Source organism: Bombina bombina, chromosome 5 (assembly GCF_027579735.1).
Source record: "Bombina bombina isolate aBomBom1 chromosome 5, aBomBom1.pri, whole genome shotgun sequence".
In the NCBI taxonomy this organism is placed as follows: Eukaryota; Metazoa; Chordata; class Amphibia; order Anura; family Bombinatoridae; genus Bombina; species Bombina bombina.
This window is the reverse complement of record NC_069503.1, coordinates 718,713,577-718,785,665: the sequence shown is the minus strand read 5'-3', so window position 1 is coordinate 718,785,665 and position 72,089 is coordinate 718,713,577.

Sequence of the window (72,089 nt, the reverse complement as noted above, 5' to 3'; positions counted from 1 at the left end):
TGAACATATAGGTTAAGAATTATTTCTTACCTTTTATGTGCATATCTGTTACTCCTCATCTCACAGGTTTCTTTCTGATTTTTTATTTGCTAGGGATTTATTTATCCCATGATTCACATATAATAATTATAAAATTGCATCTTATTAGAAACCTTTGGGTTGATCAGTGTTTTGAATTTATTTGCTTGAGGGTAATTATATTTATATGAGTATATCTAATCAAACCTTTTCTAATTACAATTTGCTCACTTTTCTGTTATTGTTACCACTACAAATTTTTAAATTGCTGTACGCCTTCAATCCAGGCTGTTTTATCAGCCGTTGCTTGGCGTGCAGCTTAACAATTTATTTTACAATGTTGCAAAGTTAATATATTGTCTCCAGAAAGTATTCTATGAGCCTATTAGTGTTACAGTGTACAGTAGAATATAGTCTAGAACTGTCTTTTTTCTTTATGTTAAAAAATTATTTGATAATCCTTTCATCTGTTTGTTTTTAAATACACAGGTGTTGTTTGTATGCCCTGTCACTCCCATGAATGAGCTCTGTGCTGTGATTGGAGGCGTTAGGGTATATGACTACTGAGTCTATATTTACCTGTTATCCTATGACTAAGTGCCGCACGGCATGAAATGCTTAAGGACACGCCCCCCTTTTCCCCTCATGTACTTGTGTTTATGTATACCTTTGAGAACATTAGATTAAAGTTCCTTTTTTTTGGATTCCGTGAGTGCTGCCTTTTCTTTCCTCATACAGTGTTGGGATATGCTCAATCCTTTTCTCTAGGCCTGCAACTCAAGCTTTTATATGTGGGTGTTTTGGATACGTTCAAATATGTTTGTGACCAGAGGCTTGCTTTGATTAACATCGTTTCTCCTGAAGTCACATGCCCCCGCTTCATTTGAAAAAAATTTTTTTTTGTGTAGGAACACTTCAAATAATACATACCTAACCAAACTGTAACTAAAGCTACACCACCTGACCCACACTGCAAAATCTTGCCACAGAAAAGGTGGCGAGACAAATATGGCTGAAAGCCAACCTGCAGGGCTGCCCTTTGAATATATTGCACTAATGGCAATGTATCCCAAGTAAAATGCATCTTACTACCCTAGATGAAACACCCATCTAACTCCTACAGAACACCTACATCTACATCATGTTTTGGCTATACCTAACTGATAAAGAGAAAAAATATCTTTCCAATTATAAGTATAGTAGCAATAACGATACATATATATATATATATATATATATATATATAATGTTTAATTTATATGTATCCTATTGTACAATACAATACTATGGGCTAGATTAAAAGTGGAGCACTAATTTATTGCGTGCCCGTAAACAGGTAAATTCGCCCACATTTACGGGCACACGATAACCAGTCATTACAACTCAAGTTGCTGGTTATTGCTACTGCAAGCTTGCAGTAGAAATTAGTACTCCGACAATTAACCAGATGTCAAACCTCTGGTTAATTTTAAAAATGTCCCCCAAGTATGAGGTTCCTTAATACAAAAAAAAAAAAATATGAGCATCTTTAAAAAAAAAATGAAATGAACTGCACAAAACAGTTTTTAGGGGTTAAAGTGTGGATGTGGGGTGTTAGAAAAAATGCGGCACTGAAAAGTGCCTTTACATTGTGGTCTATGGGGACTACGTTATCACTCAAAATATATATGTATATGCATATATTCAATGTATATGTTAATATGTGTGTATATATATATATATATATATATATATATATATAGAGAGAGAGAGAGAGAGAGAGAAAAACAAGCACGGGGAAGGCACTCACCGTTTAAAATATAACCTTTTATTTCACAGATTAACGTTTTCGGTGGTCTGAGGACGGGGGCAACCCCGAAAACGTTAATCTGTGAAATAAAAGGTTATATTTGAAACGGTGAGTGCCTTCCCCGTGCTTGTTTTTCTATATTGATTTTTTGAAGTGCACCCCGGCTGCTGACACAGTACAAAGAAGAGTGCTGGAACCCTCCCTGCAGTGTGTGTGTATATATATATATATATATATATATATATATTTATTTATATATAAAACAAAAAAGTGCACTGCAATGGGAATCTTTTTCCAAATTCAGTCACTTTTTTGTGAATGTTTTCGGACCTAAAGGTCCGTCCTCAGACAAAAACAGTGTGCAAACATTAACTTACCCTCCACCATACTAATGTTCTACTGGAAACGCCAGTCACCTCGCTCTCCTGGGTAGACACGCCCATGGCAATGACCTCGTCATCCCAGGCAACGTGGGGCCGTCTCCTCTAAAGAATTGCAGAGTAACTACACATTACAAAAATGACTGGATAGAAAAATAAGCAATATACAATCAATGTAAAGCAAAAACGAATGCTTACTGTAATATTGGATCAAGTTACTAATCTAAGCTAGCGTATATAGACCCGAAGGTTGTGGTGCAAATAAATTCTTTCCAAATCAGACAGTGTGATTGTCTGGATTTGTTTCCACATTTTGTCTCTCATAGTTGAGGTATACCTATGATGAAAATTACAGGCCTCTCTCATCTTCTTAAGTGGGAGAACTTGCACAATTGGTGGCTGACTAAATACTTTTTTGCCCCACTGTATCATATATGAAAGAACTTCACTTGTGTATAATGGCCTTATGATTATCGAAATGTGTTCTCACTTTGTTCTTGAACTGGGAAATGAGAAGGTATCTTGTATGGGGATTATTTGATCACTTTTTATATGCAAAAAAGATGTTGACACTTGACAGTCACCAACTTTACAGTACAGTGTCCACGTAAGTGTATAATTTCCTAATATGCTGGTGGTGGGATAGCCTTGGGATACCCATATATCTATAGGCTGAGAGGACCTGAAAGGGTTAATCTATTATACTGGTTGAGATATGTTATGTTTTTATTTAAAAAAAATAATACCGGGTGACACCAACCCTAGTGACATCACTGATAGACACTCCCTTGATTAGTTTTTCAGCTATCGATTCTGTGTCTTAAACTTAAGCAATCCCCCCTTTCCTCTTTCTGACCATCATCTCCTCGCTTGCAACTTCACAGAACTTCCTACAACTCCCTCCATCTAACCTCACACAATCCATAGAAGCATTAAGTCACTAGATCAGGAATATCTCTCAAACACTCTCAAACCTCTGCTCTCTTCCGTCTCCTATTTTCCTGCACTGACCAATCTATCCATCACTACAACTTCACTCTTACATTGATCCTTGAAAATTTGGCACATTCTACCATAACTAGGAAATCACGCATTCAACCTAAGCCCTGACATACTCCTTTGACATGCCACCTATGCAGATGTTCTGAGCGACATTGGAGAAAATCTCTGTGTTGGGGGAGTTAGGGTTGAACTCAGAATACAGGAACAGATACACTGAACAACCAAATTCTTTTAAAAGCTTTTCTGAATGATAAGCAACAGAACAGTTGGTAGTTCAAATTCAAGATCAGAGAAACTGCAAGTTGGAACATAAGCCCAAGGCAGAACACTAAAGCCCAATACGAAGTTCAGAAAACTTTAGTAGGTAGTAGTAACAAAATCCAGTGGGCACTGATGCTTGAATTGTATAATACACCCAATGGTGTAGAGCAGGGTTCTTCAAACCATGGGTCAGGATCCATTACTGGGTCACAACACCATGTGTACTGGGTCACGACTTGTGTGTGTGTTGAAGGAGTGTGTGTGGTGTATTGTATGAGATTGTGTGTGTGTGTTGTGCGTGTGTTGTGTATGAGAGTATCAGGTGCTTCAGGTTCCAGATAAACCTTTGGAAAGTTTGTTAGATAAAGTGTAAGGATCATAAATGCAGATATCTATTCCTAACCTATCTACAATGGGTGTATGTAAGTAACCCTGCAGGTGGTAAGAAGATGCATCTGTTTGAATTGTACAACAGAATAAGAGCAGGGAAATAAACAGTTAATATAAGGCTATGTTGTAGACAACTATATATGTACTAAAACATAGTTGCTTTCCACTGCCTCATACGACAAATGAGTGACAGAAATATGTTACAAATAATTTGCTTAGCAGTATATTCCTAATAATAAAACTTTCTTTAAGTTTGGTTAACAGCCCTAAAGGGTTAAATGGAGCGGTGCGTGATAAACATATAATCATAGGCAAGGATATAAATTCAGTGCGTATCAACCCAAATGCTTATGAAGATACCCAAACCGATCAGTGAATTGCAGGACACAAATAAATAGGATCTTTAAGCAATCCGGCAAAGATTGAGAACTTGTGGCTGACCTGAACTCCAGTGAGGCAGTGGGGAGAGCAGAAAGATTCGAGCTGCAGCAGCGGTAGCATGGATGGAGGCGTGTGACGTCACCGCTCCGATGCGATCAGCTGGAAGGAGGAGGAGCATCCAGAGCTGTAGACAGCTTGAGAGAGCTTGCGTCCTGGAACTGAGTCAGTCAGCTGTAGATGTGCTATGACTAAATGTCACAGAAGGAGGGGCTTGACACGGAGCCTTTAAAGGAAGAATACCAAGCAAAGTACTGAGGATTGAGGAGGGTTTTATAGGCAGGCAAGTGCAGTGTAAGCCTTAAAGGTACAGCATAATAGGTAAAATATATGCTTCAGCACTGTGATATGACAGAGAGTGTGTGGGCTGTGTGTTGTATGAGAGTGTGTGTGTGTTGTATGAGTGTGTGTGTGTCGTGTGTATGTTATGTGTGTTGTATGAGTGTGTGTGTGTGTGTGTGTGTGTGGTATGCGTGTATTATGATGTGTTATATGAAATTGTGTGTGTGTTGTATGAGAGAGTGTGTGTTATATGAAAGTGTGTTTGTATGTGTGTGTTATAAGAAAGAGAGTGTATGGGGTAAGTGTGTGTTATATGAAAGTGTGTATGTGTGTGTTGTAAGAGAGTGTATGGGGTGAGTGTGTGTATATGAAAGTGTGTGTGTTGTATGAGAGTGTGTGTGGTATGTGTGTTACATGAAAATGTGTGTTGTATGAGAGTGTGTTTGTGTGTGTTGTATGATTGTGTGTGTGTTGTATGAGTGTGTGGTGTGTGTGTGTTGTATGAGAGTGCGTTTGTTATTACGTTTTACAATGCTTTCAAATTTGACTACAATCAGGAATAAAGCATGCACATATTTTAGTCATATTTTAGTCAGCTATCATGTTGTTTATTTCTTAAGAAATTTTCAGACCAAGTATAAAAATTGGGTCCCAAAAGTATGTGGTATCATGGCACTAGGTCTTGGGGGGAAAAGTTTGAAGAACCCTGGTGTAGAGGGTGAGACTGTCACGGGATACCAGGCAGGTACTCCAGGCACAGCTGGTTTGAGCAAAGCAGTCAATAGCATGGCAGACACTGGATACTCAGCAGGCACAGAATACTGAGCTGGTACTTTTGGTGAGATTGTCACGGAATACCAGGTAGGTACAGCAGACACCGCTGGTTTGAGGAAAGCGTGCACTGGTATAGTATACACAAGATACTAAGCAGGCAGAGGATACCCAGTGGGTACTTTTGGTGAGACTGTCACGGAATACCAGGTAGGTACAGCTTCAGGAACCAAGGTAAGCATACACAGGTATCGGGTAAGTATGCTTGGCTTTCAGGAAACAGGTGAGCATAAGCAGATGTAAGGCAAGTATGCTTGGTCTTTGGAACAAAGTGAGCATATGCAGGTATCAGGTAAGTATTGTTGGCTTTCAGGAACTAGGTGAGCATACACAGGTACAAGTTAAGTATACTTGGTCTCTGGAACAAGGTGAGCATACACAGGTATCAGGTAAGTATGCTTTGCCTTCAGTAACCAGGAGAGCATATGCAGGTGCAAGGTATGTATGCTAAACTTCAGGAACAAGGTAGGTTATGGGCTGAGTGAGCTTTTATAGGAACTCCCAAACCTGAGGCCTTGAGGTGGCAGTTCTGTTAATTAGGACATGTGTCCTATAAATCTAAGCAGTGTGTGGTTGTGTGCCCCTAGTGAGACTCAGCAGCTGCATCAGGACAGGACTTTTCCACGTGAGACGCAGAAGCCGGGAAGGCAGATTCTGTCATTCCTCCAGAACCGGGAGCGGTGTTATCGCCGCAGGTAAGTATCTGACAATCTCTGTGTTCAGCTGACTTTCTTCACTACAGTTTCATCATGAACTCCTATTATTCTGCCCTTCAACGGACACTCAGGTGAAATTAAAGTTTAATGATTCAGACAAAGCATGCATATTTAAACAACTTTCTAATTTATTTCCATTAACAAAATGTACTCAGTCTTTTTATAGTTACACATTTTGAGTCAACTGCTCCTACTGAGCATGTGCAATAATTCACAGAATATACATATATGCATTTGTGATTGGCTGATGGCTGTCATTTGATACAGGGGGAGTGGAATTATACATAATTTTGAAATTTGTCAGAAAAAAATCTACCACTCATTTGAAGTTCAGACTAATTGCTATTGCATTGTGTTTTTATCATGCACTTGTTGATTATGCAAATATACTGTATTTACTGGTCCTTTAAGATTTCTAAGCAAGACTTCTTCTCTACACCTATCTCTAGTCTTTCTTCAAACCCAAAATATCTGTTCTCCATTTACATTACCCTTCTCCATCCACCCGCACCTCCAACTACAACCTCTATCTCTGCTCAATATTTTGCCAGCCCCTTCAACAACAAAATTGATTCTATCAGAAACAAAATAATTTCTCAGTATGCTACCAGTCTCCAATCCTCTCAGCAGCTCAAAATCTTTTAAAACACCCAAACCCGCAAATTCTGCTGTTTTGCCCCTGTTAATGCATTGGTATATTTACCTCATCTCTTAAACATGCACCAGTCGCAACTATCCTCAAAAAACCTTCTCTCAATTCAACCTCCCCATCCATATACCACCCTATATCCCTACTCCCCCGTGCCTCAAAACTTATTGAAAAGCTAGTATATACACGTTTTTCACATTTCCTCACATTAAACTCCCTCCTTGACCCACTGCAATCTGGATTTCAACCCCAACACTCCACAGATAAAGCAATCATTAAGGTTACTACTTACAGAAAATTGAAAGGCCACTTCTCTATGTTAATCCTTCTCAATCTGCCTTCAGTCTTCGTTACTGTTGACCACCCTCTCTATCATTTATATGCTGATGATTCTCAAATTTAGACATGTGCAATTCGTTTCAGGTGAATTTCTCTTTCGGACGAATTTTGGCTGATTCGGAGATTTGGATGAATCTGAATTTCCAAATCGGCACCATAATGAAAATTCCGTAAAAACAAATAAATCCGTTTTTTAATTTTCTGATCCATTCTTTATTCTTATTCGGAATTTTTCATTGTTCATCTAAACCGCAGTTCCCAAACATCGCCAACACTAACTAAAACACTAAATAAAGCTATTAACCCCTAAACCACCATCACCCCACATCACCAACACTAACTAAACCTATTAACCCCTAAACAGCCGCCCCCCAGATCACCAACACTAACTAGACTTATTAACCTCTATATGGCCATTCCCCGACATCGCTGACACTAACTAAACCTATTAACCCCTAAACAGCCGCCCCCCCACATCGCCAACACTAACTAAAATTAAAAAAAATACCCCCTAACATTACAAACCCCCACCCCCCCAAACCACCAAAATAAACCTAACTAAAAACAACCTAATCTACCCATTGCCCCGAAAAGGGCATTTTGTATTTGCATTGCCCTTAAAAGGGCAGTTAGCTCTTTTACAGCCCATTAAAAATAAAAAAGCCCTAATCTTAAAAAAACCACTAACACTAACCCCAAAATCGGTACTCCCAGTTCCTGAAGTCCGGTGAAAGATCTTCATCCCAGCGGCGGAGGTCCAGGAGGAGGTTCATCGGTCCGATGTGGAGGTCCCTCTCCATGTGATCGTCCGCCACACACTGAAGATTGAATACAAGGTACCCCTTTTATATTGGGGTACCCTTGCATTTCTATTGGCTGAAAAATTCAAATCTGGCAGTAGGATGAGAGATGTTTAAATCCTATTGGCTGATTTGAACAGGAATGCCCAATATAAAAGGGGTAACTTGCATTTAAATCTTCAGTGTGCAGCAGATGATCGCATGAAGAGGACCTTCACGTCGGACCGATGGACCTCCGCATCCGTGCATCCACCAGCTGCTCCGCCTCCGCTGGGATAAAGATAGAAGATGCCAGTCCCGCAATAGATATAGATAGAGCCGACTGGATGAAGATGCTTCACCGCTGGGATGAAGATCTTTCGCCGGACTTCAGGAACAGTGAGTACCTATTTTGGGGTTAGTGTTAGTTTTCTTTTTGGTGGTGTTTTTTTTTAGATTAGGGCTTTTTTATTTTTAATGGGCTGTAAAAGAGCTGAATGCCCTTTTAAGGGCAATGCCCATACAAATGTCCTTTTCGGGGCAATGGATAGATTAGTTTTTTTTTAATTGTTTTTTTTTTATTTTGGGGGTTTGGGGGTGGGGGTTTTGTAATATAAGGGGGTATTTGTTTTAATTTTTTGGCAAAAGAGCTGTTAACTTTAGGGCAATGCCCTACAAAAGGCAATTTTAAGGGCTATTGGTAGTTTATTATAGATTAGGGTTTTTTTATTTTGAGGTGTGTTTTTTTTTTTAAACGGGGGTATTAAAATAAGAACAATTTTTATTATTTTGGATAATTTCGTTTGTTATTTTTTGTAATGTTTTTTTTTTTGGGGTATTTTTTTTTAGTTTAAGGCTTTTTAATTTTTAATGGGCTGTAAAAGAGCTGAATGCCCTTTTAAGGGCTATGTCCATACAAATGCCCCTTTCAAGGCAATGGGTAAATAAGGTTTTTTTTACTTGGGGGGTTGTAATGTTAAGGGGTATTTGTTTTAGTTTTTTGGCAAAAGAGCTGTTAACTTTAGGGCAATGTCCTATAGAATGCCCTTTTATGGACTATTGGTAGTTTATTAAAGATTAGGGTTTTCTTATTTTAGGGTGTTTTTGCTGTGGTTTTTTTTAAACGTGGTATTAGAATAGGAATAACTTATTATTTTGGATAATTTTGTTTATTTTTTTTGTAATTTTAGTGTTTATTATTTTTATTAATGTTAGGTTTTATTTATTTTTGGTATTATTAGAGTTTTTAAAACAAGTAATGTTAGTTTTTTTTATTAGTTTAAGCTTAGGTTTTATTTTTATTTCACAGGTAAGTTTGTAATTATTTTTAAATAGGTAGTTAGTTAATAATTGTAACTTTAGGTGTATTTTAATCATGTTAATGTTAGGGGGTGTTAGGTTTAGGAGTTAATAGTTTAATTTAGCTAGTCGCTATGTGGGGGGATGGCAGTTTAGAGGTTAATTATTTTATTTATTGTTTGTGATGTGGGGGGATGGCGGTTTAGAGGTTAATAGGTTTATTTCGTTTTGGCGATGTCGGGGGGCGGTGGTTTAGAGGTTAATTGGTTTAGTTAGTGTTGGTGAAATTGGGGTGGCGGTTTAGGGGTTAATAGGTTAAGTTAGTGTTGGCGATGTTGGGGAACAGTAGTTTAGAGGTTAATAGGTTTAGCTAGTGTTCGCAATGTGGGGGGCAGCAGTTTAGGGGTTAATATGTTTAGTTAGTGTTTGCAATGTGGGGGAACGTTGGTTTAGGGGTTAATAGCTTTATTTAGTGTTGGGGAATGGTGGTTTAGAAGTTAATAGGTTTAGTTAGTGTTGGCGATGTGGGGGGGGCGGTTTAAGGGTTAATAGGTTTAGTTTGTGTTGGCAATGTGGGGAGGCAGCTGTTTAGGGGTCAATAGCTTTATTTAGTGTTGGTGATGTTGGGGAACAGCAGTTTAGAGGTTAATAGGTTTGCTAGTGTTGGCAATGTGGGGGGTGGCAGTTTAGGGTTAATAGGTTTAGTTAGTGTTGGTGATGTGGAGGGGCGACAGTTTAGGGGTTAATAGCTTTATTTAGTGTCGGGGAGACGGCGGTTTAGATAATTTTGTTTTGGCAAATTATTTTTGTGTTATTCTATTGTAAACTTTAAAATAGAATAAGGAATATGAATAAAGAATTGATCTGAAATAACGAACGGATCCAAAATAACGAACTGATCCGAAAAACGATTTAACTTAACAAAACTAATTTGCCGAAACGAAATTATTTATTTAACTAATGAAAACTAAACAAAATAAATGTTTGAGCGTTGCACATGTCTACTAAAATCTACCTCTCTGCACCAGACCTATATCTTTCCTTGGTAACTTATGTCACTATCTAACTGTCTTTCCAATATTTCATCCTGGATGTCCTCTTACTAACTTAAGTTAATTTTTTCCAAAACTGAGGCCTAGATTTAGAGTTGGGCGGTAGCCGTCAAAACCAGCGTTAGAGGCTCCTAACGCTGGTTTTTACCGCCCGCTGGTATTTGGAGTCAGTCAGGAAAGGGTCTAACGCTCACTTTGCAGCCGCGACTTTTCCATACCGCAGATCCCCCTACGCCATTTGTGTATCCTATCTTTTCAATGGGATCTTTCTAACGCCGGTATTTAGAGTCTTGGCTGAAGTGAGCGTTAGAAATCTAACGACAAAACTCCAGCCGCAAAAAAAAGTCAGTAGTTAAGAGCTTTCTGGGCTAACGCCGGTTTATAAAGCTCTTAACTACTGTGCTCTAAAGTACACTAACACCCATAAACTACCTATGTACCCCTAAACCGAGGTCCCCCCACATCGCCGCCACTCTAATTAAATATTTTAACCCCTAATCTGCCGTCCGCACGCCGCCGCAAGATACGTTATACTTATGTACCCCTAATCTGCTGCCCCTAACACCGCCGACACCTATATTATATTTATTAACCCCTAATCTGCCCCCCTCAACGTCGCCTCCACCTACCTACAATTATTAACCCCTAATCTGCCGACCGGACCGCGCCGCTATTATAATAAAGTTATTAACCCCTAATCTGCCTCACTCCCGCCTCAATAACCCTATAATAAATAGTATTAACCCCTAATCTGTCCTCCCTAACATCGCCGACACCTAACTTCAAGTATTAATCCCTAATCTGCCGACCGGATCTCGCCGCTACTATAATAAATGTATTAACCCCTAAAGCTAAGTCTAACCCTAACACTAACACCCCCCTAAGTTAAATATAATTTAAATCTAACGAAATAAATTATTTCTTATTAACTAAATTAATCCTATTTAAAGCTAAATACTTACCTGTAAAATAAACCCTAATATAGCTACAATATAAATTATAATTATATTGTAGCTATTTTAGGATTTATTTTTATTTTACAGGCAACTTTGTATTTATTTTAACTAGGTACAATAGCTATTAAATAGTTAAGAACTATTTAATAGTTACCTAGTTAAAATAATTACAAAATTACCTGTAAAATAAATCCTAACCTAAGTTACAATTAAACCTAACACTACACTATCAATAAATAAATTAAATAAAATACCTACAATTAAATACAATTAAACCTAACACTACACTATCAATAAATTAATTAAATAAAATACATACAATTAAATACACTAACTAAAGTACTAAAAATAAAAAAGAACTAAGTTACAAAAAATAAAAAAATATTTACAAACGTTAGAAAAATATTACAACAATTTTAAGCTAATTACACCTACTCTAAGCCCCCTAATAAAATAACAAAGCTCCCCAAAATAAAAAAATGCCCTACCCTATTCTAAATTTAAAAAGTTCAAAGCTCTTTTACCTTACCAGCCCTTAAAAGGGCCCTTTGTGGGGCATGACCCAAAGAATTCAGCTCTTTTGCCTGTAAAAGAAAAATACAACCCCCCCCAACATTAAAACCCACCACCCACATACCCCTAATCTAACCCAAACCCCCCTTAAATAAACCTAACACTAAGCCCCTGAAGATCTTCCTACCTTGTCTTCACCACACCGGGTATCACACCGATCCGTCCTGGCTCCGAAGTGTTGATCCAAGCCCAAGCGGGGGCTGAAGAGTGACGTCCATCCTCCGGCTGAAGTCTTGATCCAAGCGGGCAGAAGAGGACATCCGGACCGGCAAACATCTTCATCCAAGCCGCATCTTCTATGTTCTTCAATCCGATGACGACCGGCTGATCTTCAAGAACTCCAGCACGGATCCATCCATCGACTTCCCAACGAATGACAGTTCCTTTAAGGGACGTCATCCAAGATGGCGTCCCTCGAATTCCGATTGGCTGATAGGATTCTATCAACCAATCAGAATAAGGTAGGACAATTCTGATTGGCAGATGGAATCAGCCAATCAGATCCAAGTTCAATCGGATTGAGCTCACATTCACATTAAAGGAACCGTCATTCGTCGGGAAGTCGTCGGTGAAGATGGATGTTCCGCGTCGGTGGGATGAACATGGATCCGGAAGAAAGAAGATTGAAGATGCCGCTTGATTGAAGACTTCAGCCGGATCATGGACCTCTTCAGCTCCCGCTTGGATGAAGACTTCAGTCGGATCATGGACATCTTCAGCCCCCCGCTTGGGCTTGGATCAAGACATCGGAGGAGCTCTTCTGGATCGATCGGTGAACCCGGCGTGGTGAAGATAAGGTAGGAAGATCTTCAGGGGCTTAGTGTTAGGTTTATTTAAGGGGGGTTTGGGTTAAATTAGGGGTATGTGGGTGATGGGTTGTAATGTTGGGGGGGTATTGTATGTTTTTTTTTACAGGCAAAAGAGCTGAATTCTTTGGGGCATGCCCCGCAAAGGGCCCTTTTCAGGGCTGGTAAGGTAAAAGAGCTTTGAACTTTTTTAATTTTAGAATAGGGTAGGGCATTTTTTTTATTTTGGTGGGCTTTGTTATTTTATTAGGGGGCTTAGAGTAGGTGTAATTAGTTTAAAAATATTGTAATATTTTTCTAATGTTTGTAAATATTTTTTTATTTTTTGTAACTTAGTTCTTTTTTATTTTTTGTACTTTAGTTAGTTTATTTCATTGTATTTATTTGTAGGTATTGTATTTAATTAATTTATTGATAGTGTAGTGTTAGGTTTAATTGTAGATAATTGTAGGTATTGTATTTAATTAATTTATTGATAGTGTAGTGTTAGGTTTAATTGTAATTTAGGTTAGGATTTATTTTACAGGTAATTTTGTAATTATTTTAACTAGGTAGCTATTAAATAGTTCTTAACTATTTAATAGCTATTGTACCTGGTTAAAATAAATACAAAGTTGCCTGTAAAATAAATATTAATCCTAAAATAGCTATAATATAATTATTCGTTATATTGTAGCTATATTAGGGTTTATTTTACAGGTAAGTATTTAGCTTTAAATAGGAATAATTTATTTAATAAGAGTTAATTTATTTCGTTAGATTTAAATTATATTTAACTTAGGGGGGTGTTAGGTTTAGACTTAGCTTTAGGGGTTAATACATTTATTATAGTAGCGGCGAGCTCCGGTCGGCAGATTAGGGGTTAATAATTGAAGTTAGGTGTCGGCGATGTTAGGGAGGGCAGATTAGGGGTTAATACTATTTCTTATAGGGTTATTGAGGCGGGAGTGAGGCGGATTAGGGGTTAATAACTTTATTATAGTAGCGGTGAGATGCGGTCGGCAGATTAGGGGTTAATTATTGTAGGTAGCTGGCGGCGACGTTGTGGGGGGCAGATTAGGGGTTAATAAATATAATATAGGGGTCGGCGGTGTTAGGGGCAGCAGATTAGGGGTACATAGGGATAATGTAGGTGGCGGCGGTGTACAGAGCGGTAGATTAGTGGTTAAAAAAATATGCAAGGGTCAGCGATAGCAGGGGCGGCAGATTAGGGGTTAATAAGTGTAAGGTTAGGGGTGTTTAGACTCGGGGTACATGTTAGGGTGTTAGGTGCAGACGTAGGAAGTGTTTCCCCATAGGAAACAATGGGGCTGCGTTAGGAGCTGAACGCTGCTTTTTTGCAGGCGTTAGGTTTTTTCCAGCTCAAACAGCCCCATTGTTTCCTATGGGGGAATCATGCACGAGCACGTTTTTGAAGCTGGCCGCGTCCGTAAGCACCGCTGGTATCGAGAGTTGCAGTTGTGGTAAATATGCTATACGCTCCTTTTTTGGAGCCTAACGCAGCCATTCTGTGAACTCTAAATACCAGCGGTATTTAAAAGGTGCAGCCAGAAAAAAGCACGCGTAGCTAACGCACCCCTTTGGCCGCAAAACTCTAAATCTAGGCGTGAGTTTCTTATTTTTACCTTATCTTTAAAAAATAACAACTATCCCCCAACTTAATATAACTGTTGAAAAAAACATCATTACCCCAACCCAGCATACCCAATGTATTGGAGTCACACTTGACTCAGATTTTTCTTTCACTCTCCCCATCCAGTCTTCGCACAATTCCTGCCATTTCCATCTTGAAAACATTTCCAAAATTTGCCACTTTCTCAGACAACTAAGATCTGAATCCACTCTTTCATCATGTCCTGCCTTGACTATTCCAACTTCATCCTCACTGGTCTTCTAAGCTTTAGTCTATCTCCTTTACAATCCACAATGAATTCCTCTGCCAGGCTGATCTTCCTTACACATCACTCCTCATCTGCTTCACATCACAGCCAATCCCTTTACTGGCTTCCTCTAACCTCCAGAATAAAACACAAAATACTGACTCTTTAAAGGCCCTCAAAAACAGTACTCCCCCTATATCTCAGAACTTCTCTCCAGATACTATAACTCCTGTCCCATTCGCCCTGCTCAAGACCTTCTTCTCTATTCCCCTCTTGTTACCTCTTCACATTCCCATCTACAGAACGTATTCTTCTCCAGAGTGCCCCCTATTTTGTGGAACTCTCTGCCTCCCTCCACAAGACTCTCCCCTAGTTTTCATAGTTTCAAGTTCTCCTTAAAAACTCTACTTTTAAGGGATGCATACAATATACACTAACATTTTGTTACCTCAGTTCCTGTCCTCTTTTTTAAATTCCCTGACCCTCTTAGCATGTAAGCCTACAAGCCCAACTGTTTTGTAGATCACCTTCATGAGAGATGATTCACAACAGTATGTATGACCAAGGTATAATTACATCATAAGGATAAGCTGGTATGTACACACCCACATTTTTTGCTGTCTAAACACAGACTGTGAAAATTTCTGTCAGCTGTTTGCTTATGCATAATATTTTCTAAAATAAATGCTTTATGCAAATTTTAATTTTGAGGCTTCCTCTACACCAGGGATTTTCAAACCTGTCCTCAAGCCTCACTAACATAAGGTGACCAGATTTTTAAAATGAAATCCGGGGACATTTTTTTATTGGCAAAAGTGTGGCAGGGCCCCCCACCTACCTACCTCTCTCCTCCACCCCTCCTCTACCCTATTGCCCCTCCCATCTCCCTTGCCCCTCCAAATTCATATGCCCCTCCCCCACCATGTTTTTAATTGCCATATAAATAGACAATTTTTTTCCTTAAATATTTTTAATAAGAACTAAATATTGTAAATTAACAAGTGATTGTGCAAAAAAAACCTGCCTATATGCACTACAGTATGGAGCAGAAAGTAGTGAGGTGTAGACAAGGGGTTAAAATCAGGAGAGAGACAGAGGATGGGAAAGAGAGACAGAGGAAAGAAGGGAGAGAGAAACAGACAGAGGAAGGAAGTGAGAGAGACGGTGGAAAGGAGACAGAGGAAGGGAGGTAGAGACAGAGGAAGGGAGGGACAGAGTAAGGGAGGGAGAGACAGGGGAAGGGAGGCAGAGACAAAGGAAGGGTGGGCAGGAGAGACAGAGGGAGGGAGAGACAGAGGAACGGAGGGAGGGAGGGAGAGAGAGACAGAGGAAAGGAGGGAGGAAGGGAGAGAGAGACAGAGGAAGGCAGGAAGGGAGGGAGAGAGACAGAGGAAGGGAGGGAGAGAGAGAGAGACAGAGGAAGGGAGGGAGAGAGAGACAGAGGAATGGAGGGAGAGAGAGACAGAGGAAGGGAGGGAGTGAGGGAAAGACAGAGGGAGGGAGAGACAGAGGGAGGAAGGGGGAGACAAAGGGAGGGAGGGAAAGACAGAGGAAGGGAGGGAGAGACAGAGGAAGGGAGAGACAGAGGAAGGGAAGGGGAGACAGAGGAAGGGAGGGGGAGAGAGAGGAAGGGAGGGAGGGGGAGACAGAGGAAGGGGGGAGATACAGAGGGAGGGAGAGACAGTTGAAGGGAGGGAGAGACATGCAGAGGGAGGGAGAGACAGAGGAAGGGAGTGAGAGACAGAGGAAGGGAGGGAGAGAGACAGAGGAAGGGAGGGAGAGAGAGAGAGAAAGACAGAGGAAGGGAGGGAGGGAGAGAGAGACAGAGGAAGGGAGGGAGTGAGAGAGAGCCAGAGGAAGGGAGTGTAATGCTCATGGGATATTCCACCATCAGACCAAACTCGTCCAGTAGTGTTCTTATCCTGGCGTTGAGTCAGAATGATAGGGAAAATCCCAGAGCAGAGAAAGTTTTCAAGATAAGGTAAATGGCACTCACCACAGGCAGGATGGTCTTCGGTGGCAACAGGCAGGGAATCAGAGAAAGGCAGTCCAGGGGTAACCACAAGAAGGGTCAGGCAGGAAGGGTCTGGCAACGGCAAAGCAGTCCAAAGGTTAACCATTAGAATGGTCAGGCAGGCAGGGTTTGGCAACAGAGAGGCAATCCAGAACAATAGGGGTTAAACAAGCAGAGTGGTCAAACAATCATAGTTCAGCAGCAGTATATGAATCCAGTAATTTAGGGGTTAACAGGCAGAGTAATCAGGCAAGCAGGGTTCAGCAGCAGTATATCAATCCAGTAATCTAGGGGTTAACAGCCAGAGTAGTCAGGCAAGCAGAGGTCAGCAGCAGTATATCAATCCAGTAATTTAGGGGTTAACAGGCAGAGTAGTTAGGCAAGCAGAGTTCAGCAGCAGTATATCAATCAGAGTAGAAACGATCTCTCACGCCCAGGAGCACACAAAGTAACACCTATAATTGGGCAGTGATAGATCGTTTTGAAACACTTACATAGGCGCAGGATTCGCGCCACAGGCATCTGGACCGGCATCAGAGTGAGAGGAGAGTGCAGCAATGACGTCAGCGCCACACGCATCCACACCCGACACAGCCCCTGACAACGCACAGGGAAGAAGATGCCATGCCCCAAGCAATGGCTAGATCGGCATGGCGTGACATAGGCTCCCTTTCAAGGGTTCCCTCCAGGAACCAGAGTCGGCCTGAAAGGATGAGCAGCATGGAATTTGGAGACCAAAGATGGAGCATGCACATCACGGGCAGGAACCCAGGAACGATCTGCCACAGAGTAACCCTTCCAATGTATCAGATACTGCAGTTGTCTGCGCCTGTATCTGGAGTCCAGGATCTTAGCTACCATATATTCAGGGTCACCACGGACCAGGAGCGGAGGAGGAGGAGCTTGGTGCCGGGTATATCTATTCTTTATGTAAGGCTTGAGTATTGCGATGTGGAAGACTGAGTGTATGCGCAGGGTTTTGGGCAAGGACACTTTGTAGGCAACTGGAGACAGTCTTTTCAGGACTTTGTAAGGACCGATAAACCTAGGCCCCAATTTGTGACAGGGTTGTTGTAGATGACCCAAACACTTTCACCTACTGGGATGGCACGTACAGAAGCTCTATGACGATCAACATCTCTTATATCTAGAGACATGTGAACGTAGCTGAGAGTGAATACGTTGCCAATGAGTGGTGAGTTCAGCAATGTGTCGGTCTGCAGCAGGAACCCCAGTGGACTGAGCAGAAAGAGGGAAGACACAAGGTTGATACCCTGTTGCAGATTGAAATGGAGAACATCGAAGAGAAGAGTGCCAATGAGTGCTTCTTGCCAGCTCAGCTAGGGGTAACAACTCAGACCAGTTGGTATGGCGAGTGTTGACAAAGACTCTAAGGTAGGCTTCAAGATCTTGGTTTACACTCTCAGTTAGTTCCTTTGGTCTGAGGATGGTAGCCAGAAGACAAGGAAGCAGCAGTTTCAATCAACTTACAAAAGGCTCTCCAAAAGGTAGAGATGAACTGTGGACCTCTGTCGGAAACAATATTCACAGGAATGCCATGAAGTCATACCACATGCAAGAGAAAACGAGATGATAGTTCTTGGGCAGAAGGCAGTTTTGTTAGGAATACAAAATGACCCAGTCTGGAAAAGCAATCCACCACAACCCAGATAACTGTATGGTGGTCAGAAGGAGGAAGGTCCACAATTAAACCCATTGTTATGTGTGTCCATGGCTGTTTGAGAATGCACAATGGTTGTAGCAAGCCGGTAGCCAAGGATCGGAGAGTTTTGTTAGCAGCACAAGCTGTGCAGGCTTTCACATACTCCTGATCGTCAGACTTCATAGTAGGCCACCATACGTGTTGGGAAAGACGCTTAAAAGTCCTTGTTAAACCAGGATGTCCTGAGATTTTACTATCATGAGCCCAGGACAGTACAGGAGTGCGTAGGTTCATAGGTAGAAAAAAGATATTGGAAGCCACGGGAGCTTCAGGAGGTTTACTATGCTGGGCAAGTTGCAGTCTCTGAAGAAGGGTGGTATTTAGCTGAGCCAGCACACAGGAGGGAGGTATGATCTGTTCAATAGTGGCTTCAGAGGAATCACTTTGAGTGAGGGAGCTGACGGGAAAGGGCGTCCGCCTTCTTGTTCTTAGTCCCAGGAAGATAAGAGACCACAAAGTTAAAACGGGAAAAGAACAAGGCCCACCTGTCCTGTTGAGAATTGAGTCGATGAGCAGTCTCTAGGTAAGTCAGATTCTTTTTGTCGGTGAGAATCTGGATGGGATTGGTGGTGTCCTCTAACTAATGACGCCATTCAGTCAAAGCCATCTTAATGGCTAAGAGTTCATGATTACCCAAATCGTAACTACTCTCTGCAAGAGTAAAGCCTTTAGAGAAAAAGGCTTCAGGGTGTGGCTTGGAAGTCAAAGGATCCCTTTGGTTTAGAACTGCTCCAGCCCCTGTCTCGGAGGCATCAACCTCTAAAGTGAACTGTAGGTCAGGATCAGGATGGCGAAGCAAGGGAGCAGAACAGAAAGCCTTTTTCAGACAAGAGAAGGCATTTATGGCTTCAGGAGGCCAATGTTTACAGTCCTTGTTCCGTTTTGTCAATTCAGTGAGTGGAGCGACTGTTTGAGAAAAGTTATTTATAAACTTGCGGTAATAATTGGAGAACCCCAAGAATCTCTGTAATTCCTTTAATGAAGTAGGTTGAGGCCATTCTAAAACTGCGGTGAGTTTAGCAGGATCCATAGCAAAACCCTCCTTTGAGATGACATAACCTAGGAACTGGATCTGAACTTGGTCAGACTCACATTTTTCTAGCTTGGCTAGCAAAGAATTGTCTCTAAGACGTTGTAGTACCTGTCTCACGTGCGTATGATGCTGCTTCATAGTGGAAGAGAAAACAAGGATGTCATCCAGATAGATGATGACAGTGCGGTTGAAGAGATCATGGAAGACATCATTGACACATGCCTGGAAGACTGCAGGGGCATTATACAGCCCAAAGGGCATTACAAGGTATTTGTAATGCCATGATCTTGTGTTGAAGGCGGTCTTCCATTCGTGGCCTGGAAAGATATGAATCAGGTTGTATTCCCCACGTAAGTCCAGCTTAGTGAAGAAGCGAGCATCCTGGAATGAGTCATACAGTTCAGCGATCAATGAAATGGGATAGCGATTCTTGATAGTTATGTTGTTCAAGGCCCTGTAGTTGATACAGGGTCTGAGCCCACCATCCTTCTTACTGACAAAAAAGAATCCTGCCCCAGCAGGAGAGGAGGAAGGACGAATGAAACATTTAGCTAGGTTCTCTTGGATGTACTCCTCCGTGGATTTGGTTTCAACTTTGGAGAGCGAATTAGTCCTCCATTTAAGAAGTGGGGCTCCAGGAAAGAGGTTGATTTTGTAGTCATAAGGACAGTGGGGTGGAAGCATGTTGGCTACTTTTTTCTCAAAGACATCTGCAAAGTCTGCATATACTGAGGGAAGGTTTGGAGGAGTCTGTATACTGGCTATGGGGATACAGAGCAGAGGAGTAACTTTAACAAGGTAGGAGTGGAAACAGGAGGTACCCCAGGAGCCCAGTTGTCCTTCAGCCCAGTCGAACTGTGGATTGTGTATCCGAAGCCAAGTGAGACCAAGGATGACAGGGAGACCAAGGATGACAGGCTGTGCTAGGGAATGAAGGACTTTGAACTGTAGCTATTCGGTATGAAGGACTCCCAAAGTCAGGGTCAGGGGTGCTGACTCAAAATGGATCAAACTTAAACCAAGGGGGGTGCCATCCAGAGTAGTTATTTTGAGACAATGTCTTTTCTGCAAAAGAGGCAAACCAGCTTGAATCATTAAATGGTGATCTAGGAAATTTCCAGCTGCCCCTGAATCAATGAAGGCTTGAGTGTGGACAGTATTCTGAAGGAATGTAAGGATAACAGGTACCAGGATCTGAGAGGAGTGAGGGGATTTAGTAGAGATCATGCTTAGAGGTACCCCAGTGTTATCCCCTAAGCATTGGCTTTTCCCAGCCGAATGTCACAGTTCTTTAGTTGGTGGGAGTTAGAACCACAATTAAAGCATAGTCTCAATCTCCAAAGCAGTCCAAAGGTAAACCACTAGAATGGTCAGGCAGGCAGGGTTTGGCAACGGTAAAGCAGTCCAAGGGTAAACCACTAGAATGGTCAGGCAGGCAGGGTTTGGCAACAGAGGGGCAATCCAGAACAATAGGGGTTAAACAAGCAGAGTGGTCAAACAAGCAGAGTTTAATAGCAGTTTATTAATCCAGTAATATAGGGGTTAACCGGCAGAGTAGTCAGGCAAGCAGAGTTCAGCAGCAGTATATCAATCCAGTAATTTAGGGGTTAACAGGCAGAGTAGTCAGGCAAGCAGGGTTCAGCAGCAGTATATAAATCAGAGTAGAAACGATCTATCACACCCAGGAGCAACACCTATACTTGGGCAGTGATAGATCATTTTGAAACACTTACATAGGCACAGGATTCATGCCACAGGCATCTGGACCAGCATCAGAGTGAGAGGAGCGTGCAGCAATTACGTCAGCGCTGCACGCATCTGGACCTGACACAGCCCCTGGCAACGAGCAGGTAAGGAGACGCCATGCCCCTAGCAACAGCTAGAGCAGCGTGACAGGGAGAGAGAGACAGAGGAAGGGAGCTAGAGAGAGTCAGAGGAAGGGAGGGAGGGAGGGAGAGAGAGACAGAGGAAGGGAGGGAGAGAGAGACAGAGGAAGGGAGGGAGAGAGGGAGGGAGAGGAAGGGAGGGAGAAAGAGAGAGAGACAGAGGAAGGGAGGGAGAGAGAGACGGAGGAAGGGTGTGAGGGAGAGAGAGAGGAAGGGAGGGAGAGAAAGAGAGAGAGAGGAAGGGAGGGAGAGAGGGAGAGAGCGACATAGGAAGAGAGGGAGGGAGAGAGAGAGACAGAGGAAGAGAGGGAGGGAGAGAGAGACAGATGAAGGGAGGGAGAGACAGAGGAAGGGAGGGGGGAGGGAGCGACAGAGGAAGGGATGGGGGTAGAGACAGAGGAAGGGAGGGGGGAGAGGCAGAGTAAGAGAGGGGGGAGAGACAGAGGAAGGGAGGGGGGTAGAGACAGAGGAAGGGAGGGAGAGACAGAGGAAGGGAGGGGGAAGGGAGGAAGGGTGAGACAGAGGAAGGGAGGGAGAGACAGAGGAAGGTAGGGAGAGAGAGTCAGAGGAAGGGAGGGTGGGAGAGAGAGACAGAGGAAGGAAGAGAGAGAGAGAGGGAGGGAGAGAGACAGAGGAAGGGAGGGAGGGAGAGAGAGAGATAGACAAAGAAAGGGAGGGAGAGACAGAGGAAGGGAGGGAGAGACAGAGGAAGGGAGGGAGGAATGGAGGTAGGGAGGAAGGGAGAGACAGAGGAAGGTAGGAAGGGAGAGACAGAGGAAGGGAGGAAGAGAGAGACAGAGGAAAATAACAGATGAAAGGGATACATACACAGACACACAAACACACTTAGAGATACACCCACAAATACATACACAAAGATATACACACATACATATATACATACACACTTAGAGATACACCCACACATACATACATGGAGATACACACATACACAGAGATACACACAAAGACATACATACGCAGAGATACACACACACACATTCATACATACACAGAGATACACATAAATACACAGAGATACACACACATACATACAAGCTGAGATACACACACACACACACACAAATGCATACATACACAGCGATACACACACACACATATACATGCACAGAGATACACATGCACATACATACATGCACAGAGATACACACATACACACAAGTCATACATACATGCAAAGAGATATAGGCAGACATACACACACACATATATATATATATATATATATATATATATATATATATATGCAGGACATGGGACTTTTTCTTATTCTAAACTTAAGGTCCAGTCCAGCTCATTTAAATGTCTAGTGGAAGTGTATTATTAATCTGTGTTAAACCTTTGTGCCACAGTACATTTAGTATTTTGTTAGAGCATAAGAACTTCTACCAACTAACTCACAGTCAGACTGACCTCTTTCACATAGTTGCTGCTTCAAGTGCCATTCAGGAGAGTTTTAAATTTAAACCGGAGATGTCCTCTCCCTCATGACCTCCTGCCCGCAGCATGCATTGGACAACACTGATTCACAATTTAAACCCATGACTACCAAAAAGGGCTGCAATGCAATGCTTAGGAATAAACTACAGTCCTTTCTAGGAGCCAGGGAGTTAAATTGTGTTCAGCATGTTACAGAGTCTGTATTTTTTTTTTAGGTAATTCAAGGGTCAAGTGTTTACTGGGTGGGTCCCACATTTAACATCATGAGTCTGACACTATCTCTGACAGGCTCAGAAGTTATCCGTGAGGTAGAAGACAGACTTAGAACAAGTAAGGGGGCCACTGCTGCCCAGTGCAGCTGCCCGGTTTGCCCTGCTTCCTTCTTCCCACACCAACACTTTTTTACTTTACCTTGTCGCTCCGCTCATCCCTCCAGACCTGCGCGCTGGGATGAAGTGACTTGGCAACAGTGCAACAGGAGCCACAGGAAGTGACGTGGTTCGCTCATTTCAAATTTTCAGGGGACGTTTCCGGGGACATCATTTTTCTGGGGACAGTCTCCTCACACTAACAGGCCATATTTTCAGAATTACCTTGGGTGAGAGCAGGTTAATAACAATATTTACTAATCAGCTGATTATTTAATCTGTGCTCCAGTTTAGATATCTGGCCTGTTAGGGAGGCCTGAGAACAGGTTTGAAAACCCCTGCTCTACACCCATAACATGGATTATTGTATTGTATATACAATAAGCTGACAAATCATAAAGAGGTTTAGGTTCTATAGAGGTTTAGCCAAAATCTCAGTTTTAGCTGCTCGTCATACTCAATATACACTCAATATATACTTATTTTATAATATCTGGAGCAATACCCTTGTTGAATTTTTGGTATGTTGTATAATGATTTAATCTTAACTTTTATTACATTCCCCCTAACCTAAGTTACTCTTCCCCTTGTGTTTTTTTACTTGTAGGGACATTGTCTCATCATCTAAATTGTATCTGGTGTTGAGTACTCAAGGTGTATCTTCCTTTCAACATAGGAATCTTTTTTTAGTGCAAATTATTAATATGGAAGTCTTTTTTAGGAATAAGTACATGTGCTACTGTCAATAATATGTGAAGAATTTCAAGAATAGATGCATTAGGGAGATAGTATCTTATTTGAGAAACTTACATAGAATGTAAAATGACAGTGAACCATAAGCAGTAGTTTAATATTTAATTTGCTCTATTAAATACAGTTGAAAACATTATGGAAAAAATGCTGAGGGTAGAATCTGTTGGTAAAAGCTCTGTCAAATATAACTATTTATAGTAAGAGGAAGGGATAACTATATTTAATAATTTAAAGAATCAATTCTTATTTAAGGGGCATTAAAAAGTTTCTTTCTTTCTTTCATGATTCATACAGAACATACAATTTTAAAAAACATTCCAGTTGACTTCTATTATTATGTTTGCTTCATTATCTTAATATCCTTTGTTGAAAAAGCAGCAATACACTACTGGGAGCTAGCTGAACACATTAGTGTGCAGGCAGCCACCAATCAACAGCTTCAAGAAGGACAATGCTTTTCAACAAAGGATGACAAGAGAAAAAAGCTAATTTTAAATTGTTCCTAATTCTGAGCTTTGTCCCTCTGACCCTCTGAGATAGCCATATGCCCCTATTTGCAGAATTTACCTTAGCCACCCATAGACCATAAGACACATCCAAAAACTGCCAGACATGCCCACAGACCACCGAGACACCCCCATTATCCTTCCCACTACCACCTGTGACCATGTCCCTGCCAACATGGATCTGCTCCCCCTCGACCATAGTTACTATTACCTAGACACAAATGTTGGGTGGGTATGGGAAATGAAGAATGAAGAGAATCAAGAAAATTTGATAATAGGAGTAAATTAGAAAGTTGCTTAAAATTGCATGCTTTATCTGAATCATGAAATAAAAATTTTTGGTTCAGTGTCCCTTTAATGTTTTTCATTGGTTCCTGAAAGAAGTTCAGCTATATGAATACCTGAAAGGAAAATGTAATAAACTAATAAATCTAAGGTTATAGTTGCTGTTTTGGCATCTTTAAAAAGTATTATATATTAAATACAAACAATTGTAAACAGTGGCCCAGATCAGTGATGGCTGCTTTCTTAACACATGGGTTCCAAAGATCAATATTTTAAAAGCAAGGGGTGCAAATAAATTTATTGCTATGAAAAATTAAAAAAAAAATCTAACAGTCCCTTTTCCTGGGGCCACATTGCGGTAGATTTAATATGCAGTGGATGCTGTTTTCTACTCCCGAAGTTTCCGGCTCGCAGGAAACTTAAGTTAAGAAGCAGGGGGCGTAAGACTTGCCTTCCCCTGCTCCTTAACAGCCCCTGCTAGCGGCCAATTGACCAAGAGTGTACAGGGGGCAGTATTGCACAAGCATTTCATAAGAATCATGTCTGCCCAACATTTAATAAATTGACCCCATTGACTAAGGCACAGGGTTCAAAATATTGGTATAAGGAGAAAGCACACCCTAGTATAGCAGTCCAAGGATTGAGCTTAGCACGCCCATAACCTATGAAGAAAAGAAAATCTTTCAGCTACTTGTAACTTGGAGAGATTATAGCTAAACACCACCTCACCTTCCCACCAACCCAAATATATATTAGCATAGGTTGGTGCACAGGCTGGTGATCAGTATACTTGGAGAGATTATCACTAAATACCACCTCATGTTTCCACCAACCTAAATATATATTAGCATAACCTGTATACTGATCATATAATAATGTGGATTCACTACCTTGATGATTTATTCATCCTGTGGAAAGGGGACACTAACTTATTAAATTAATTCATTAAGATCTTGAATAAAAAGGAATTACTTGCAAGCCTGAATCATGGTCTCAATGACGACTCAGAAAACCCACGATTAGACATAACTAAGCGTTCAATCTCCAAGCAGTCAGCTCCAGAGAAATGAGATTTAGATGAAGGAAATGACCCTGAAGTAGAAGGTCCTTCCTCAGAGGCAGTCTCCAAGGTGGAAGACATGACATCTCCACAAGGTTTGCATACTAGATCCTGCGAGGCCACGCAGGGGCTATGGGAATCACAGACGCTCTCTCCTGCTTGATATGAGCAATGACTTGTGGAAGGAGAGCGAATGGAGGAAATAAGTATGCCAGCCTTAAATTCCAAGATACCACCAGCACATCTATCAGAGCGGCCTGCGGATCCCTTGACCTCGAAATGTACTTTGAGAGCTTGGCATTCTGCTGAGACGCCATCAGATTCTGCTCCGGCACCCCCCATTTGAGAGTTAAGCTGGTTAACACCTCTAGATGGAGCTCCCACTGCCCAGGATGAAAAGTCTGTCTGCTCAGAAAATCCACTTCCCAGTTGTCTACTCCTAGAATGTGTATGGCAGATAGACAGCAGTTGTGAGCTTCCGCCCACTGAATAATCCGATCCATTTCTTTAATGGCTAAAGGACTCTGAGTTCCTCCCTGGTGGTTGATGTAAGCCACTGGAGTTAAATTGTCTGACTGGAACCTGATAAACTGGGCTAAGGCTAACTGAGGCCAAGCCATCAGAGTCCCTGCGCCTTTAACGAGTCCCAGTCTGCTCCCCAGCCCAGCAAGCTGGCGTCCGTGGTCACAATCACCTAGGAAGGACTCCGAAAGCATGTTTCCTAGGATAGATGATCCTGAGACAGCCACCACGGGAGAGAGACTCTTGTTGGCTGATTCAGATCTATCCTCTGAGACAGATCCACATAGTCCCCATTCCATTGTCTGAGCATGCATAACTGCAGAGCTCTCAAATGGAACTGAGTGAATGGAATGATGTCCATGGAAGCAACCATAAGACCAATTACCTTCATACATTGAGCTACGATGGCCGAACAGTAGACTGTAAAAAGAGGCAAGCGGAAAGAATCTTGGCTTTTCTGACCTTCGTCAGAAATATTCTCATCAATAGGGAATGAGAGTTTGCTTGTTTAAAAGATGGGCCTGAACCAGAATGTCATCCAGATAGGGCACCACTGCAATTCCCTGAGACCTGATCACTGCCAAGAGAGCCCCCAGAACTTTTGATAACATTCTGGGAGTTGTGGCCACAAACTGAAAGTGATTGTCCAAAAAGGCAAATCTCAGAAATTTCTGATGATCCCAGTGAATGGGAACATGAAGATACGCATCTTTGAAGTCTATCGTCGTCATGAACTGACTCTCTAGGACCAACGGAAGAATGAAACGTATAGGACAGTACTCTGAGAAACTTGTTTAGACATTTTAAGTCCAGAATTGGTTGGAAAGTTCCCTCTTTACTGGGAACCACAAACAGATTGGAGTAGAATCCTAGATCCTGTTCCTGAACTGGAAATAGAACTATCACTCCCAGGTCGGAAAGGTCCTGTACACATTTCAAGAACGCCTCTCTTTTTATCTGGTCTGCAGATAATCTTGAGAGGTGGAACCTGCCCCTGGGAAGAAAAGTTTTGAACTCCAGTTTGTAACCCTGGAATACTATGTCCACAGCCCAAGGTTTTGGAACATTTCGTATCCATGCTAGAGAGAATTGAGAAAGTCTGCCCCCCACTTCATCCCAACCCGGATCGGGTTCAAACCCTTCATGCTGATTTGGGAAAGATGGGAAAACGACCTTATTTCATGTTCAGAGATCATTGTAGCTATACTTTCCGACTATGAGAAAGAAATCATTACTGAATTAGATCAAGCTATTACTGATTCGAACAAAAAAATTGCAAAATTTAAGGTGCTTGAAACATATAAATCTGCCTATAAACAAATGAGAGGGGAGCAAGATAAAAAAGAGGAAGGAATAATTAGAACTAAATGTGAAACATTCAGTATAGATAATAAGGATTTTGAAAGAGGATGGGTGTTTACTTGTGATGATAGATCCCCCAGAAGGAAGGTAACAGTACAACCCACTGCCACTAATACAGAGGTTATGTCCTCATCAGAAGCTGAAACCTCAGCTGCATAGGATACTGACTTGGACACCAGAGTAAAAGATTTTGTAGGGACTCAACCCACTACATCAGTAAACACAGACATAAAAGAAGTGGGAGGCGCATCAAATCAAACACAGGGAAGACCTCTCAGGAACAGGGAGAGATTGCCTACAAGAACAACAATTCGGGGAAACCAACAAGGGAGGAGTGGGGAAAGAGACCCAAGTGGTAGACACTTAGAATTTGGAAAGAATAAATCTATCAGGGAGAGTTCTATCAGAATCTACAAAAAATGTACTGTCTAAAGGCCTATCATTTGCTCCCACCTCTAAGATTGATATGTTTGAATTAGTAAAGGATCTGCATCTCTTTCTGTGTAAACGTTCACTTAAGAAAATATTTTCAACTAATGAGAATATTCCTAGTAAGGAACAAATCAGACAAGATCTAGAAGAGCTACTTAATGAAAGTGAGAATCCTCAGACTGATGAGAGAAATTGGTTAAAGCAGCTTACAATCAGATCTAAATATATGCCAACAGTAACAAGGTATTCTGAATTGGAATTTTTTTTAAAAATGGTAATTAATGATCTGCTAACGCTACGAGATAATCCATACTCTAATATCACTTCTGAGGAAAATATCTCTGTTAAACAAATACAATAGTGGCAGGATGTGGTGATTAAGCCCTTGGATAAAGGTGGGAATGTGGTGATTTGGCCTACAGAAATGTATAAACTTGAAGCTAAAAAAACAACTTTTTTTTTTCCAAGGGGTGTGGTTATCAAATATTAAACTGAGGATGCCAATAATTTTGTCCAGTCCATTTTTAGAGTTTTGTGTGGAATGTGTCAGATTAGTCTTTTTTTACTCCACTTTTTGTGTCATACCAATACAAACAAAGAAATAAACATGAGAATGCCTAAACATTTGTAATTGCAACACTTTTCTGGGTGAAGTGGTGCATTATTTGACAGAAATGCAGGGGTGCAGATATTTTTGGCCATGACTATATGTATATAAGCATATACAAATATATTTCAAGTTTCAACACAGTCCCCATAGACCACTATGTAAAGGCTATCTGCTTGTAATCAGCCATTACAAGTGGCTGGTTAATGCTACCACAAGCTCACTGGTATTACTGTGTAGAGCACAAATACTGTGCTAGCTTGTGCATTCCACTTGTAATCTGGCCCTATGTAATTTAAATTTAGCAAGTGTTCAGAAATCAATATTTTTTGAGATAACTCTGATTTTTAATCACAGCTTTTATGCGTCTTGGCATGCTCCCCACCAGTCTCTCCCATTGCTGTTGGTTGACTTTATACAACTCCTGGCGCAAAAATTCAAGCAGCTCGGCTTTGTTTGATGGCATGTGACCATCCATCTTCCACTTGATCACATTCCAGAGGTTTTTAATGGGGTTTAGGTAAGAACATTGGGCTGGTCATGATAGAGTCTTGATCTGGTGATCCTCCATCCACACCTTTATTGACCTGGCTGTGTGGCATTGAGCATTGTCCTGCTGGAAAAAAACAATCCTCTGAGTCTGGGAATGTTGTCAGAGCAGAAGGAATCAGTGGCGTAGCGTGGGGGGGAACAGGGGTGGTTGCCCGGGCACATAATTCTTAGGGGAGCACTCCAAAAAAGCTGTGATGTCACCAGAGCCACAGGCAGTTAACCCCAGTCCAGAATGGGTGCAAGAAACAAGGGGGATTACAAACAAAAAGTAATACAACACATATGTTTGTTTGGATTTGTGAGCTTGCATTGTGTGGCTGTGTTAGGGACTCAGGCAGTGGAAAGGACCTTGACGTGAAGCCTGAGCTTTTCCCATTTGGCCAGATGCGGTAACTAACCTTTCCAGTTGTGATTTTATCTTAGCTGTGAGCTAGCCGGTGAGTGCTGGGTGTCTCTATGTGTTATATTACTTTTTGTTTGTTATCCCCCTTGATTCTTGCACCCATTCCGGACTGGGGTTAACTGCCTGTGGCTCTGATGACATCACAGCTTTTTTGGACTGCTATTTAGCACCCAGGGCTGGGATGTTGCTGAGTCACTTGATGTGTACCTGGTCCGGTCTTGGAGTGCAGTTCCCTTCCGTGTTTTGTATTTCTCTGGGTGATTACATACACCTGTGCACCCCTTCGTTGTTCTCAGTTTGTTTGGCTTTGTGAGTTTGCATGGTGTGGCTGTGTTAGGGACTCAGGCAGTGGAAAGGACCTTGACGTGGTGCCTGAGCTTTTCCCATTTGGCCAGATGCGGTAACTAACCTTTCCAGTTGTAATTTTATCTTAGCTGTGAGCTAGCTGGTGAGTGCTGGGTGTCTCTATGTGTTGTATTACTTTTTGTTTGTAATCCCCCTTGTTTCTTGCACCCATTCCGGATTGGGATTAACTGCCTGTGGCTCTGGTGACATCACAGCTTTTTTGGAGTGCTATTTAGCACCCAGGGCTGGGATGTCGCTGAGTCACTGGATGTGTACCTGGTCCGGTCTTGGAGTGCAGTTCCCTTCCATGTTTTATATATATATATATATATATATATATAGTTGTATCTATCTATCACCTATCTATGTAAATATAATTTTATTTATTTAGTGCAACTTCTGCTTTGTGCACTTTCAGGTTAGCATTGAAGCGAAAGCCAGATCTGAGTTTTGTAAGGAGTCATATAGAAGTCTGTTAGGTAAGGAATTTAGTGCAGCCGCACTATCCAAACCTCCCACTATTGAAATAAGGTGTTTCAGTTTCTTATAACTTATCATCATAGCAATAACAAGTACTAGCCCTATTTTATTTTGTAATTTGTTTTATGGTCTATAGATAACGAGTAAATAACCTAAATGTATTTGTTTTTAAAAATGAGAAAATAGTTAATGATGCAGTGGACACAGCATAAAACTTCACTACAATATTTTTTGTTGCATTTCGAGTAATAGTCTTTCACCATTTTGTGTGTTTCTGCTGAAGAAACATACGATTTGTGAGGGCAACACATTTAAAAGACTGACATTAATTTACATACAAAAAGCTCAGAACTCTATTAGTGGAGTAAGAAATGGCTCAGTAGTGAAATGGATAAGATAGAAAGCAGTAGGTCTAGTAGAAGAGAGCTGTGATACCAACCAGCATTACCCATCAAACCACCATATTAGGTTCCAGAATCTGAGAAAGACATCACAAAAATGTTAGTAGAAGATACAATTTGTAGAGTTCTAAAAGCTTACACTGATTTATTCCATCATTATTTACTCTTTATTATAGAAATTTAAAGTTGAGTATTGGTTGGTTTATTGGAACCAACCACCATAGCTGGCTTGGAAGTGGCCAAATAACAAATTATTGCCATTACAATAAATTATACCATAGTTAAGAGAAGTTTATCATCTATCAATATACTATTATGGTATTTGAATAGTCCAGCAACATATAATAGGTCTAAAAATGTGGTAATTTTCAAATGCTTAAAAGGATGTTGCAGTGTGGGCATAGCTATGTGTGCTTTATGCACATGCCATTTGTAAAGGTAGAATAGATATGATACCTTCAAAACATAAACTCTGAGACTTTCTTTGGTAAACATAAGTGATAAACAGTATAATGTGGAAGGCATCAAAAGATGTAAAGATAAGATGACAGTCCACATGCAGTATGAGCAGAGGCACAACTAAATCAGTGAGTGGGTGAGACTAGTATTCACAGATGATAATTAGAAGCAGCACATTGAGCTCAATGCCTAAAGCACAAACAATCAGAGTGCACATATAATGGGGAGAACCAGGTGAGGTCCTTGTGACAGAAACCGGTCAGATAGTCAGTATGTCCTAAGTTTTTTTTTCTCAAAAGCTTTATTGAAGAAAAACAAGCACAATACAGAATGCCAAACAACAGTTAAATGTATATAGGTATACAGTCATCATGTAAATGTATCAGATCTAGTAAGTTAACAAGTGGAGGAATAACCAAAATAGAGTTTTTTAATACTCCAGAGATATAGAGATTTAGGCTGACCTCTTTAGCGTACAATTGTCCAGGCACATTATCCAATTGAGGTAGCTTGTTAAAAATAAAGGGATATAAGCAACATGCTAAGGGTTCTCTCCACAAAAACTGACGTATATACCACAGGATAATCTACTTGTATAACGACTAAAGTTCATACATAGGCATTGGCATTATGTTGTGTAATAAACAAAAGATTCCAAACTATAAACCATTCCAGCCAAAGGAAAATGGAGGGGGGGAGGAGGAAAAAAAGAAAGGGAAAGAGGCAAAGAAGGAGAAGAGGAAGGGAAGGAGGAGGGGGAAGAAAGTTCGCTCCGACTGGGACATACACTTACTTTACTATTATACTAATTTAGCCTAGTAGATGAGTACAAGAGCATTTGCCAATAAAACTGAACATTATGGAATAGGGGAAGGCTACCATTTTTAAAGTGTCAGTATTCCTCCACCTCAAGGAGCTCAGATGTGTTAGATAACCATTCCTGCAAAGTGGGAACGCGAGGGGATTTCCATTTACAGGCGATGAGTAACCTAGCACTGTTTAGGCTATATATCAGAAGTCTCCATTTAAATTTGCACATCTTACTTGGTATGTCCTAAGTTTTTTATCCATTTTCCTGTTGTTTTTAATTGGATCAAATAAAGTGTTTTTTTATTTCACTTTCTTCCGTGTTAGAGGCTTCTTTGGACTTTCTTTTTTGCTACTTTCTTTGATAGTCAGCAGAATAAGATACAGTGCGGAAGAAGCATTACTTTAACAAAAGCAAATCTCCCCTGCTACAAGATCTCATATCTAATGATGAATGTCCTGATAAAGATGTTGATCACAATCCTTTAAAATAGTTTTCAAATGATTTATCAACAAATATGCCCAAATACTTTAATAATGATAAGGATTGTAACCAACCCCAAAGTGTTATATAATTCATGGAAATAATTTTCTTAAAATCTGGCAAAATATGTACATAACTTGATAGATTTGCCAGGTCATTTAAAATTGTATCTGAAAACTCCTATAGGGAAGCTTTTAGGCTTGTTCTAATTAATCCTGCAACAATTTAAAGAGACACTGAACCTAATTTTTTTCTTTCATGATTCAGATAGAGCATGACATTTTAAACAACTTTCTAATTTACTCCTATTATCAATTTTTCTTCTTTCTCTTGCTACCTTTATTTTAAAAGCAGGAACGTAAATCTTAGCAGTCAGACCATTTTAGGTTCAGCACCATGGATAGTGCTTGCTTATTGGAGGCTGACATTTACCCACCAATAAGCAACCCAGGTTCTCAACCAAAAATGGGCCGGCTCCAATGCATCACATTCCTGCTTTTTAAATAAAGATAGCAAGAGAACAAAGAAAAATTGATAATAGGAGTAAATTCGAAAGTTGCTTAAAATTGCATGATCTATCTGAATCATGAAAGAACAAAAATTGGGTTTAGTGTCACTTTAAGAAACTCAAGTATAAAGCCAATCTTCATTTTTTCCCTTTATTGTAATTGGTATTAGTAATTTATGTTGAACTACATCCAGATTTCTCATCTTTATTGGTGACCATAAAGGTGCTATACGTTTCCAGATAACGTGCTGCTTTATAAAGTATTATCAATATATAAAGTATTATCAATGTGAATGGCCCCTGTTAAATAGCAGAACACTAGCAATTTTAACGCAATGGCCAGGCCACTGATGAGCCATGAAAAAAATCAGCGATACATGGCTGTAAATGAGAATCACTAACCCGCTGTAAGTGTAAATTTAAATATGTGTTTAAATCTATTAGGCCTAGATTTGGAGTTTGGCGTTAGCCGTGAAAACCAGCGTTAGAGGCTCCTAACGCTGGTTTTAAGCTAACTCTGGTATTTGGAGTCACTCAAAAAAGGGTCTAACGCTCACTTTTCAGCCGCGACTTTTCCATACCGCCGATCCCCTTACGTAAATTGCGTATCCTATCTTTTCAATGGGATTTTTCTAACTCCGGTATTTAGAGTCGTGTCTGAAGTGAGCGTTAGAAATCTAACGACAAAACTCCAGCCGCAGGAAAAAAGTCAGTAGTTAAGAGCTTTCTGGGCTAACGCCGGTTTATAAAGCTCTTAACTACTGTACTCTAAAGTACACTAACACCCATAAACTACCTATGTACCCCTAAACCAAGGTCCCCCCACATCGCCGCCACTCGATTACATTTTTTTAACCCCTAATCTGCCGACCGCCACCTACGTTATCCTTATGTACCCCTAATCTGCTGCCCCTAACACCGCCGACCCCTATATTATATTTATTAACCCCTAATCTGCCCCCTCAACGTCGCCTCCACCTGCCTACACTTATTAACCCCTAATCTGCCGACCGCAAAACGCCGCCACCTACGTTATCCTTATGTACCCCTAATCTGCTGCCCCTAACACCGCCGACCCCTATATTATATTTATTAACCCCTAATCTTCCCCCCTCAACGTCGCCTTCACCTGCCTACACTTATTAACCCCTAATCTGCCGACCGCAAAGCGCCGCCACCTACGTTATCCTTATGTACCCCTAATCTGCTGCCTCTAACACCGCCGACCCCTATATTATATTTATTAACCCCTAATCTGCCCCCCTCAACGTCGCCTCCACCTGCCTACACTTATTAACCCCTAATCTGCCGAGTGGACCGCACCGCTACTATAATAAAGTTATTAACCCCTAATCCGCCTCACTAACCCTATAATAAATAGTATTAACCCCTAATCTGCCCTCCCTAACATCGCCGACACCTAACTTCAATTATTAACCCCTAATCTGCCGACTGGAGCTCACCGCTATTCTAATAAATGTATTAACCCCTAAAGCTAAGTCTAACCCTAACACTAACACCCCCCTAAGTTAAATATAATTTTAATCTAACAAAATTAATTAACTCTTATTAAATAAATTAATCCTATTTAAAGCTAAATACTTACCTGTAAAATAAATCCTAATGTAGCTACAATATAAATTATAATTACATTGTAGCTATTTTAGGATTAATATTTATTTTACAGGCAACTTTGTAATTATTTTAACCAGGTACAATAGCTATTAAATAGTTAAGAACTATTTAATAGTTACCTAGTTAAAATAATTACAACATTACCTGTAAAATAAATTCTAACCTAAATTACAATTAAACCTAACACTATACTATCATTAAATTAATTAAATAAAATAACTACAATTACCTACAATTAAACCTAACACTACACTATCAATAAATTAATTAAATACAATATCTACAAATAACTACAATGAAATAAACTAACTAAAGTACAAAAAATAAAAAAGAACTAAGTTACAAAAAATAAAAAAATATCTACAAACATAAGAAAAATATTACAACAATTTTAAACTAATTACACCTACTCTAAGCCCCCTAATAAAACAACAAAGCCCCCCAAAATAAAAAATGCCCTACCCTATTCTAAATTACTAAAGTTAAAAGCTCTTTTACCTTACCAGCCCTGAACAGGGCCCTTTGCGGGGCATGCCCCAAGAAGTTCAGCTCTTTTACCTGTAAAAAAAACATACAATACCCCCCCCAACATTACAACCCACCACCCACATACCCCTAATCTAACCCAAACCCCCCTTAAATAAACCTAACACTAAGCCCCTGAAGATCTTCCTACCTTATCTTCACCATACCAGGTTCACCGATCCGTCCTGAAGAGCTCCTCCGATGTCCTGATCCAAGCCCAAGCGGGGGGCTGAAGATGTCCATGATCCGGTAGAAGTCTTCATCCAAGCGGGGCAGAAGAGGTCTTCCATCCGATTGAAGTCTTCATCCAAGCGGGGCAGAAGAGGTCTTCCATCCGATTGAAGTCTTCATCCAGGTGGCATCTTCTATCGACATCCATCTGGAGCGGAGCGGCAGCATCCTGAAGACCTCCGATGCGGAACATCCATCCTGGCCGACGACTGAACGACGAATGACGGTTCCTTTAAATGACGTCATCCAAGATGGCGTCCCTCGAATTCCGATTGGCTGATAGGATTCTATCAGCCAATCGGAATTAAGGTAGGAATATTCTGATTGGCTGATAGAATCAGCCAATCAGATTTAGCTTGCATTCTATTGGCTGATCGGAACAGCCAATAGAATGCGAGCTCAATCTGATTGGCTGATTGGATCAGCCAATCGGATTGAACTTGATTAGGATTGAACTTGATTAGTATATTAGGATTTATTTTACAGGTATTTAGCTTTAAATAGGAATAATTTATTTAATAAGAGTTAATTAATTTCGTTAGATTAAAATTATATTTAATTTAGGGGGTGTTAGTGTTAGGGTTAGACTTAACTTTAGGGGTTAATACATTTATTAGCGGTGAGCTCCGGTCGGCAGATTAGGGGTTAATAATTGAAGTTAGGTGTCGGCGATGTTAGGGAGGGCAGATTAGGGGTTAATACTATTTATTATAGGGTTAGTGAGGTGGATTTGGGGTTAATAACTTTATTAAAGTAGCGCTCAGGTCCGCTCGGCAGATTAGGGGTTAATAAGTGTAGGCAGGTGGAGGCGACGTTGTGGGGGGCAGATTAGGGGTTAATAAATATAATATAATATATATTATATATAATAATATAATATAGGGGTCGGCGATGTTAGGGCAGCAGATTAGGGGTACATAAGGATAATGTAAGTAGCGGCGGTTTACGGAGCGGCAGATTAGGGGTTAAAAATAATATGCATGTGTCAGCGATAGCGGGGGCGGCAGAATAGGGGTTAATAAGTGTAAGGTTAGGGGTGTTTAGACTCGGGGTATAAGTTAGAGTGTTAGGTGCAGACGTAGGAAGTGTTTCCGCATAGCAAACAATGGGGCTGCGTTAGGAGCTGAACGCGGCTTTTTTGCAGGTGTTAGGTTTTTTTTTCAGCTCAAACAGCCCCATTGTTTTCTATGGGGGAATCGTGCACGAGCACGTTTTTGAGGCTGGCCGCTTGCGTAAGCAACTTTTTTGGAGCCTAACGCAGCCTTTATGTGGACTCTCAATACCAGAGTTATTTTTATGGTGCGGCCAGAAAAAAGCCGGCGTTAGCTACGTGGGTCCTTACCGACAAAACTCTAAATCTAGGCCTTAGTGTTTGCCGTCTAAAAAGCTCATAATTATTTCTTTGTTTTTCTCAAGCAAGACAAAAGCAATACAAACGTTTTCTTAATAAATATAACACCATTGTTAACCCACCTTAAAATACACAGTAGCTATCTCTAATAAGATATTAACAAGTGCATTACTTCACTTATTCATAGCATTGCGCATATGTAACCTCAACCATACAATGTTATCTGTCTGTTCCTTGTGTCTTACGTAACATTTCAGGAATGCTGAAAGTTATGGCAGGGAAATGCTTATATTAGCTTTGCATTCCATCTTTTGAGACATTAAGTTATTGCTATTAAGATACATTATAGTGTATGGCGGATGTGTGTTATAGTGAGCCTTGCTGATATCAGAAACCTTTTTGATAAAGTTAATAGCAAAGGAAGGATTAGTGTTTGCTGTCTATTAGTTTCCTTTGCAAGCAAATGGATAGACTTGCCTTATCAAAGCTAGTTTTTATTATCTGGCCTCTTGAAAATGAACATTGCTTATTTTGTCTAAACAGTATGTTTTGTTAGACTTTCGGTGACAGTTATCACAGCTGCCATGTTCTACAACCAAGTAAAACATATTGGCTTAAATAAGCATTCTGCTTCCAAAGAATTTGGCTGCATATCATCAAGCAATTAACTTAATAATTACCTATAGTAATAGCTGTTTGTGGCATAACATGAACACAGTGTAAAAAAATGTATTAATGCTAATGGTTCAATTTTTTTAGCTACAGAACATGATGAAATTAAAAGGAAATTAATAATTACAGGCCAGCAGTTGCAGTGTTTTTAAGTACAAATATCAAGTACATAAACATCATTATAAAGCATCCATTTATAGTGCATTCCAAATAATTATTTTCTAATCATGGACTTTTCTGGTTATTTTGATGAAATGAAAAATGTAAAACTCAGCCAAAAAGTTTTTTTTTGTTTTTTTTTTGGAAACATAATAATTTGTAGGGACATGCAGAAATTAGTAGTTCATTATTAGTTACTGAAACAAATGAAGAAAATGGCTGCTGGCTGCAGCATTCAGTATTTTTCAGCACCGTATTTATTAGTGTAAAAGTGCAAAGCCCACATCTGTGAAATATCAGATATTTGTTTGTTACACTTTTACATTAATATATCTGGCAGTTAAAATAGACAAATGCTGCAGCCCACAGCCATATTCAGCACTCGTTTCAGAATTTCTGAACATCCCTTGTACTTTGTCATTTTTAAATAAGACATATAACATAAAATTGCCAGAATTTGTTTTTTACTGTTTCATAGACAACTTAACTGCATTTTATTTCCCAAATATGCATACAATGTTACAATTGTTGGTTGATTTATAGAAAATAAGAAAACTTCCTGAATCTCCCTAACATCTCTGCTATGGTGATTGATACTTGCTCCTTTGTTATTCATATCTTATGAATAACAACAATGAATACTTGTTATAAAATAAAATAATAGTTATGGCCCTACTGTAAAGAGGGTAAGCATATAGCAATAGAATAGAAAATAATAGAATAGAAGATATACATGGTGTGAGACTCTATACTAGCATCAGAATAAGAAATACATTGGGCCCCATTTATGAAGCTGCTTCTTTTCCCATTTATGAAGCTGCAGAAGCAGCATTGAGGGCCTCAGCGACTCAGACTTGTGCAAGAGTGTTTGAGAAGTTAGTTAAAGGGACAGTCTAGTCAAAATTAAATTTTCATGATTCCAATAGAGCATGCAATTTTAAACAACTTTCCAATTTACATTTATCATCAAATTTGGTTTGCTCTCGTGGTATTCTTTGTGTAAAACTAAACCTAGGTAGGCTCATGTGCTATTTTTTAAGTTGTTGAACTGCCTCTTATCTCAGTGCATTTTGACAGTTTTTGAAAGTTAGACATTGCTAGTTTATGTGTATCATATAGATAACTTTGTGCTCACTCCTGTGGAGTTATTTAAGAGTCAGCACTCTGATATAAGGGGGCAGTCTGCAGAGGTTTAGAATCAAGGTTATCACATAGGGAAAACGTGTATTAATATAACAGTGTTGGTTATGCAAAACTGGGGAATGGGTAATAAAGAGATTATCTAGCTTTTTAAACAATAACAATTCTGGAGTAGACTGTCCCTTTAAGTAGCTGCAGTTTTAAGATCTTAGCTACTTCTATCTGCCAGCCTTTTGTAATCTCCCTATGTAAATACAAAACACAGGAATGGACCGCACTCACAGACTGGACTGGGTACACATCCTAAGCAACTGTAACCTCCACATTCCTGAACACTGACAGTGAGCTGCACAGTTCCCAGCAACCTAGACAGTTAACCCCTGAGCAGCCTGGTTAACAGGCCCACAGGGAAGCATTACAAACACTATCAACACAACACAGAAAGCCTGGCACTCGCCAGCAAATACACAATAATGTTTAAACGCAAAACTGGGGAAAGTCAGTTACATTTGGCGCCAAAGGATCAAGCCTAGGACCATGTCCTTACATAAGGGAGATTACAATAGCCTGTGTCACTCTTGGAGGTTCCCAATTGGTTTGTTGGAAAGTATGCATTGTGTGGGTGCAGGGATAAGCACGGACCATGGTTGTGGCGGACATTTTCCAAATTACAGACGTTAGTGAAGGACACCAAGGTGCATTTTAAATTAAAAACATCAAAAAACATGGATACATGGTGGAATAGCCATCCAGCAGAAGTGGTAGAGACAGTGAAGTAGTTTAAACATGTATGGGATAGGCATAAAGTTATGCTAGATATAAGATAAGGCCTGGAACTAATGAAAGTATTCAGAAAATTAGGCAGACTAGATAGGCCGAATGGTTCCTATCTACATATTCTATGTTTCTATAAGTCAGGAGAGCGACACTTTGCTGTCAAATGGACTGCAAGTTGGACGCCCCTGGTCTTGTTAAACAAGTACAAATTAGTCATCTAATCAAACAAGTTTAAAATAACATGTATATAAAGACTCCTTGTGGTATAATTTTTTTTTGTGTGTGGTTATATTGAGTGTCTGCAACTTCTGACCAAACCCACCCACCTTGATGTTAATCGCATGATCATCATGGTTGGTTACTTACTTGGTTATGTATGGTTTGTCATAGTAGCCAGCGGTCTTCTACACACAAACACCAGCACCACGCTGCTGCACAGATCAAGGAATTGGGATGGGTCACGACTCACAGTTAGTTGACTGCAGGCAGCTTGCTTCTTCCCTCACTTTCCCGCTACTAAGCGTGGCGCGCTTGGGTCAAGGAGGAGTGAGGACCAGCATTCATCTGTCCTCACTCCTCTCTCCCTCCACAAAACGGGTGGCGGATACTGCAAGGGCCAGTCACGAACACCTGTGTCCATGTATGGACACCTTGCCTATCCCTGTGTGGGTGCTGGTTAGTGTCCCAGGAAGGGGGAGACCTTGATGTGGTACTGGGCTTGATCCTTTGGAGCCAAATATATGACTTCCCCCAGTTTTGCTTTTAAACATGATTGTGTATCTGTTAACGAGTGCCAGGTTACCTGGGTGTTGTGTTGAAAATGTTTGTAATGCTTCCCTGTGCGCGGCGCACCTCTCATTAAGCTTTCTCAGGGGTTAACTATCTGGGTTGCTGGGAACTGTGCAGCTGTCTGTCAGTGTTCAGGGTTATGAAGTAAATAGTGACTTAGGATGTGTACCCAGTCCAGTCTGTGAGTGCGGTCCATTCCTGTGTTTATATATATATATATATATATATATATATATTTATTTATATTTATTTATATATGATGTATCTTTTGTAATATATATATATATATATACAGGGAGTGCAGAATTATTAGGCAAATTAGTATTTTGACCACATCATCCTCTTTATGCATGTTGTCTTACTCCAAGCTGTATAGGCTCGAAAGCCTACTACCAATTAAGCATATTAGGTGATGTGCATCTCTGTAATGAGAAGGGGTGTGGTCTAATGACATCAACACCCTATATCGGGTGTGCATAATTATTAGGCAACTTCCTTTCCTTTGGCAAAATGCGTCAAAAGAAGGACTTGACAGGCTCAGAAAAGTCAAAAATAGTGAGATATCTTGCAGAGGGATGCAGCACTCTTAAAATTGCAAAGCTTCTGAAGCGTGATCATCGAACAATCAAGCGTTTCATTCAAAATAGTCAACAGGGTCGCAAGAAGCGTGTGGAAAAACCAAGGCGCAAAATAACTGCCCATGAACTGAGAAAAGTCAAGCGTGCAGCTGCCAAGATGCCACTTGCCACCAGTTTGGCCATATTTCAGAGCTGCAACATCACTGGAGTGCCCAAAAGCACAAGGTGTGCAATACTCAGAGACATGGCCAAGGTAAGAAAGGCTGAAAGACGACTACCACTGAACAAGACACACAAGCTGAAACGTCAAGACTGGGCCAAGAAATATCTCAAGACTGATTTTTCTAAGGTTTTATGGACTGATGAAATGAGAGTGAGTCTTGATGGGCCAGATGGATGGGCCAGTGGCTGGATTGGTAAAGGGCAGAGAGCTCCAGTCTGACTCAGACGCCAGCAAGGTGGAGGTGGAGTACTGGTTTGGGCTGGTATCATCAAAGATGAGCTTGTGGGGCCTTTTCAGGTTGAGGATGGAGTCAAGCTCAACTCCCAGTCCTACTGCCAGTTTCTGGAAGACACCTTCTTCAAGCAGTGGTACAGGAAGAAGTCTGCATCCTTCAAGAAAAACATGATTTTCATGCAGGACAATGCTCCATCACACGCGTCCAAGTACTCCACAGCATGGCTGGCAAGAAAGGGTATAAAAGAAGAAAATCTAATGACATGACCTCCTTGTTCACCTGATCTGAACCCCATTGAGAACCTGTGGTCCATCATCAAATGTGAGATTTACAAGGAGGGAAAACAGTACACCTCTCTGAACAGTGTCTGAGAGGCTGTGGTTGCTGCTGCACGCAATGTTGATGGTGAACAGATCAAAACACTTACAGAATCCATGGATGTCAGGCTTTTGAGTGTCCTTGCAAAGAAAGGTGGCTATATTGGTCACTGATTTGTTTTTGTTTTGTTTTTGAATGTCAGAAATGTTTATTTGTGAATGTTGAGATGTTATATTGGTTTCACTGCTAAAAATAAATAATTGAAATAGGTATATATTTGTTTTTTGTTAAGTTGCCTAATAATTATGCACAGTAATAGTCACCTGCACACACAGATATCCCCCTAAAATAGCTAAAACTAAAAACAAACTAAAAACTACTTCCAAAACTATTCAGCTTTGATATTAATGAGTTTTTTGGGTTCATTGAGAACATGGTTGTTGTTCAATAATAAAATTAATCCTCAAAAATACAACTTGCCTAATAATTCTGCACTCCCTGTATATATATATATATATATATATATATATATATATATATATATATATATATATATATATGAAAATATATAGGTATATACAGATATATATATATAAGAATATCAATATAAAATACATAAAAGATTTTCCCCAATGTGAAGAACATTGGAATGTAGAATATTTACAGTACATATAGTGGAAAAAAACGGTAATAGTAAAAGCAAAATTTTATTGAGTATCGGTTAAAAAGCCAAACATGTCAAACATGCAGGGTGTACAAGGACTGACCACCCTGACGCGTTGCGCACTGCACTAGTCTTAGTAATAGGATAGTATTTACGGTATATGCACAGTAAAACACATGATTAAATATTTAAATTGAATACATTTGATTTTTCCTGTTTTCAGGTATTTGAGGGGAAAGAGCTCCAAATTTAGTATACATATGTATGTATATTTGTGTATACATGTGTATATATTGTATGTGTTTATATGTGTATATATATATATATATATATATGCATACACATGTATATGTATATAAAGACACATTATAGCGCTTTCCATTCAAATACATTGTCATATACCATATACCTTTTAACCCTTAGAACTTTTTAAAATACTTATGTGAATAATTTTTATTAGATAGTGTACTGTATATATGAATGTAACTGTTAACTTTAATGTGTTTATGTAGTGTTTAATTCAATTTAAAATTTTGCCCTAATCCTTTCCGCGAGGTCTTCAGTTGTGCTACTCTGATGAGTGCACATTTAGTTGTGCGGTCACATTTACTTTCAACTTGTAATCTAGCTCACAATCATTTTCAGGATTAACTCTAACCCTCAGTTTTAGGATATGAAATTTGTAAACTGTTAAAATACAATCATCCAAATATTTATTAAAGGGCCATGATACCCACATGTTTAAACATGTGAAAGTGATGCAGCATAGCTGTAAAAAGCTGACTAGAAAATATCACCTGAACATCTCTATGTAAAAAAAGAAATATATTTTACCTCAAAATGTCCTAAGTATTCAAACCCCATTGCAAAGGATTTTAAGCAGCAAATCAGTATGCCTGTCCGGGGACAGCTAAGGTAGTGAGCTTCATGCACACTCGTGTTATTTCCCTATTCAATTTAAGGAAGTTTACTATAAAATCTCATGAGAGTTAAGTGAAATCTCATGAGATCAAAGTAAAAGAGTCCATGACCTCAGCACTGCTGATGCTGATTGGCTGCTGCTCATTTCTTATTTTTTTTATTATTTTTTTTACCTGCAGCTGGGCAGCAGCTGAAGTATACTTACTCTGGTGAGCTGAGGGAGTTGTGAGGTAAAATATCTTCCTTTTTTACATAGAGATGCTTAGGTGATATTTTCCTGTCTGCTTTTTACAGTTATACTGCATCAGTTTCAAGTGATTTAGCATATGAATATTATGTCCCTTTAATGATTGCAATTAAGTGTATGATCACTGAAAATTCTTAATTATAAATTTACTTAAAATGTTATGAAATTGTTAAAGGACCAGTAAACACAGTAGATTTGCATAATCAACAAATGCAAGATAACAAGACAATAAGCATTTACTCTGAATTTCAAGTAGTAGATTTTTTTCTAACACATTTTAAAGTTATTTCTATTTCCACTCCTACTGTACCATGTGATAGCAATCAGCCAATCACAAATGCATATACGTATAGTCTGTGAATTCTTGCACATGATCAGTAGAAGCTGGTGATTCAAAAAAAGTGTAAATATAATGAGAGTGGAGGGCCCTCTAGTGGGCCAGTAACAACATTAAGGGATTACCAACTTGAAGTCTGGAGAATGCTAGGGTGTTTTTGTTACAATGTTGCAGGCGAGGAGGCGGTGTTTTGTGCTTACCTTTATAGGGTCCTGCAGCAGTGTATCCGGCCTCTTTCTGTTCCAGACTTCGAGGAGAAAGTTTTTCTTTGTTCAGAGCTTGAATGATGGAGAGATCTAGAAGGAAGTCGGTGCCTCCCAAGCGCTTTAGGGAGGTTGTGGAGGTCGCAGCAAGGAAGAAGGGACCTGCAATGCAGAGAGAGGAGGACATGTCAGATGATGCGGTACCCCCACACCCCAAAAAACCCCACCTAGCAGGAGTTTCAATAAAGGGAAAGGGCCTAAGAGAGGTGGGGGAGGTGGGCCTAGCACTGGTAGTAGGGCCCAAACTAGTGTGGGGCATCATTTAACCATGGGCCCTGATGTAAGGTGTAGCACACCGGCCCCTGGGTTACCCCGTGTTTGTTTATCCCCCAGGGGGAGGCAGGATGCCAGGGGGGAGCAGGGGGGCTTGGAGGGGCTTGCTGAGGGCTCAGTATCGGCAGTAGGGCCTGAGAAGGAGGGGGGCCTAACGTCAGGGGCAGGGCCTGCCCTCGATTATGGGCCTGGGGAGCCAAGGGCATTAGATGGGGCGCTATGCCTAGCGCCTGCAGTATTGCCCGCTCTCCCGCCGGCTGCCATGGCGGCGGTTCTGGCCCTGGCCCAATCCCTTGCCACGGTTGTGGTGCCATCTGCACAGGGCCGGGCCGGAATAGTTGCGGTGGCGGCCGGAGGGAGCATGGAGGCCCATGGCCGGATTGCAGAGTGCGCAGCAGGCCCTCCCTCCACAGATGGCGGCTCTCGCGAGAGTTCCTCCTCACGTGCTTCCAGTGAGGATCGCGGCCGCCATCTTGGAGGGAGGGATGAAGGAGCAGGACCGCGCGACCGGAGCAGCCCAGGTAACTTGGGGAGGCTCCGGTTCGCGGGGGGGGGGGGCTCCGGCGGCCACAGGGAGGGTCCAGGGGGTCTCAGGGCACTTACCTGGGGTGTCGGGTGCGGCGCTAGCGGAGGATGGCGCGGTAAGGCCCGGAACAAGCGCGCATGCGCAGAGGCATGCTGGTGCGCATGTTGAGAGAGCCGAAGTGATGCAGGGGGCGGTTAGGCCCGGGACAAGCGCACAGGCGCAGAGGACAGGAGGAGTGCATGCGGAGAGGGCTGAGGCAAATGATAGGGCGAGTAGGCCCGGAACCAGCGCTCTTGCGCAAAGGGAGCTGAGGGCACATATGGAAAGCAGGAATGGCATGCAAGCTGCGAATGTGGGAATGCAGCAGCGGGAGAGCTTAGCTGGAGAGCATGTGGGGATGACATGGGCTGGGAACACAAGGCAATTTGTGGGAAGTATGCATGGGGCTGGGTGTGGGGCTCCTATCAACACCCAGGGCTTGGTAAACAGGGATGGAATGCATGACAACCAGGGAGTGTGTATGGAGGAAATGATAAAAAGGGCTGTTCAAGCAGCTATGAGTGACGCAGGTATGATGGCCCGTCCTGGGTTCTGTGACAACGCCCAGGGGGGTCCTGTTCAAGAGGCAATTATTTCCAGGGCAGTGGCAAACGCACTGGGCATGAATACAAGGGGGGTGCAGAGTGGGTCTAGGATGCGGGCCTCAGTCGGGGACCCTCCAGTGAACCAGATGTCTCCCCAAGTTGCTTTGTCTCCCCAGGTTACACCGGCAGCAGAGATGAGGACACCTGCAGGATCATCCAGTGCGCTGGTGGTGGCGGGGCCCAGCAGGGAACAGCAGAAGGAGGCTGACCCAGTCCAGATGACAGCGGCGGACGCCGACAGACCTGCAGTGGGTGAGTCCTTTGTTCTAAACACTACACACGCTGACACTGACACTTCTTCTAGCGGGTCAGGTTCTGAGAGCGGGGAGGACCTAGGGCTAGTGGGAAAAGGGCAGCGTAGGATGTTTAGATGGATCAAAAAGATGGCAGCAAATCAGGCAAAGGGGAGGTCTGTAGGTACAGGGCAGGCAGAGGGGATAGCAGGGTCGTCAGAGACAGGCCCGAATATGCCCTTGGAGTCGCCAATCCCGCGCAAAGTGGCGGCACAGGGAGACACGTATCCCTGTCTGGTGCACTCCCTTTATGGCCATCTCAAGGCTAAAGTTATTAAAAAAATTCAGGAGGGACGTTACGTCAATATTTTTGAGCTCTCACTGGATGCGTTCAGGGCCAAAGAGCGGGTCCTGGATGGATCCGGTCCGAAACGGGTGTGTAGGCCGGAAACCTATGAAGAATGGTTGAAATGCTTCAGGGTCCTGGCGTCCTGCTATGTGGATAGGTGGCCCTTACAGGGGCGCAACTTGTTCAAATACCAGGACACGATTGAGGACATCCATGTCAGGTTTAAGGAGGGCGCATGGCGGGAGTACGACATGGCCTTCAGGAGAAAGATGGTTGGCAACCATCTGCTTCATTTTGGGACACAGGATATGCATCTGTGGTCCAAATTGGGCTTGGAGGGGCCATCCCCCCTTCCCTCCCCTGCGCGTCAGGTGCAGGGGCGGGTTGGGCAGAAGCAAGGTAGAAGGGGTAGAGAGTGCTGGAAATTCCAGGACAGATTGTGCGACAGAGGGAGCAGCTGTTCCTTTCGGCACATATGCAAGCACTGCGGGGGGCCCCACCCAGGTGTGGAATGCGGAAAAAGAAAGGAGCAGGGACAGGCCAGACCGGCCATTAAGCTGGGAACTGGAGTTAAGGGCCCCAACACCGCTTAATCTGGCAGCCATGATGCCATGGCTGGCTGATTACCCGGATCAGGAGTCAGCGGTGCTGCTCCGGGACGGGCTGGGTGTGGGCTTTCAGATACCAGTGCGGGGTTTGGTTGTGGGGTCGGGGGTTCATAGGAACCTGAAAACGGCCTATGAGTTCCCACAGGTAGTGAGGGACAAACTGGCTAAGGAGGTTGCGATGGGCCATTTGCAGTGATGCCCATAGCCGACCTAGTGGTCTCCCCCCTGGGGGTTGTACCTAAAAAAGAGGTAGGAAAGTTCAGGTTGATTCATCACCTGTCCTTCCCTAAGGGCGCGTCGGTAAACGACGCAATTGATCCGGACCTGAGTACAGTGCACTATCAATCGTTTGATGAGGCGCTGACGTTGGTGCGAGTGAAGGGCCCAGGGGCTCTGATGGCAAAGCTAGACATTGAGTCAGCTTTCAGATTATTGCCACTGCACCCCTCTGCCTTTAGGCTTATGGGGATGAAGTTCGAGGGGGCATTCTATGTGGACAGGTGCCTGCCTATGGGGTGTTCGTTGTCATGCTCGTTGTTTGAGTGTTTCAGCACATTCCTTCATTGGGTGGTGACGGTGGCGTCGGGGGGTGGGTCTGTGGCCCACTACCTGGATGATTTTCTGTTGGTAGGGAGAGCGCGAAGCACGGAGTGTGCGCGGCTCATATCAGTAATGAGGGATATCACAGATAGGTTCAGGGTTCCCCTGGCCGCTGACAAGACGGAGGGCCCTTGCACGTGCCTTACGTTCCTAGGGATAGAGATTGACATGGTCAAGGCTCTATGTAGACTGCCAGACAATAAAGTGGAGCGTATGCGGCACATGGTGCGGCTAGTACGGGGGCAGGAGAGAGTGGCTAGAAGGGATGTGCAATCCCTATTGGGTTTGCTGAATTTTGCTGGAAGGGCAATTCCAATGGGAAGAGTCTTTAACAGACGCCTGGAACGGCAACTGAAGGGACCAATTGGAAGTGGCAAATGGATCAGAATCTCATCGGAGGTCCGAGAGGATCTGAGTGTGTGGGACACATTTTTGTCACACTTTAACGGGATTTGCCTATGGAGGCACCCGACGGTTTCTAATCAAGTGTTGCATCTGTTCACCGATGCAGCCGGCAGTTTCGGGTATGGCGCATACCTGGACGGTGAATGGAGTGCGGGGCCATGGCCCCGCGAATGGGTGGAGGCTGGCTAGCCAGTCTCCTTCCCCAAATTTCCACCGCAGCCACAATGGGGAAGAGCTCCAGCAAAGTCAAGTTCTTGACCCAGCCAGTGAACAGATGCAACACTTGATTAGAAACCGTCGGGTGCCTCCATAGGCAAATCCCGTTGAAGTGTGACAAAAATGTGTCCCACACACTCAGATCCTCTCGGACCTCCGATGAGATTCTGATCCATTTGCCACTTCCAATTGGTCCCTTCAGTTGCCCTTCCAGGCGTCTGTTAAAGACTCTTCTCATTGGAATCTGTTCACCCAGCAATTCCAATGGGAAGAGTCTTTAACAGACGCCTGGAAGGGCAACTGAAGGGACCAATTGGAAGTGGCAAATGGATCAGAATCTCATCGGAGGTCCGAGAGGATCTGAGTGTGTGGGACACATTTTTGTCACACTTCAACGGGATTTGCCTATGGAGGCACCCAACGGTTTCTAATCAAGTGTTGCATCTGTTCACCGATGCAGCCGGCAGTTTCGGGTATGGCGCATACCTGGACGGTGAATGGAGTGCGGGGCCATGGCCCCGCGAATGGGTGGAGGCTGGCTGGGTCAAGAACTTGACTTTGCTGGAGCTCTTCCCCATTGTGGCTGCGGTGGAATTTTGGGGAAGGAGACTGGCTAATAGGTCAGTGGTATTCTGGTCGGACAATCTGAGCGTGGTGTACGCCATTAACAGATTGTCTGCCTCTTCGCCGGGGGTAGTTTGCTACTTGAGACATCTGGTGTTGCGCTGCTTGGAGCTCAACATCACGTTCACGGCCGAACACGTCCCGGGGGTGCACTCTCTCGATTCAACTGGGAGCAGTTTAGGAAGGCAGCGCCCAGGGCCGCGAAGGAGGGTCTAATATGCCCGTCTTTTCTTTGGCAGCTGTTCCAGGCTGGGAGAGGATCCTCCCCCTAATCAGAGCATCGTTGGCGCCAAAGACTTGGTCTGCATACGTCAATCACTGGAATAAATGGGTGGCCTTCTGCCAACAGATGGGAGTGCAGGTGGAAGACGCGTCCAGGGTACAGGTACTGGAATGGTTGGCTCAGTTAAGGATAGGAGGGGCTAGTAAAATGGGTGCAGCAAGCAAACTAGCAGCTTTAGCATTTTTTAATAAGGCATTGGGCTATGCTGACCACTCAAGGTCATTTCTGGTTCGTCAAGTGCTGAAAGGTTGGGGTAGGGTTTCCGCCCGTCCTAAGGATCGGAGGGAGCCCATTACATCGGGCCGGTTACGAGATCTGGCCAGACAATTGCAATCGGCCTGTACGTCGGACTATGAAAAACTCCTGTTTAGTGCAGCATTCACGCTGGCTTTTGCGGGGTCATTACGAGTGGGGGAGTTGGTGTCCTCCTCCAAACTTAAAGGGACAGGGGGCATCCTGGCAGAGCACGTGCGTTGCTCGGGAGAGGGGCTTCTCCTGTTCGTTCCTCGGTCCAAAACGGACCAGGAAGGTAAGGGGGCATGGCTCCCGCTGCAGAGGCACGCATTTGAGGAATGCTGCCCGTGCGATGTGTTGAGGAATTTCAAAGAGTAAGACCTCAGAGTAGCAAGCAGTTTTTAGTGCACGAGGATGGCAGCGCCTTGTCGCTTTTTCAGTTTCGCAGGGTACTCGCGAAAATGGCAGAGCTGGCTAGGCTGGATCCGAAAAAGATTACTCCACACTCTTTCCGGATTGGGGCAGCTACCAGCGCGGCGGCGGCTGGGACACCAGCTGCAGAAATTAAAAGGTTGCGTAGATGGAAGTCAACCCAATACAAAAGATACATTAGACCCACGTAGTAAGGGGGCACACATCCATAAGGGTCGGGTGCCGGGGCATTACGAGTGGGGGGAGGAGGTCTGTAGGGATTGCTTGAAAGGGGCATCACGGGTAATGTGGTTTTGATCTGTTTTGCCAGGTGTAAGAGGTGGCAATCCCCCTCCAGTTCGGGTATGGATTGTCGGACATTCCTACATCCATTGGGCGTCCATCAGGGCGCTGCCTTCAGCGGAAGGGCAGCAACTTGGATTCGCAACGTCCAGGGCGAACTTCCGATGGTTAGGGCGCAGGGGCCTCACGTGGGCTGATTTGCCGGCCTTATTGCAGGAGGCCCACAAGAGGTGGGGGCAGCCTAATGTGATAGTGCTGCACCTCGGGGGAAATGACTTGGGGTCTCTCCCAGCATTGGATTTGATAAAACGCATGATGGCAGACTTGAAGTGGGTACACACATGGCTTAAAAATGTTAAGTTGGGATGGTCCAATGTGGTCACACGACTACATTGGCGGTATATTGTGACCCAGAAGGCCGCGTACAATGTACGAAAGAAGGTTAACCGGTAGATGGGAAGGACAGTCACGGCCTTAGGGGGCTTTGTGGTCAGACACGAGCTCTTAACGGCCGACAGGAAGGATCTATTTCGCCCTGATGGTGTCCACCTGATGGATGTTGGTCTGGATATCTTCTTAAAAGACATCAGGAGCGCTTTATTGTTAGTTATATTAAAAAAAAAAAAAAAAGTTGTTGTAATTTGGTATAGTGTGTATATAGTTGCCTGTTGGCTTATTAGTTTGGCGGCAAGAGTACGCCTGGCTCTTGTGGCGGGTGGTCAAGGCCCTGGGGAGCGGGCACAGAAGGAGAAGAGTGACGGTCAAAAAGGGGGAGGGATTACGCCCGCCCAGGCGCCGGCTTGGGGGGTCCCCTCCCTTACGAATACAGGCTGAAAATCTCTTATTTCCACAGATCTCTTTTTGTGCCATTGGGCGTGAACAGCCGGGTGTCACGCTGCAAACACCGAAAGGGGCCTTGACCAGCTGCTGATAGGGGTTAGGTTTAGGGTGAGATGCCGCCAACGGATTGTTAACGAACTTGTTGCCAAGTTTGGAAGTTAATTTATTTGAGTGCCTGCAATGGTATTAAATATCATCGCAGGCACAAGTTAAATCGTTTATGTTTAAATAAACGTGACCGTGACTGGTCTTTGTTTTTTCTCCCAACTGAGTGTCTGGTCTGTTTATTTCTTATAAGCATAAGGTTTAAAGCAAGTCGTAAGATGGAATAGGGGGTTAAGACCTTATGAGAGTGGAGGGCCCTCTAGTGGGCCAGTAACAACATTAAGGGATTACCAACTTGAAGTCTGGAGAATGCTAGGGTGTTTTTGTTACAATGTTGCAGGCGAGGAGGCGGTGTTTTGTGCTTACCTTTATAGGGTCCTGCAGCAGTGTATCCGGCCTCTTTCTGTTCCAGACTTCAAGGAGAAAGTTTTTCCCCACCCACCCGTCCCCTTGGGAAGAAGAAGAGAGTGGCGGCAGCGATGCGGCAGCATGAGGGTGAGTGAACCCGGCAGGGGTAGGTTTAATTGAGCTAGCCTTTTGTAAGCCTGGGTTGTTAATATAGCCACCCACCCACATCAGGAGGGTTGTACGATTCGCCTGATGGGGGTGCCCTACTGGGTTGGGTGGAGATGCCCTAGCTGGCGGGTGGTCAAGGCCCTGGGGAGCGGGCACAGAAGGAGAAGAGTGACGGTCAAAAAGGGGGAGGGGTTACGCCCGCCCAGGCGCCGGCTTGGGGGGTCCCCTCCCTTACCAATACAGGCTGAAAATCTCTTATTTCCACAGCTCTCTTTTTGTGCCATTGGGCGTGAACAGCCGGGTGTCACGCTGCAAACACCGAAAGGGGCCTTGACCAGCTGCTGATAGGGGTTAGGTTTAGGGTGAGTTGCCGCCAACGGATTGTTAACGAACTTGTTGCCAAGTTTGGAAGTTAATTTATTTGAGTGCCTGCAATGGTATTAAATATCATCGCAGGCACAAGTTAAATCGTTTATGTTTAAATAAACGTGACCGTGACTGGTCTTTGTTTTTTCTCCCAACTGAGTGTCTGGTCTGTTTATTTCTTATAAGTATAAGGTTTAATGCAAGTCGTAAGATGGAATAGGGGGTTAAGACCTTAAAGACTGTGCTCATTTTTTAATGGAAGTAAATTGGAAAGTTGTTTAAAATTACATGCTGTATCTGAATCATGAAAATTTAATAAAACCTGAGTGTCCCTTTAAAAGGACAATAAATTCAAAATTCAGATTTCTTTTATAATTCAGAAAGAGTATGGAATTTAAACAAATGTTGGATGTGCTTCTATTATCAAATTTGATTGTTCTCTTGGTATCCTTTATGCTTAAGCGCAACACGCAACTTTAAACTTGTAATATGAATGCAATGTTTAGCGTGGTCACAATATTCATTTGAAGTATAGATTGCGCTAAAGGGATGTCGGCCGTACTAAACATTCTCTGGTTATTCGGTTTTAAGATGGACTTGTAATACCAGATCGCACTCTAATCCTAGTGCAGTCTAGTGGTATTGATAGAGCATTCTGCTTTATCATTATGGCTTACGTAACAATTTCACACTGCCACTATTAATGTGGACTGGAATGCTTAGAATATGAAGTCAAAACCCTTTGAGTTGCATGCAATGTTTTTTTCATGACAGATTCTTGTGGACTGATTGGGTTCTATAGAGTCTGATATAATGAAAAAGTGAAGAATGATTATCTTTCATATTTTTAAAAATACTTGTTGGTATGAAAATCGTTATACTTTTTAAATTAGAAATAATTTTATGGCATTTGTTAAAAAGATTTATAACTGTATGACTGTATGACATACAAACAGTGACATACAGGGAGTGCAGAATTATTAGGCAAGTTGTATTTTTGAGGATTAATTTTATTATTGAACAACAACCATGTTCTCAATGAACCCAAAAAACTCATTAATATCAAAGCTGAATAGTTTTGGAAGTAGTTTTTAGTTTGTTTTTAGTTATAATAGTTTAGCTATTTTAGGGGGATATCTGTGTGTGCAGGTGACTATTACTGTGCATAATTATTAGGCAACTTAACAAAAAACAAATATATACCCATTTCAATTATTTATTTTTACCAGTGAAACCAATATAACATCTCAACATTCACAAATATACATTTCTGACATTCAAAAACAAAACAAAAACAAATCAGTGACCAATATAGCCACCTTTCTTTGCAAGGACACTCAAAAGCCTGCCATCCATGGATTCTGTCAGTGTTTTGATCTGTTCACCATCAACATTGCGTGCAGCAGCAACCACAGCCTCCCAGACACTGTTCAGAGAGGTGTACTGTTTTCCCTCCTTGTAAATCTCACATTTGATGATGGACCACAGGTTCTCAATGGGGTTCAGATCAGGTGAACAGGGAGGCCATGTCATTAGATTTTCTTCTTTTATACCCTTTCTTGCCAGCCACGCTGTGGAGTACTTGGACGCGTGTGATGGAGCATTGTCCTGCATGAAAATCATGTTTTTCTTGAAGGATGCAGACTTCTTCCTGTACCACTGCTTGAAGAAGGTGTCTTCCAGAAACTGGCAGTAGGACTGGGAGTTGAGCTTGACTCCATCCTCAACCTGAAAAGGCCCCACAAGCTCATCTTTGATGATACCAGCCCAAACCAGTACTCCACCTCCACCTTGCTGGCGTCTGAGTCGGACTGGAGCTCTCTGCCCTTTACCAATCCAGCTACAGGCCCATCCATCTGGCCCATCAAGACTCACTCTCATGTCATCAGTCCATAAAACCTTAGAAAAATCAGTCTTGAGATATTTCTTGGCCCAGTCTTGACGTTTCAGCTTGTGTGTCTTGTTCAGTGGTGGTCGTCTTTCAGCCTTTCTTACCTTGGCCATGTCTCTGAGTATTGCACACCTTGTGCTTTTGGGCACTCCAGTGATGTTGCAGCTCTGAAATATGGCCAAACTGGTGGCAAGTGGCATCTTGGCAGCTGCACGCTTGACTTTTCTCAGTTCATGGGCAGTTATTTTGCGCCTTGGTTTTTCCACACGCTTCTTGCGACCCTGTTGACTATTTTGAATGAAACGCTTGATTGTTCAATGATCACGCTTCAGAAGCTTTGCAATTTTAAGAGTGCTGCATCCCTCTGCAATATATCTCACTATTTTTGACTTTTCTGAGCCTGTCAAGTCCTTCTTTTGACCCATTTTGCCAAAGGAAAGGAAGTTGCCTAATAATTATGCACACCTGATATAGGGTGTTGATGTCATTAGACCACACCCCTTCTCATTACAGAGATGCACATCACCTAATATGCTTAATTGGTAGTAGGCTTTCGAGCCTATACAGCTTGGAGTAAGACAACATGCATAAAGAGGATGATGTGGTCAAAATACTAATTTGCCTAATAATTCTGCACTCCCTGTATACAGAAGACTTGAGATATATTTCTCTGAGACTAAACACATTTTTTGCAAGCATTTGAGTGTAAAAGAAAGCCCATTTCAGACACAAGCACTCATATTCCAATAATGAGTGCAACCAGAGGAGAGTGTTGCCCGTGTTTGCAGATCATGTACGAGTGTTGAAATGCTGGCATTACTCTGCAGTGTCACATAAGGAGGAATCTCAGGGAGAAAACAAGCAAAACTGCTCTGAGGTACTCTGCATAGAACACTGCTCCATAAGCCAGGGGCGGAATTACCATTGGTGAACAGGTGCAGTGACACCAGGGACCAAGTGTTGGGGGCCTATAGTAGCCAGTCTATACATAGGTGTGTGCAGAATGTGTACATTCCTAATACAGGGGAGTCTTTTATTAGTGCAGGTTGCAGGTCTATCTATCCTCAGAATAATTATACAGAATAGCATGTATATTATTCATGTTGCTTACTTCTGAGTTATCTTTGGGGGCCCCAAACAATTTTTGCACTAGGGCCTTCTTTTGAGTAGGTCCAGTACTGCCATAAGCTCTCATGTCAATTGTAATGTCACTGTCTTTTTTGATGTATTAAGAATTAAAACCCAAGTCAAGGAATTTCATTTTAAGTATAGGTTTGTGAACATACTTTTTTTTTTACAAAATATCATTACGCCCATTTGATATTTCATTAAAAAAACTACATTAGGTAGAAAAAGGTAGAGCTTAATTTAATAATATAATTTAAAGGTTTAAATTCATAGACACTTGTGAGATTAGAGAGGGGCCTCATTGTAAAGTTGAGATCATGTTCCAAATTCAATGAGCATTGCTCCACCTATATTTCCACAGTTTCCTTAGTATCCATTAATAGTGATGGATTAATTAGTGATTAATTACTGCTAATGAAAACTAAAGTCAAAATTATACTTTTATGATTCTGATATAGCATGGGATTTATGAGATATTTCAATTGATCATATTGTGCACAGACTTTATATTTACTCACTTTTTAGGGCCCAGCTTATACTGAACATTTTGCAAAAGTTGACAGTGCATACGAATATGAGTCTGTGATTGTTTGATGACTGTCATATGATACAGGAATCAGTGAAATTTAAGTAAATGTTGAAATTTGTCAAAAAAATCCACTGCCCTTTCAAAATTTAAAGTACTATGGTATTGTCTTTTTATTCTGCATTTATTGAATATGCAATTACACTGAATTTAATGTTTCTGTAATATTCAAAGTCATGTGAGGTACCCAATACATGATGTCTTGCACATGAAATACAAAGTGGAAACACAAAAATTACAATTGAAACACTTCAGAAACTCCCATGCCAAATGGTTTATGTACAAGTTTTCTAACAAAAAAATGTTTGCAAGTCTGTTTTTGTTCTGGTAAAGTAGTCTGGCTGGATAAAATAAAATGTGTCTCCAGAGGCTACCTATGGGTGTTCTGCAGTGTTCACCAAGTTTCAGCCCAACGTGCAGAATTTATAAAGTATTGTGACTTTGAATTACATTGTCTCTTGGTCGTACCTAGTTTAAAGCTGACAAAGTCGTCTTATTTTATTTTATTTCTCTTTAACAGTTTTTAAGTTTGTTTTACTTTTTTTAAAAGTGAACTTTTTATAAAGGGAATTTAAAAAAAAATGTTTTCAATTCTCTGTTTGGTGATATTTTAAAGGCGTTTTGCAATACTGGTAACCTTCACAGTAGAATTCACTTGACGAAGCAAGAAGTGAACGGATATGTGTTAGATGTAGTTTCATTGATTATAATAAAGAGAGACTAGCAAGTGTGAGTGTATAGTACACATCTTTTTTGAATTCTGTAATTTTCAAGTTGCATTATTTGAGGTACATTTTTTCCTTGGTCATGCCTAGGTGCCAATATATTTTTCAAAGACTCACAAAAGGAATAATAGAGTGTCCACTCCATTATAATTATTATTATTCTAATCACAAAATCGGTACAATAAAATTAATCTGAGTAATTGGACAAGAAAACTGTTAAAAATATACTGATTTGAAAGTCACAGATTAAAGTAATTACAAAAGAAACTATCTCAATTCATAAATGTTCTTGTTGTTAATATTCTATATGGTGTAAACCCTTTATCACCATGTATACACAACAAACAAGAAAAAAAAATATATATAAAGTATATATATATATATATATATATATATATATAAATAGATACAGTATATATATATATATATATATATGAACCAACATAAGCCTAAAAAATAATATAATTAATTATATAAAGGCAATAGAGAACAGTTGTCATAAACAACGTAATTTAATTAACACCAGTGTATTTAAAACAGACAATAACAATTTCCTCAAGATTAGCTAGCTTATAAAATAATAATAATAATGGTCAGCAGCATATACGCACAAGTATAACATTATTAAGGACGTAGGACCTGCAGCACCTTAATGACAGGATAGCTCTACAAAGTATGCTTAGTTAATGTCATCATGGAAGTAAATGAACATCGATGAACAAAATGCAAGCATAAATAATAAATCATGTTTTTATAAGTTTGGTGAAAACCCAATATAGAAAACAAAGCACCCGTATCCAGAGATAGAGGTCATCTCAAAATGTGCTTGTTCTTATCGAGACGTCTGACCAAAAGATACAAATTGGAAGTGGCGCCAATTAAGGCTATCTGATTACTTAATAGATAAAATGTGTAATATGTGTAGCTTGATCACAGGCAACTGTTAAAATTCTATTCAGAATTGCATTTAAGTTACTCATATATCCCTTTCAATAGTCAATCAAATATGAAATAACTCACAACAAACAGACATGTAGATCTTCCATCGCCAAAGTCTTTACAACTTCAAAAGATTGCTTGGATAGTATATAAAATGGCAATTAGTATATACAATACACAACTTAGGTAGACCATTATTTCACAGAATATTTCATTATTTAGCTCACTTTGTTCTATACATCATCAAACACAGTTTTAGTGTTTATCCTTTATGATTTGCTTTATATTAATAAGAACATTTCCTCAACACAAAATAAAACCATGTTTAAATTCATTTGTACATTGTTGTCTCTGCCAAAAAGGCAGTGCAATGGCTTAGATCAAAAAGGCTTTATGTAAATCTTTGTCTGACACTAACTGTTCTGATCAGTTGTTTAAGCACAAATTTGGATTGGTATCTGTGGCATTTTAATCTTCTCTATTGACTTCATGCATATTTGCAACTGAGAAATTCACCATCTTTACATTTCTGAGATGTTTTTAAAGCCTACTAAGTCAATGTATTGTTAAACATCTGTAAAGGGTAGACTATGTTGTCTGAACATTTTTATGACAATCAAAGAAACAATTATCTTAATGGTAAGAAGTTATAATTAACCATAATTAGAGTTAGACATCTACTATAATAACAAAAAGGCACATACTCCTTTTTGTGGGAAATTTATTTTTTTTAAAGCAAAACAATACTGTTCAGTGTAGAGCTATTTGAAAAGTTCACGCGTATCCAACTTTCTATCATTTGACATGGTAGTAAAATATAATATGACATTTATGTTTCACAAAATGAATGTCCATTAATAGAAACAATGTAAGGAAAAATGTGTGTTTTTCACCAAAGGCTCTACAGTTAGATTTGTAAAAGGGACACTTTTAGACAGTTTATCTAGAAATTTTAATAGTAAAATTTGTGATTAAAAATGTATGTTAAAGGGACTAGAAACCCCAACATTTTCTTTCATGATTCGGCTAGAATATACCATTTCAAACAACTTTCTAATTTACTTCTATTATCAAATTTGCTTCATTATCTTGTTATCCTTTGCTGAAGGAGCAGTATTGCACTACTGGCAGCTAGCTGAACACATCTAGTTAGCCAATCACAAGAGACAAATGTATGCAGGCACCAATCAGCAACTAGCTCCCACTAGTGTAGGATATTATTATTATTATTATTATTATTATCATTTATTTGTATAGCGGTGCCAAATTCCGTAGCGCTGGGTACAATGATAGGGGTATACAATGACAACATTTTGATAAAAATACAAAACATAAAACTAAACAAATCTGGTACAGGAGGAAGAAAGCCCTGCTCCGAAGAGCTCACAGTCTAAAGGTTTAGGGTGCAGAGACATATATGTGGGGATATGTGTGTATTCTTTTTCAACAAGGGATACCAAGCACATTTGAAAATAGAAGTGAATTTAAAAGGGTCTTAAAATCACATGCTCTATCTGAATCATGCAAGTTTAATTTTGACTTTTCTATTCCTTTAAAAGGATGTGAAACAATTTGAGACTGTATTATAAAATTATAAATTATGTGTAGTTTTTTTAAAATGCAATATACAGTAATATTTTTTTTGCTTTTTATACCTATAAGATAAATGTGCTTGTCCTACGCTCTTTATAAAGGCTAAAAAGCACATTCTGTTTAATAATTTAGACTTACTTCAAAATAATGCAAATTGGGTAAACCAGCTACTAAGGGCTAGATTTATCAAGGGCTATGAGAATTCTCCTTTGCATTCTCCTCTGAGTTCTCTGCAGCTAGACCTTGGAGAGGTGCACAGGTGCGCACAAATTTATCAAAACATTGCACAAATTAATTTGTTGGAGAGAATAACGAGAAATTTTTCAATGCGAAAAAAGCAAGTTCTCCTGATTTATCAAACCCGTGTTGTTTTTAGGTAGTAATTTTTGCCCTCTTCGAGTAATCTATTACATTTGCCTTTTACATGGAGCAAATGTGCGCATTAATTTTGGTGTGTTAACCTAAACTTTAACTTTAACATTGTTATAAAAATGACCCTATATAACCATAACACATTTAAATTGTTAATAGAATTTTCATTCTTTGTGGGGCAATTCTTCATTCTATATTTGGTATATGTACATCTAGCCAAAGATAGACCTGCTAGAATCAGAGAGTACTCCATCAGAAATAGATGTGAACAGGACATAAGCTCAAAGACATAATGATTTCTAATGCTGTTCTCCACAGTACCTATGGAGAACTATAATGTGCATATTTGTAGGAGAACTTTGTGTTCTCCAAAGGTGCAAATAATTATATATTGGTAAATGGGCATGATGCTAAGGTAGACGCTAGGAAATGTGACTAAAACTAGCAAATTTAACCCTTTTTTAAGTGCACCGGTGCACATTGGTGAACGCGAACAAAGTGAGAGGAATGTAGTCGACTTGTCCAATTTTAGGCGCACTTTGAATTAATAAATCAGATGGTTTATAGGTGCAATGTGGGGGCTTGTATTATATCAACAATTAGGAAATTGAGTCATCATCCGATAGTACAAGCACCTTAGGCGCTATGAGCAGGTGCTGTGTTTAAAATGTTGGTGGAGAGCTAATAATAGTGGAGGCCACAATATCAATATCGCTGGACCGTGCTTAAATTAGCTCACAAATTGATATTACAAGTCCATGGTAAAATAAATTTACCAGAGAAGGTTTAGTGCAGCCGACATTGCTTTAGCGTACGCACCAGGGCAGGACTGGGATCAAAAAGAGGCCCGGGCATTTTAGGGCAAAGAGGCCCACTCCCGCCCCTCTTCGCTCACCATTTCTTATTTAGCCTTTAACCAAACATGACAAGTATAATACTTAAAAGGGACACTCAGGTCAAAATTAAACTTTCATGATTCAGATAGAGCATGACATTTTAAACAATTTTCCAATTTTCTTCCATTTACAAAATGTGCACAGTCTTATATATTTACACTTTTTGAGTGAGCAGCTCCTACTGAGCATGTGCAGGAATTCACGTAATAAATGTATGCAAATCTACTGTACTTACTGGTCCTTTAAGTAACAAAAACATTTAAAATTTCCAATACCCTATAATCACTGTATTATACCACCCAACCTTACGCCTGGATTTAGAGTTTTGAGGCCAAAGGGGTGCGTTAGCTACGCGTGTTTTTTTTCCCCCCGCGAAATAAATTAAATATTATTAACTAAAGTCTTCCTATTTAAAACTAAATACTTACCTGTAAAATAAACCCTAATATAGCTACAATATAACGAAAATTATATTGTAGCTATTTTAGGATTTATATTTATTTTACAGCCAACTTTGTATTTATTTTAACTAGGCACAATAGCTATTAAATAGTTATTTACTATTTAATAGCTACTTAGTTAAAATAATTACAAAATTACCTGTAAAATAAATCCTAACCTAAGTTACAATTAAACCTAACACTACACTATCAATAAATTAATTAAATCAATTAACTACAAGTACCTACAATTAAATAAACTAAACTAAATTACAAAAACAAACAAACACTAAATTACAAAAAATAAAAAAAGATTACAAGAATTTTAAGCTAATTACACCTACTCTAAGCCCCCTAATAAAATAACAAAGCCCCCCAAAATAAAAAAATTCCCTACCCTAATCTAAATTAAAATAGTTAACAGCTCTATTACCTTACCAGCTCTTAAAAGGGCTTTTTGCGGGGCATGCCCCAAAGAAATCAGCTCTTTTACCTGTAAAAAAAACACAATACCACCCCCCAACATTACAACCCACCACCCACATACCCCTACTCTAACCCAAACCCCCCTTAAATAAACCTAACACTACTCCCCTGAAGATCTTACTACCTTGAGTCGTCTTCACTCAGCCAAGCACCGATGGTCCAAAAGAAGACATTCGGAGCGGCAGAAGTCTTCATCCTATCCAGGCAGAAGAGGACATCCGGACCGGCAGACATCTTCATCCAAGCGGAATCTTCTATCTTCATCCATCCGACGAGGAGCGGCTCCATCTTCAAGACCTCCGGCGCGGAACATCCTCTTCCTACCGACGACTACCGACGAATTAAGGTTCCTTTAAGTGACGTCATCCAAGATGGCGTCCCTCGAATTCCGATTGGCTGATAGGATTCTATCAGCCAATCGGAATTAAGGTAGGAAAAATCTGATTGGCTGATTGAATCAGCCAATCAGATTCAAGTTCAATCAGATTGGCTGATCCAATCAGCCAATCAGATTGAGCTCGCATTCTATTGGCTGATCGGAACAATCAGCCAATCAGATTTTTCCTACCTTAATTCCGATTGGCTGATAGAATCCTATCAGCCAATCGGAATTCGAGGGACGCCATCTTGGATGACGTCACTTAAAGGAACCTTCATTCGTCGGTAGTCGTCGGTAGGAAGATGTTCCACGCCGGAGGTCTTGAAGATGGAGCCGCTCCTCGTCGAATGGATGAAGATAGAAGATTCCACTTGGATGAAGATGTCTGCCGGTCCGGATGTCCTTTTCTGCCCGGATAGGATGAAGACTTCTGCTGCTCCGGATGTCTTCTTTTGGTCCATCGGTGCTCGGCTGAGTGAAGACGACTCAAGGTAGGGAGATCTTCAGGGGGGTAGTGTTAGGTTTATTTAATGGGGGTTTGGGTTAGAGTAGGGGTATGTGGGTGATGGGTTGTAATGTTGGGGGGTGGTATTGTGTTTTTTTTACAGGCAAAAGAGCTGATTTCTTTGGGGCATGCCCCGCAAAAAGCCCTTTTAAGGGCTAGTAAGGTAATAGAGCTGTTAACTATTTTAATTTAGATTAGGGTAGGGAATTTTTTGATTTTGGGGGGCTTTGTTATTTTATTAGGGGGCTTAGAGTAGGTGTAATTAGCTTAAAATTCTTGTAATCTTTTTTTATTTTTTGTAATTTAGTGTTTGTTTTTTTTGTAATTTAGTTTAGTTTATTCAATTGTAGGTACTTGTAGTTAATTGATTTAATTAATTTATTGAAAGTGTAGTGTTAGGTTTAATTGTAACTTAGGTTAGGATTTATTTTACAGGTGATTTTGTAATTATTTTAACTAGGTAGCTATTAAATAGTAAATAACTATTTAATAGCTATTGTACCTAGTTAAAATAAATACAAAGTTGCCTGTAAAATAAATATAAATCCTAAAATAGCTACAATGTAATTATTCGTTATATTGTAGCTATCTTAGGGTTTATTTTACAGGTAAGTATTTAGTTTTAAATAGGAAGACTTTAGTTAATAATATTTAATTTATTTTGTTAGATTAAAATTATATTTAATTTAGGGGGTGTTAGGGTTAGGGTTAGACTTAGCTTTAGGGGTTAATACATTTATTAGAGTAGCGGCGAGGTCCGGTCGGCAAATTAGGGGTTAATACTTGAAGTTAGGTGGCGCCGATGTTAGGGAGGGCAGATTAGGGGTTAATACTATTTATTATAGGGTTTTTTAGGCGGGAGTGAGGTAGTTTAGTGGTTAATACATTTATTAGAGTAGCGGCGAGGTCCGGTCGGCAGATTAGGGGTTAATAAGTGTAGGTAAGGTTGCGACGACGTTGGGGGGGCAGATTGGGGGTTAATAAATATTATGTAGGTGTCGGCAGTGTTAGGGGCAGCAGATTAGGGGTACATAGGGATAATGTAAGTGGCGGCGGTGTGCGGTCGGCAGATTAGGGGTTAAATTTTTTTATTATAGTGGCGGCGATGTGGGGGGGCCTCGGTTTAGGGGTACATAGGTAGTTTATGGGTGTTAGTGTACTTTAGAGCACAGTAGTTAAGAGCTTTATGAACCGGCGTTAGCCCAGAAAGCTCTTAACTACTGACTTTTTTCTGCGGTTGGAGTCTTGTCGGTAGAGGCTCTACCGCTCACTTCAGCCAAGACTCTAAATACCGGCGTTAGGAAGATCCCATTGAAAAGATAGGCTACGCAATTGGCGTAAGGGGATCTGCGGTATGAAAAAGTCGCGGCTTGGAAGTGAGCGTTAGACCCTTTCCTGGCTGACTCTAATTACCAGCGGGCAGTAAAAATCAGCGTTAGGAGCACTTAACGCTGATTTTGACGGCTAACGCAGAACTCTAAATCTAGGCGTTAGTGTCTGTCTAAATGTGGTTTACATATTGTGAGATTCAAGCCAAAGGTGCAATAGTAGCAGGGACAGACTGACATACACTGAAGAAGTTTTAATAAAAGTATCCCCACTCCTGTTAGACAGATGGACCTCTCCTTAAAGGGATTTAAATACCCACATTTTTTATTTCATGATTCAGATAGAGCATGCAATTTTAAAAAAAACTTTCTAATTTACTACTATTATCATTTTTTATATCTTTATGTGAAATAGCAGGAATGTAAGCTTAGAAGCCTTACCTGGCCTATTTTTGACTCAGCACATGGGTAGCACTTGTTGATTTGTAGTGCAACCCAGGTGCTGAACCAAAATGGGCCAGTTTCTAAGCTTAATTTTTTTGTTTTTCAAAATAAGATGCAAAGAGAATGAAGAGAAATTAATAATTGGCGTAAATAAAGAAAGTTGTTTAACCCCATAATGACCAAGGACGTGTCAGGCACGTCTTACAAAAAAATACAGTTAGTGACGGGGTTTCAATTGCTGGAATTGATGGTGATCACTTCCAGACGCTTTCAGGGTATTGCAGTGATGCCTCGATATTGAGGCATCACTGCAATACCCTTTTTAGCCCACTGAAGCAGAGAGGGTCACTCTGTGGTCTTTTTTGCACTGGCCATCGATAGTGCTGATCGTTGGTGGGTGGGAGCAGCAGCAGGGAGGTGGGCGGGTGGCCCATCGATGCTCCGTTTCGGATCCTGTCACTTCAATGTTATTTCTAAGAGTCGGGATCGTGGCAGGGGTGACATGGGAGGTGTGCACGCGTGCCACATAAACACAGCTATAATGAGAAGGTATATGAAGGAGAGAGAGGGAGGGGAGAATAATACATGCTGGGCAAGGGATCTGGGAGGGGGAGGGTGGGTAGGGTATTGAGGGAGGCAGCTACACTACAAAAAATATTTTATTTTACATATAAAAATTAAAAAAATACATATTTTGGGGCAAATTGGGCACTGGCAGACAGACAAAATTGCTCTACCGCGAGTGTGATATTTGCACTCTACTCGTAATACCTGCACACGCAAATGTGCGCTGCTATTTTAAATTCCATGCAATGCGAACGCAAGCATCAGTAGAGCACACTTCCATAGGCAATGCCAGCCCCTGCACATTCGCGGCCAATCAGCCGCTAGCAAGGGGTGTCAATCATCCCGATCCAATCCAATCAGGATGATTGCAGTCCGCCACCTTACGATCGCTTCTTCTTAACTTATGTTTTCAGCGAGCCTAAAGGCTCGCGCAGAAACAGCAGCATACGCTGCTTCATAAATCTACCCCAATGCATGAGAACCTAGTGCAGCGAAGGGAGTAAGTCACACAGCAATGGGCAGCAAATTGAAATATATATGTATATGAATATATACATACATATTTATGTGTTTATATGTGTATATACACATATTAACACATACATATATATGCATATAAGCATAGACATATATATTTATAGGAATACCACAGTCCCCATAAACCGCAATGTAAAGGCACTTTTCAGTGCCATTTTTTCTAACACCCCACATCACCTCACTTTAACCCCTAAAAACTGCTTCATGCAGTTTAAAAAATAAATAACAAAAAAAAATTTTTTTTTTTTTAGAAAACGAAACTCACACTTTATTTTGGGGGCAATTGAGGCACATTTAGAAAATTAACCAGAGATCTGATCTCTGGTTAATTTTGGGAGTGCTAATTGCTACCGCAAGTCACTTGTAATAGCTGGTTATTTATCACACACCAGTAAACGTGCAAATTTGCTGTTTATGAGCCTGTGATAAATTACTGCTCCACTATTAATTTAGCCCTAAGTAGTTTAAAATGATTATTATAGAATTATTTTTGTGTTATAGAAAAGTAAACTTAATTAATGGTGAAAATACATGTATTTTAGCAGAATTTTCAAAATACAAAGGGCACTGTGTATGTTGGGCGTAACACAGTCATAACCGCACCTGTCATTCCATGCAATATTTATGCCTTTTTGAGGACATTAGAAATAAGCTGTTCCTGGATATGTCATCAGTACATCTGATAACAGTACAGTACATGTTGGATGGGTTACATGTTGATTTGTCTATTTTACAACACTTATGTTTTTCTAATAGGGACAAAAGAGCCCAGGGGAATACCAGATTTAAACAGAAGATCATTTTGATGATCATCCCTTCCTGGAGAAAATGAATCATCAGTGTCATTTAATATTAGTATCTCAGAGACCTGGGAAAATCCACCTTAATTCTTGTTATCACCATGTATAATTGCAGTAATTTGGCATGAAACCACTATGTCTGTGACAAATTACTTACAGTTTCAGCAGAAGAAAAATTTGCATTCTATTAACACAACTCTTTGCTACTCTCACAACACATTGTTGTTATAATTAAAAGGTGTAATATACAGTGAATAATCAAAATATAATTTATCCCAGACCAGAAATATTACTAGTTCATATTATTAATACATACAGACAAATCTATCTATCTATCTAAAAAATTAGTCTAGGAAAATGTTACTAGTCCACTGAGTGTTAAATATTGTAACAATGCCAAATATGGCCTAGATTAAGTGGAAAGTAAAAATAGTAGAGCTATTATGTGCTGACATCGCTAGCATGGCCGTATTGGCCTGCAGGGATACCAGGAGACTTCCCGGTGGGCTGCAGCAGCTGGTGCTGCAAAGCCTCAATTTAGGGTGATTAATGGGTGCAACTGGGTTGTAGGGTGCCTATGTAACAACAATCTGGCACTTTAAAAAAAAAAAATGTATATATCAATTTGAAAAAAAATATTGGGGAAGGAATATTTGAGAAAAAATGGGCATACACATTGTAATGACTCAATAGAAAAAAGGGACTGATCTCCAAATTTTCCAGGGCTGCTTTTTATTCTCATTCCTGATCGCTAGAGTACAATTCATTTTGACTTCCATATTACAAGTGGAAAGAAAAATGTCAGTGATTGTGCTAAAGCCTAAGGAGAGCTAACATCTGGAGACCTGATAGCGCAGCAGAGCTAAATCCCAAACATATGGGGAGCACTACAAATTTAAAGTCTGGCTTTCACTCGAGAAACAATGGAGTTCATCAAACAGTATAAAATGATATATTTTTTAAATCCATATCTAGATATTTTCATAATTAAGCGCTAAGCTCTAAAACAAAGCAAAAGTAGTGGATTTCGTCAAAGATTATATATAAATCAGAATTTAATAAGCATTTACTAGTCTAGTCAAATGTGCAAAAAAACTTTAATAATGTGATGTTTCAGGATCAAACCGAAAACAAAACGTCACGGGCGCGATCCTATATGCAGCGTAGTTTGCGGCGCAAGCGAGGGAACCCCCGCCGCCCGCAGTTTCAGCTTGCAACTCGAGCTATCTTATATTCGGCGCTGTCAGAGACTAAAGTGCCGTAAGTCTGACAAACCAGCGATGTCCAGAAATCTGCGTAAGTACAAATTTCTGGAGTCGCCAGAGACTTACGGCACTTTAGAAACTGCCGGCGCCTGCAAAACCTGACTAAAGTATTAAATCACCCGCACTGTCTAACACGCCTCCCTAACATAGCCCGACACGTCTAACCCTCTATCCGCTATCCCCCCTCACTATCCTAACAATAAAAAAAGTTATTAACCCCTAAACCGCCGTTCCCAGACCCCGCCGCCACCTAATAAAGTTATTAACCCCTAAACCACCGCTCCCGGACCCCGCCGCCAGCTATATTAAATCTATAACCACCTAATGTGAGCCCCTACCCCGCCGCCATCTACCTTACCTACCCCCTAAAGTGAGTCCCTACCCCGCCGCCATCTATTTTAAAATTATTAACCCCTAATCTAATCCCCCTACCCCGCCGCCAGCTATATTAAATTAATTAACCCCTAATCTAATCTCCCTACCCCGCCACCAGCTATATTAAATTATTTAACCCCTAATCTAATCCCCCTACCCCGCCGCCAGCTATATTAAATTAATTAACCCTTAATCTAATCCCCCTACCCCGCCGCCAGCTATATTAAATTATTTAACCCCTAAAATACTAAACTATCCCTACCACTAAACCTAAGTCTAACCCTACAAATAGCCCTGAAAAGGGCTTTTTGCGTGGCATTACCCCAAAGTAAACTGCTCTATTGCCAGCCCTTAAAAGGGCTTTTTGCGGGCCATTGCCCCAAAGAAAACTGCTCTTTTACCAGCCCTTAAAAGGGCTTTTGGCGGGGCTTTGTCACAAAGTAAACTGCTCTTTTGCATCTAATCTAAATCCCCCTACACCACCACCACCTATAATAAATGTATTAACCCCTAATCTAATCCCCCTACACCGCCGCCACCTATATTAAACACATTAACCCCTAATCTAATCCCCCTACACCACCGCCAGCTATATTAACTATATTAACCCTAATTATATTAGGGTTAATATAGTTAATATAGTTATTATATTATATATATTAACTATATTAACCCTAATTATAGTAGGGTTAATATAGTTAATATCGTTATTATATTATATATATATATTAAGTATAATAACCCTATCTAACTCTAACATCCCTAACAAACTCTTATTAAAATAAATCTAATATTAATATTATTAATTAAAATATTCCTATTTAAATCTAAATACTTACCTATAAAATAAACCCTAAAATAGCTACAATGTAATTAATAATTACATTGTAGCTATTTTAGGGATTATATTTATTTTACAGGTAACTTGGTATTTATTTTAACAATGTACAATAGCTATTAACTAGTTAATAACTATTTAACAGCTACCTAGTTAAAATAATTACCAATTTACCTGTAAAATAAATCATAACCTAAGTTACAAATACACCTACACTATCAATAAATTAAATAAACTACAAATATCTAACTAAAATACAATTAAATAAACTAAACTAAATTACAAAAAAAAAAAAACACTAAATTACAAAAAATAAAAAAAAGATTACAAGATTTTTAAGCTAATTACACCTATTCTAATAAATTCTAATAAAATAATAAAGCCCCCCAAAATAAAAGAAATTCCCTACCCTATTCTAAATTTAAAAAGTTAGCTCTTTTACCTTACCAGCCCTTAAAAAGGGCCTTTTGCAGGGCATGCCCCAAAGAAAACTGCTATTTTGCCTGAAAAAAAAACCCAACATTACAACCCACCACCCACATACCCCTAATCTAACCCAAACCCCCCTTAAATAAACCTAATACTACCCCCCTGAAGATCTCCCTACCTTGTATACACCAGGCCGGGCAGAACTCTTCATCCGATCCGGGCGATGTCTTCAAGCAAGCGGCAGAGAGTCTTCTTCCATCCGGCGATGTCTTCAAGCAAGCGGCAGAGAGTCTTCTTCCATCCGGTGATGTCTTCAAGCAAAGTGGCATCTTCAATCTACTTTCTTTGCTCCTCCGCCGCGGAGCATCCATCCCGCACCAATCGGATTGAACTTGAATCTGATTGGCTGATTCAATCAGCCAATCAGATTTTTCTACCTTAATTCCGATTGACTGATAGAATCCTATCAGCCAATCGGAATTCGACGGACTCCATCTTGGATGACGTCATTTAAAGGAACCTCATTCGTCGGGAAGTCGTCGTGCCGGATGGATGCTCCGCGGCGGAGGAGCGAAGAAAGAAGATTGAAGATGGCGCTTTGCTTGAAGACATCACCGGATGGAAGAAGACTCTCTGCCGCTTGCTTGAAGACATCGCCAGATGGAAGAAGACTTTCTGCCGCTTGCTTGAAGACATCGCCCGGATGGAAGAAGACTTCTTTGCCGCTTGATTGAAGACATCGCCCGGATCGGATGAAGAGTTCTGTCCGGCTGGGTGAATATAAGGTAGGGAGATCTTCAAGGGGGTAGTGTTAGGTTTATTTAAGGGGGGTTTGGGTTAGATTAGGGGTATGTGGGTGGTGGGTTGTAATGTTGGGGGGTGGTATTGTGGGTTTTTTTTCAGGCAAAAGAGCAGTTTTCTTTGGGGCATGCCCCGCAAAAGGCCCTTTCAAGGGCTGGTAATGTAAAAGAGCTAACTTTTTAAATTTAGAATAGGGTAGGGAATTTTTTTTATTTTGGGGGGCTTTATTATTTTATTAGGGGGCTTAGAATAGGTGTAATTAGCTTAAAAATCTTGTAATCTTTTTTTTATTTTTTGTAATTTAGTGGGGTTTTTTTTGTAATTTAGTTTAGTTTATTTAATTGTATTTTAGTTAGATATTTGTAGTTTATTTAATTTATTGATAGTGTAGGTGTATTTGTAACTTAGGTTAGGATTTATTTTACAGGTAAATTGGTAATTATTTTAACTAGGTAGCTATTAAACTAACTATTTAATAGCTATTGTACCTAGTTAAAATAAATTCCAAGTTACCTGTAAAATAAATATAAACCCTAAAATAGCTACAATGTAATTATTAATTACATTGTAGCTATCTTAGGGTTTATTTTATAGGTATTTAGATTTAAATAGGAATATTTTAATTAATAATATTAATATTAGATTTATTTTAATAAGAGTTTAGTTAGGGATGTTAGAGTTAGATAGGGTTATTATACTTAATATATATATATATATAATATAATAACGATATTAACTATATTAACCCTAATATAATTAGGGTTAATATAGTTAATATATATAATATAATAACTATATTAACTATATTAACCCTAATATAATTAGGGTTAATATAGTTAATATAGCTGGCGGCGGTGTAGGGGGATTAGATTAGGGGTTAATGTGTTTAATATAGGTGGCGGCGGTGTAGGGGGATTAGATTAGGGGTTAATACATTTATTGTAGGTGGCGGCGGTGTAGGGGGATTTAGATTAGATGCAAAAGAGCAGTTTACTTTGCGACAAAGCCCCACCAAAGCCCTTTTAAGGGCTGGTAAAAGAGCATTTTTCTTTGGGGCAATGATCCGCAAAAAGCCCTTTTAAGGGCTGGCAATAGAGCAGTTTACTTTGGGGTAATGCCACGCAAAAAGCCCTTTTCAGGGCTATTTGTAGGGTTAGACTTAGTGGTAGGGATAGTTTAGTATTTTAGAGGTTAAATAATTTAATATAGCTGGCGGCGGGGTAGGGGGATTAAATTAGGGGTTAATTAATTTAATATAGATGGCGGCTGGGTAGGGGGATTAAATTAGGGGTTAATTAATTTAATATAGATGGCGGCGGGGTAGGATCTCACTTTAGGGGGTAGGTAAGGTAGATGGCGGCGGTGTAAGGGGCTCAATTTAGTGGGTAGGTAAGGTAGATGGCGGCGGTGTAAGGGGCTCACTTTAGGGGGTAGTTTAATATAGTTGGCGACGGTGTAGGGGGATCACATTAGGGGTAGTTAATGTAGGTGGTGTGGGGTCCGGGAGCGGCGGTTTAGGGGTTAAATATTTTATTAGGGATTGCGGCGGGGGATCGCGGTTGACAGGTAGATAGACATTGCGCATGCATTAGGTGTTAGGTTTATTTTGTAGCTAGTTTAGGGAGTTACGTGGCTCCAATAGACAGCGTAAGGCTTACTACGGCTGCTTTTTGTGGCGAGGTAAAAATGGAGTAAGATTTCTCCATTTTCGCCACGTAAGTCCTTACGCTGTATATTGGATACCAAACTGCGCTGGTTTGGTATACCTGCCTATGACCCAAAAAACTACGGGCGACGGCAGAAATATACGAGCGTAACTTCTATGTTACGCCGTATATAGGATACCAAACCAGCGCAAAATTCAGCGTCGTCGGCATTTGCGTGTGACGCTGCATATCGGATCGGGCCCCACATTATTAAACTAGATCAATACGTTTGGTTGTCTACTAAAAAAAATATTTATACACATGTGAAGGGTTATTCAGGGATTCCTGACCTATATCAGTGTTCCAATGTAACTATCGCTAATTTTGAGAAAAAAAAATGGTTTGGAAATAGCAAAGTGCTACTTGTACTTATTGCCCTATAACTTGCAAAAAAGCAAAGAGCATTGGGTATTTCTAAACTCAGGACAAAATTTAGAAACTATTTAGCATGAGTGTTTTTTGGTGGCTATAGATGTGTAACAGATTTTGGGGGTCAAAGTTAGAAAAAGTGTGTTTTTGTACATTTTTTCATCATATTTATATATTTTTTTATTATAAATTATAAGATATGATGAAAATAATTGTATCTTTAGAAATTCCATTTCATGGCGAGAAAAACAGTATATAATATGTGTGGGTACAGTAAATGAGTAAGAGGAAAAGGACAGCTAAACACAAACAGAAATGTAAAACTAGCCCTGGTCCTTAAAGGGCCATGATACCCAAATGTTGAAACACTTGAAAGTGATGCAGCATAGCTGTAAAAAGCTGACTAGAAAATATCACCTGAACATCATTAAGGGAAGGAAATTGAAAAATGTCTTTGTCCTTAAGGGGTTAACAAAAAAGCATCTTTAAATATAATGTATTGTTGCCAGCAATTAAACAGCTTTAGCTGCCTGGGAAGTTAAGATATGACAACAAAACTATATATTTTTAGAAACTACGCCCCCAGCTGCATCAAATGAGGTCTTATTTGTATTTGTATCGCAAATCTGAAGTGTGCAAGAAATAAGCGAATATTACACTTGTAAAAATTAAAATAAAAAATTAAAGCGACAAGTTAATTTATATCTTACGCACTCCAAATTTGTGCTAGCAATACATGCAGCCCTTCATTTGATGTGCCAAGGGGTAAACTTTGCAAAACTGTGTATCTTGTATACTTTGGGGCCTATCTATCAAGCTGTGAATGGAGCTTGACGCCCCGTGTTTCTGGCGAGCCTGCAGACTCGCCAGAAACAGCAGTTATGAAGCAGTGGTCTAAAGACCGCTGCTCCATAACCCTGTCTGCCTGCTCTTATGAGGCAGACAGGAATCGCCGGAATTCAACCAGATCGAGTAAGATCGGGTTGATTGACACCCCCTTGCTGGTGGCCGATTGGCTGCAAGTCTGCAGGGGGCAGCGTTGCACCAACAGCTCACAAGAGCTGCTGGTGCAATGCTGAAAACAGAGAACATATTGCTCTCCGCATTCAGCAATGTCTGTCGGACCTGATCCACACTTTCGGATCAGGTCCGACAGACATTTCATAAATAGGCCTCTTTATCTTAAATTCCCAGGTGG